Source organism: Cynocephalus volans, chromosome 14, assembly GCF_027409185.1.
Source record: "Cynocephalus volans isolate mCynVol1 chromosome 14, mCynVol1.pri, whole genome shotgun sequence".
Taxonomy (NCBI): domain Eukaryota; kingdom Metazoa; phylum Chordata; class Mammalia; order Dermoptera; family Cynocephalidae; genus Cynocephalus; species Cynocephalus volans.
In genome coordinates, this window is record NC_084473.1 from 89,317,520 (window position 1) to 89,375,757 (window position 58,238).

Sequence of the window (58,238 nt, forward strand, 5' to 3'; positions counted from 1 at the left end):
GCATTTCCCAAATGATTAATGATGTTGAGCAGTTTTTCATATACCTGTTGGCCATATGTACGTCTTCTTTTAAGAAATGTCTGTTCAGGCCCTTTGTCTATTTTTTAATTGGGTTATTTATTTTCTTACTATTGAGTTGTTTGAGCTCCTTATATATTTTGAGTAGTAACCCCTTGTCAGATGTATGGTTCACAAGTATTTTCTCCTGTTCCACAGGTTGTCTCTTCACTCTGTTGATTATTTCCTTTGCTCTGCAGAAGCTTTTTCATTTGATGCAATCTCATTTGCCTATTTTTGTTTTTGTTGCCTGTGTTTTGGGGTCATTTCCAAAAAAATCTTTGGTCAAACCAATGCCAAGAAGCTTTTCCCTATGTTTTCTTCTAGTAGACTTAAGTTTTCTGTCTTCTGTATAAGTCTTCAATTCACTGTGAGTTGATCTTCGTATGTGCTCAATAAATTTAGCGATGGTATTATTATTATTGAGAGTACAGGAAAGCCCTAAACCTCTTTGTGATACAAAAGTAACTGGGAGCATTCGCAAAACTCACCTACCTTTCATCTTTTACTTTTCACTGCCCATGTTCTAGAAGTGGTTGGAGCATGCAAGTGGGGTGAGGAAGGGCTCCCAGGAGCTCTGCCACCCAAGGGCATCAGGACCCAAGGCATCAAGAGGCATCAAAACTTTCCGCCCATCCCTCAAAGCAAATGGTCATAACACATCACCCCAGAACGTCCCAAGGGAAGAGGGAAAGAAGGAAACTTTCTACATGCATAGTCAACAATCCTTTTTCCAATATACAATTTTTTTTAAGGTTGAGGAAACTAATCTAAGAGGTTGACAGTGCCCCTTAATAATGTCACATGGTGGACATAGCACAAAGCAGTACTATAATTGACTTAATGCCTAGACCTGGGAAGAGATGCTCTTGAAATATTTAAATGTTCTCAAAATAATTAAAGAGCCTTTACAGAATTGCCCATATCAAAAACATGCTTTGTTCTCATGTGATTTTTTTTTAAAAAAATCAACATACTGTCATGATTTTAGCTGGTGGATACGCATAAGAGAAGACAGGAACAGCTGTCGTGGAGGGCCCTGGGACTCTCTGCCCACCGTGCTGTGTTTCCTTCTAGGAGTGAAAGCCCTGCTAGATGGTTATTACACAGGCAGGGGCACGGAGTCTGACAAGGCCCTTGAAATATGCTGTCCCTTGCAGGTTTGTAGGACTAATTAACAAGAGAATGTGCAAAAATCTTTCTGCCCTCTCCTTTCCCACTGCTGGTGACATACACAAGAAAAACCACAAGCCCACCGATCCCTTGCATTCCTTCGGTTTACACTTTCTCTGAGCACTTGAATGCAACAACGTGGAAGGAAGCCACATATAAGAAGGTGGTTAGACCAAATGCCTTAGGGGTCTCTTCCAGTCCCAAGGGTTTTGATTTCATGTCTCTTCATTTCTGCCCATGTATTCAGCACAAACTCTCTGAGATCCTACTGGATGACAACCCACCATGCTGGGCTTGGAGATCCAGCACTTCTCGAGAAATGACTTTCCAATTGAGGGCAGAGGTAGAGACTTCTATTTAAATTTAACACACATGCAAGTTCTTGTTCTTACTCTTACTCTGTAACATTCTCCACTTGGGGTGAATTGTGTCACCCCCATCCCTAGTACCTCAGAATGTGACTGGATTTGGAGATAAGGGCTTTACAAGGATAATTTAGTTAAAATGGGGGCCCTAATTCATTACAACTTGGCCTCCTTATAAAAAGTGGGAATTTGGAGACAAACAGGTACAGAGTGAACAGTAGGTGAGGACACAGGACACCATCTACAAGCCAAGAAGGGAAGCCCAGAACAGATCCTTCCCTCACAGCCCTCAGAAGAAACTCATCCTACCAACACCATGATCTTGAACTTCTGGTCTCCAGAACTCTTAGACAATAAATTTACGTCATTTACTCCAAAGTCACACATTGGAAATGACTGCTCTGGGGATCTGAAGACCAGAGGTCTCATCTTAGCTTTACCACTCCAAGCCTGGTGAACCCAAGCAAGCCACTTTTCCCTGAGCCTTTGTTTCCTCCTTTACAAATGGGCAAGTTGACCCCAAGAGTCCCCTCCAACATGAACAACCGATGATTCCATGGCCCCCCTGGACTGGGCCAAGAACTAACTGCCACGTCAGCTACAATCTAACAATGTTCTGACTCTGAGAAATTCCCAAGTTCCAGCATCGAAACAAATGGACATCCCCAGTATTCCTCTGGCCCTAGCCACATTAGACTGTGACTTTCCAAAGAACAGGGCCAGTGGATCCCCCACTCTCAAGTCCTCAGTGCCGGCTGACAGAGGCCCTGACACAAGCTTCTTCTTGGAGCATTCTTAACGCTCTCAACTGCTTGTCCAGAGGTCTGGACCCTAGACCCAAGAAACATCATAAAACTTGGCATTAGAGTTTGCAAATACAAAAGCCACATCTTAAACATCACAAATTAGAACTGTGGTTTGGCAAAATATTTTTGTGCTCCTTTAAGGACCTGAAACTCCAAGAATAGTAGAAAACAGAATGTCTGGGATATTTATATACAGGTTAAGAGTCTCTAATCCAAAAATCCAAACTCCTAAGCTTTTTGAGTGCTAACATGACACTCAAAGGAAATGCTCATTGGAGCATTCTGCAAATGTATTCTCCAAATATTCCCAAATCTGAAAACATCCTAAATCCAAAATACTTTCCAAGCATTTTGGATAAGGGGTACTCAACCTGTATTTTAATGGGGAGAAGAGAATGACAAAGTTGACTGTGGGACCGCAGGCCGCCAGAGTCATCCGACAGCCATGTTACACATGGTGTAGACAGCTGGAAGCCAGGAGTCATCTCATGCACGCACCTGTCTCCAGAGGCCTGACGCAATACCTCAGACAATGAAGAGATGAACACTAGAATTTAGATTAGACTCAACACATCCACAATTCACCTCAATTTAAAATTGCCTCACATAGTCTTGGTAGCAATAAAACCGCAGCCTTTGGAAGATAATCTGGTCCTATCTTTCAGTATTTTCCATGTGGATATTCTTTGTCCCATCAGTGTCACCTCTAGGCCCAAACCCAGAGAAATCTCTGAAGGACACCAGGATGCTCACTGCAGCATTGTGTAGTACAGCACAACCTGGACACAACCTGAGTGTCCACCCGTGGGGCACGGGGTAAATACATGATGGTAAAATCATAATTGATGCAGCTTTAAAAAAGAATGAGACGGTCCTCTCTACCCTGACATGGAAATAGAGGTCTGCAGGTTTCTGGATATCAGAGCAGATTTAAACACAGGTGTTCGGACAGCGTGACGGGACCTGAGCTGAGGGACAGGAAAGTGCAGCCTCAAGACCCCGTGTCATTCCGCTTTCTCGCTCTCTTTCCCTGGGATCCAGAACCTCCGCCCTCCTTTTAGGCGCACTGGCTGGGGAGAAGCTGTGGCGGGAGCGCTAGCACTCGGGCAGCCGCTCCAGTGAGGCAGAGGCTGCAGCGGAATCAGGAGCGCGCGGGCAGCGACTGGAGCAGGGCAGAGGCTGCAGCGGGATCGGGAGCAAGCGGGTAGCAGCTCTAGCGGGACAGAGGCTAGAGCGGGAGCGGGAGGGCGCAGGCAACAGCTGGAGCTGGGCAAAGGCGGAGGCAGGAGCCGGAGCACGAGCGTGGGGGCAGCAGCTCGAGCGGGACATAGGCTGCAGCGGGATCCAGACCGCCCGGGCAGCGACTGGAACGGGGCAGCGGCTGCATCGGGAGCGGGAGCGCGCTGGCACCGGCTCCAGCGGGGCAGAGGCTGCGGAGGGAGTGGGAGCGCGAGGGCGCAGGCAACACCTGGAGCTGGGCAAAGGCTGCGGCGGGAGCGGGAGCGTGAGCGTGCGGACCGCAGCTCCAGCGGGGCAGAGGCTACAGCGGGACCGGGAGCTCGCGGACAGCGGCTTGAGTCAGGCAGAGGCTGCAGCGGTAGAGTGAGGGCGTGGACAGAGGCTCCAGCCCGGCAGGGGCTGCAGCGGGATCGGGAGCGCTCGAACAGCGGCTGGAACGGGGCAGAGGCTGCGGCGGGAGAGGGTGCGGGAACGCGCGGGCAGCGCACGGAGCTGGGCAGAGGCTGCCGCGGCAGCGGGAGCGGGAGCGCAACGGGCAGTGGCTGCGGCAGGAGCGGGAGCGGAAGCGTGCGGGCAGCAGTTTGAGTAGGGCAGAGGCAGCTGTGGGATAGGGAGCGGGCGGGCAGCAGCTGGAACTGGGCAGAGGCTGCAGCGTGATCGGGAGAGCCAGGGCAGCGGCTGCAGCAGGGCAGAGGCTGCAGGGGGAGCGGGAGGGCGTGGGCAACAGCTGGAGCTGGGCAAAGGCTGCGGTGGGGCGGGAGCAGGAGGGGGTGGGAAACAGCTCGAGCTGGGCAAAGACTGCAGCGGGAGCTGGAGCGCTAGCGTGCGGGCAGAAGCTCGAGCGGTGCAGAGGCTGCTGCGGGATCAGGAGCGGGTGGGCAGCGGCTCGAGCCGGGCAGAGCCTGCAGGGGGAGCGGGAGCGCACGGGCGGCGGCTCCAGCCAGGCAGAGGCTGCAGCGGGATCGGGAGCGCGCAGGCAGCGGCTCGAGCAGGGCAGAGGCTGCAGCCAGATCGGGAGCGCGGGGGCAGCGGCTCAAGCGGTGCAGAGGCTGCAGCCAGATCGGGAGCGTGCGGGCAGCTGCTCGAGCGGGGCAGAGGCTGCAGCGGGATCGGGAACGCGCGGGCAGTGGCTCCAGCTGGGCAGAGGCTGCAGCCTGAGCGGGAGCGCGCGGGCAGCCGCTCTAGAGAGGCAGAGGCTGCAGCGGGATCGTGAGCGCGGGCAGCGGCTCCAGCAGGGCAAACGCTGCAGCGGGATCGGAAGCAAGCGGGCAGCAGCTGTAGCGGAGCAGAGGCTGGAGCCGGAGCAGGAGGGCGCGGGCAATAGCTGGAGCTGGGCAAAGGCGGAGGCGGGAGCGGGCGCGTGAGCGGGGGGGAAGCTGCTCGAGAGGGGCAGAAGCTCGAGAGGGGCACGGGCTGCAGCGGGATCGGGAGGGCGCGGGCAGCGACTCAAACAGGGCAGAGGCTGCAGCGGGATCGGGAGCGCCAGGGCAGCGGCTCGAGCCAGGCAGAGGCTGCAGCGCGATCGGGAGCGCACGGCAGCAGCTCGAACGGGGCAGAGGCTGCAGCGGGAGCAGGAGCGGGAGCGTGCATGCAGCGGCTGCAGCGGGGCAGCGGCTGGAAAGGGGCAGAGGCTGGAAAGGGGGGCTGCATAGGGAGCGGGAGCTGGCGGCAGCAGCTCCAATGGGCCGACGCTGCAGTGGGATCGGGAGCACGCGGGCAGCGGCTCTAGCGGGGCAGAGGCTGCAGCTGAGCGGGAGCGCTGGAGCGCTGAGGAGGCCGCTGCAGCGCTGACGCTCCTCAGAAGCAGCTGGACTCTCCTACCTGCTGCTGCAGGAATCTGTGGCAACACGTTGCTTTGGTGGAAGAATGTGAAGCAAGTTGAGCTTCACAGAGACACTAACTGCAGAAGAAGTGCTTCAGCAGCCACTTCAGATGACTGTGGAGGGTCTTTGATGCTGCACCAAAACTCAACTGACAAATACTAGGTTTTTAAAGGCCAAGAAGCTTTAGAGAAGAAAATTTCCAGAAAAATGGCTTTGGTTTGAGGAGAACACCCGTGAACAAAGAAAAACGGAAGCACTCCCCTCAGGACAACCTCGGGATACGTCACTTCACAGACTCGGCTGGAGGTTTTTACCCACATGGGCCCGGCCTCTTCTTCTGTCTGTCTCTGAATCTGCCTGAGAAAAGATCTGCAGATGGTTATGGCCACTGCCTCATTTCCAGTTTCCAATATTCTGCAAGTTTCTTTCTTGGCCAATTCTAATCTGGAAGAAGAGACGGAAGGAAACTGTGGAAAATGTAATTAATTCCCAGCTTAGCTGCACTGACAGAGTACAAAGCACCAGAGTGTAATGCCACATACTGTCTTTTTTCTAAGGCATAAATATGAGACTTACCAAATTATTTTCTAGATAAGAAATATCAAAGAATTTTCTAGAGAATTTCCCCTATTTTACAAAAAAAAATTTTTTTTTTTTTGCAAAAACTGAGAAGAAAATCTCATTTATTTTGTTAATGCATACCACCCATATAGGCGCTATAGAGTTGAATGATTTTTTTTCCCCCAAGGATTAAAGTTCTTAACGTTGCGGTCACATGGAAATCATCCTTAATTTTAACCTAAAGATTGACTGGTGCATATTCTTCAGATATTTCAAGCAAAACTTAGCAGTAATGTATTATTTTTATCATCAGAAAAACGTTAACTGTCAATTACACACACACATGCATAATTATATAATACACACATCTCCATGTACGGCGGCACTTCACAAAGCTCAGGGAAGATTCATATTATCTTTCAATTCTATTTTTCCACAAACATTTTGAAGTTCTCAGATACCCATATATGCAGGATGTTATATGGCTTTTTACCTGTATACAGTGCTCACTGTTTTCTATTCATAAAAAATTTAAATTAGAACCATAGAAGCATCATTATACCCTCCTTACAGGTTTCTTTCTAGATAGTAAAGGTCTATGAAACACACAAACACTGGTTAATAATATGCTTCATCTTCTTATCATATCTTCTCACCACAGACTTTTTCATTGCAGCATGGACAGAGGCTTAGATTTCATGTTTTAAGAGCATAAAAATATCCATCGACAGCAAGTTTTTATAAATAGAGGGTCTTGAAGGGTCTTAGATCCACAATTTCTTTTGGTAATTTTAAAAGATTATTATTATTTTTAACGGACACCTAATAACTGTACATATTTATGGGGTACATTGTGATTTTTTTAATTAAAAACCTAGCTGATTTTATTATTATTATCAATACCAAGCAAGTCTTTAAATCAATGAAAATTTAATTAAGCATAAAGTTACTTTCACATTTGTCTACAACCGTAGTAAATACAGTTCTTGGCATAAAGACACAGCCCTTGGAGTTTAAAATATCCCCAACTGCAAGATAACCTAAATAAATTTCCCATTATTGTTTATGTAATAGTGGGTTAGTTAATCAAATTAAAATAATTATACAATCTAGGATAAAATAAAATGGAAATAATTTACTCACGAAATTCATATTTAAATCATCTTTATTTACAAAATAGTATCCTGAGAATTATAATTCCATTAAGCTTCAATTTGAGCAAAAATTGTAGTTACTTAAACTGAAAATGAAAGATAAGTCAAAACTATTTATGAAGAGAGACCAAAAATATCATCAGGTTTCTTGCTGTGCTTCTGGATTTCAGGAGCAGGCTCATTTGAGCACGGAATCGACCCTGAAGGGAACTCACCCCTACTTTCAGAATGTGGGGGTGGAGGTGACAATCCAGCTCCTAGAGGAACATAAGGAGGAAATCCCCTCAGTGAATAGACATTTCTCATTGCAAATGGAGGTGGTGGCTGGACAGAGAAATCCCTTGGTAGAAAATAATTTTGAGGAGCTCCATACATGCTTCCTGGAGGAGGTGGAGGAAAAGGAGGTTCTCTTCTCATGAATGGACCCCTCCTATCCACTGGAAACAATGGACCTCTGATTGCAGGAAAAGGTGGAGGAGCAAAGCCAGGGCCACTTGCTTCCCTTTCAGCAGGCACAGATGAATGAGGCACATTTACATTACCAAGGTCGTCTTTGGTTTCATTTCTGCTGGATTCCGTTTGTGAGGGCTTTGGCCCATCCACTTTATCCAAAGAAGCCAGGTGAAAACTTCTCAGTTCTGCTGGGCCAGACGGTCCACCAGGATTAGGATCAAAGCCGTCTTGCCTTTGTGGAAGAAGAGCTGGATCAGAACATGGGTGGCCTGGTGGAGGAATCATCATCCTTCGGTGTTGTTCCCACGGAGGTGACAGGAACCCAGATGGAGGTGGTGGCTGCACAGGGAAATCCCTTGGGAGATAATAATTTTGAGGAGCTCCATACATGCTTCCTGGAGGAGGTGGAGGAAAAGGAGGTTCTCTTCTCATGAATGGACCCCTCCTATCCACTGGAAACAATGGACCTCTGATTGCAGGAAAAGGTGGAGGAGCAAAGCCAGGGCCACTTGCTTCCCTTTCAGCAGGCACAGATGAATGAGGCACATTTACATTACCAAGGTCGTCTTTGGTATCATTTCTGCTGGATTCCGTTTGTGAGGGCTTTGGCCCATCCACTTTATCCAAAGAAGCCAGGTTAAAACTTCTGAGCTCTGCTGGGCCAGACGGTCCACCAGGATCAGGATCAAATCCGTCTTGCCTTTGTGGAAGAAGAGCTGGATCAGAACATGGGTGGCCTGGTGGAGGGATCCTCATCCTCCGGTGCTGTTCCCACGGAGGTGACAGGTACCCACATGGTGCTCCATGAGAATCGGTTAACCTATCACAGCCCGATTCTCCTCTTTCATTGGTCATCTGGTGATCCAGAGTATTCTCTGGGCCTCTTGAGCCTCTTCCTCCTCCTCGCCCTGGAGTCAAAGGTGCGAGTCTGAGTGGAGAGAGAAAAGCTCTCGTTTCGGATGAAGGTCGACCCACTGGTGAGGCACCACATGGGGAATGCTCTCCGCCAAATGCTGTCTTTGGAACATCAACTACATATGGATCTTTTTTGAAAAGTTCAAATTTAAACTCTTTTTCAGCTAATTTTTGTCTCTTGGAAACATTTACTTTCCTTAAATACCTGAGGTGTCTTTCAGCAGTCTCAGCTGCCACCCAGCTGCCATGCGCTTCTTTCTCATAGGAAGTCATCTGCCCTTGATAAGAACGAACGCTTCTCTCCAATTCTTCTTCTGCATCTCTGGCTCTCCTTCTGTAGGTCTCCAGTTCCTCAGCTGCATGGCTCATCTTCTCTTCTACTTTGGAAAGTTTCTCCTCCTTCTCTAACCGGTCCTTTTCCTCTGCTATTAACTTCCTGTGGAGTTTCATTCCATTTTCTTGATACAGTTCAGTCATTCCTTTAAGTTTCTGCCGAAGCTTCTGATTTTCACTTTCCAACTGTGTGTTTTCTGACTGTAAAGATGCTTGTTCAGTCTGGAGATTTGTAATATGCTCTATAAGCTCTTCCTTTGTTTTATCTACTTCAGACAACTCAGTGTAAATTTGGTTTCTTTCTCCTTCTAGGGTTTTGAAAGAAGCATTTAACTTAGCAGTGTGAATCAGTTTCTTCAAAGCTCCTTCTGGCGGATCATCTAAGCGAGCACCATTTTGTGATTCGCTCTTCATCTCCAATTCCAAGTCATCAGCCATCATGTCTTCTCTAAGCACAGCAGCCCAGTCTGTCATCTTGAGCAAGCGTTCAGCCAGAGACTTGATGTGATTTTCTTTATCACTCAGAACTCGTTCTGCCTGGACTTTGGAGTTTTCAAATATTATTTTCTGTTTATTAAGTTCACTCACTTGTTCTTTCAATACTTCCGCTTCTTGTAAAAGCTGTTTCTGGCTTTCCTGAAGTTGGGAATTTTCATTCAAGGCGTCTTTTATTGCCACCTTCAGACGTTCTTCATTCATTTGAAATATTTTGCAGATTAGTTTGGCTTCAGCTACTTGTGACTGGATGGATTTCGATTCATCTTCTAGGGACTGTATCCTTTTTGAAATATCCGCCATCAATTCATCTTGCTCACAATGTTTAGATTTCTGTTCCTTTAATTCTTTTGCTAGAAAGACTATTTCATCCTCAAGTTTAGATTTGGAGCTGCTCAGCTTTTCATAGGTTGCCTCCAAGCTTTGTGCTTCTGTTGACCCCTTCTCAAAGCTGGCATCCTTCACAGCTGACTCCAAGCCTTCATACTCCTCTTGAACAACGCAAAGTTTGTCAAGTAGTTTACATTTTTCTTCAATTAGTCCAGAAAGCTTTTCAGCAAGCTTTTTCTCTCTTCTTACATAAAGCCGGCTTCTCACCGATCGAACACTTCTCCACAAAAACAAGAGAATCAAAAATCCAGTAAGAGCCGCACATGTCACCAGTTCCCACGGAAAACCAGGGCCCGGTCTCAGGTCTTCAGGCAATGCTGCCACAGTCCTGCACAGCTTTCCCAGGACCAACCCCAAGTACGGCTGAGGGGCAGCCCCGGGCACCTCCATGGCGCCGAGGCTGCTCCGGCTGTGGCCACAGTAGCCACGGCCTGGCCGGGCCACCACCAGCAGCTGAGACAGCTCTGCGTTCTGTCGGGAACGCGAACCGGCCCCGGCGACAGCAGCAGACACAGCGCAGCCGGCCTTGAGGGGAGCCGGGGAGCACTGGCGCCCACCGGCCTCAGGCGTCCCCCACCGCGCACCATGGTAACCAGGCCCCTTTGTGACGTCACTTCCGCCACGCGGTTCCGGAGCCTGCCCCGCGCCAGCCTGTGACACACGCTGTCCTAGCCACCCCCACCTCGGCTTGGTTTTGGCCGGGCCACCGCTGGATTTGAATCCATGTTTATAATGATGAAATCTGGGTAATCAGCATACTCATCACTCAAATATTTGTCATTTCTTTGTGCTGGGAAAATTCAAAATCCTCTCTTTTAGCTATTTGAAATTATCTAATAAATGCGTGCTGACTCTAGCCACCTTACAAAGCTGTAGATCAGTACAAATAGTTCCTCCTGTCCAGCTGCAACTTTGTATCTGTAACCTCTGCCTTTCCCCTCCTCGCCCTACCCTTCCCAGCCTCTAGTGACCACTATTCTGCTACTTCTAGGAGATCAACTTTTCCTTTGGCAATTTTTTAAAGGAAATTTTGCGATTTTAATTTCTTTCAGAGGAGCATCCTTCCTTAGATATCTGCCAAGGAACAAAAGTGTTTTCTTTGGACTAACTTTGCCAAAATAGCCGTAGAATGTGGCAATGGGAAGAGGCCTGAGACACTCTGGGCTTCAGCTGGCCCAACGCTTTCTTTATAGGTAATGAAGCAAAGGTCTACAGTAAGTGCACTACTTGTCCAGGGCTGTTTAGCTATTTAGTGGCAGAAGTGTGTTGTATTTCGGGATCTGCTGGATGTCAGTGAAATGCTCTTTGTTTAAAAAACACTTTATTGAGGAATATTTTAGATACCTTGTAATCCACCCATTTCAGGTATGCAATTCAATGAGTTCTAGTAAGTTCATCAAGTTGTGCAGCCATCACCACAAATCAGTTTTAGAACATTTTCACCACACCAATAAGATCTCCTGTACCCATTTATTCTTTCCCCCCCCCAATTTTATTGGTTATGAATATTCACGGGATGCAAGGCTGATTGTCACCGTTCATACCCAAGCTGTGATGGCCAGATTCATACTGGCCACATGACCGTTACATTTTATTGTATCACCTTTATTGACTTTCATATGTTGAACCATCCTTGTATCCCTGGCATGAATCCCACTTCAGGTGCCTGAAACCTCTGCCAAGTTTCTCTTTTTGGTGCCCATAGGAGCCAGCCTGTGCCGCTGGTTCCCATGGAAACAGATCCCTGAGACACACCCTGCCTTGCAGCACGCACAAAGCGCTTGCTCGCCCTTTGCCTTTTCTTTTTTGTTTTTTTAGCCAGCCAGTTAGTTCCAACTTTCAGGACCCCAGGGGAATAAAATGAGGACTGTTCCAGAGGGGAGGCAGCTGCCCAGGTGTCTGGCCCAAGCTCCCAGCCCACCCTGCCCCCTGGGGAAAGGGGGGGCAAGCCTCAGGTCAGGGCACAGCTCCCCAGGAGCCCCTCGGCCTTTCAAGGCCAGGACAGCCCTGCTCCTTTGGCTCCCAGCACACTTCCAGGAGCAGGGACGCACTGAGCGTTTTGAGTCTTCACGGTGGACTTGGGAGGAAGGTGTCTTTATCTCACTCTATGGATGATGACAGTGAGACCCAGAAAAGTAAAAGGGTTTGCCCAAGTCACAGGCTAGAAAGTGACAAAGCCGGGACATAAAGCCTGTTCCTTTCATCCCAAAGCGAGCATGGCGGTCAAGATGCACCCCAACCGATGACACACCCATGTTTCATACGTCAGCTTGGAGACTTGCTGATCACACTGCCCAGGACAGGCCTGGCCTTCCTTACTGTGTGAACTGAAAAGGTAGGACCAGAGAAGCCCACCCCCAAACCAGTGCTGCCCTCTGGTGAGTCACCCTCCCACTGCTCAGAGGTGCTTTCTTCGAAGTTAACAAGCTGTGCAACCAAACAGGTCAGGACGACTGCCCTGCCCACTGGGCCCCCCAGGCCCCGGGGCCTTGGGAACCTCCCACTGCAGCAGCCAACCTGGAGGGTTCCCCTCATGCAACACAGATGTGAATGTTCCTGCCCGCTGCCACGACCCCCCTCTGCCACTGGGTCCTTTCCCAGGCAGGAGGGAATGGGGACCGAGGACGCCTGAGTTGGCTCCTTGCATGGGCCTCAGCGGTGGCCGTGCTGTGGGCACGTGGCCATTAGCAAACTCCCCAAGAGAGAGTCAGTTTTGCAAGAGTCTCTGGCAGCTATCAGACCCAGAAAAGGGGCGGAAGGCTGCAGGAGTGCCTGCCCTGTTAGCTACGAGCTTGAGCCTGATGGGTTGGAACTGTGCTTTTCCTCCCACGGTGGCAGGAGCCCGAGGGCAGGGCAGTTTGGAAGTGGAAAGGGAAGGAACCGTTTCAAGTCTGGATGAAGGCTGCGTTTCCTTATGTTGCAGTTACTGAGCACTTCACACTGGAGGCGGCGGTGATGAGACGCGTTAGCTGACCAGGGTCTCTTACTCTCATCCCAGGCAGGGGAGGGGCTTGGCAAGCCCCACCCACAAGTCTTGGGGTCTCCTGGACCTTCCTCATGACCCCCTCCACTCCAGGCCCAAGTTCAATCCCTCCTCCCCAGGACCCCAAGCCGGCAGGTGGAGCTCTTCCGTACCTTTCCCTCAGGCCCTTTCTACTGTTGGGCCTGGCTGAGGGGCAGAGACAGAGAAATTCCCCCTCGGGGTTTGGGCCCTGCCCCACCAAGAGCCCCTGCCTGAGACCAAGGCCCCTCTGGGAGGGGGGTGCGTCTCACCATGCATGTGGTGCCCGCTCTTTAAAGAAGGTCAATAAACACCTGTTGCCCCCCCAAAGCCCTCCTCTGGTTGCCACAGAACTCAGGGATGTCACCAGGACACTGAGCCAGCACAGCTGTGGAACTGGAAACCACTTAAAGCAGCTTTATTTGTGTCCACCTCTGGCCCTTGAAACCTCTTCTGCTGGCCAGTCCTCCCACGGCCAGATGGAAACCTGACAGGCCCAGGCTGCTTCTTGGTAGGGAAATACCCGTGGTCTCCACCACTTCACGTCACACAGCACCGCTCGGCTCACGTCCAGGCCCAACAATAAAAAGGGCCTGACGTCATCGTCAAGTCCCCTGCTTTGAAGTGGAGGCCGCTCCTGCTGCCCCGGCCTGGTGGGGTGGGAAGCCTCGGCCGGGCAGCAGGCGTGGTCAGCCTCCAGCTGAACTGTGCTCTGGGCTTGGCGGAGGTTGAAAGCTACGCCTCTTTCTCTCATCGGCATCTCCAAGGGTCTTCAGAGCCCGGACATGGTCCCCACTGTCCCCCTGACTAGAATATTTTGTGTGGGCCTCAGAGAACCAAGGAGCCCCTGACGGGTAGCGGCAGCCCCACCTTCTCTTGGCCTGCGTCTGTTCACTGCCCAGGCTGCCTCCTGGGACTGGGCCTGTGAGATTCCACGCCGACTCTCTCACACGAGGCCCTCACCTGGGCCGTCGGCCCTCTCCTCAGCTCCGCCATCAAAGCAGCCAGCCTGTCTCTTGCCCTCTAGACTTTGGGGTGGGGGTGGGGGTGAGGCATCAGTCCACTGGATTTCTCCACCTGCAGAGGACACCTCAAAGCCTAAAGCTCTCTTTAAAGCCCTCTTCCTCTGGCTTGATGTGAACGAGGGCATCTCACCTCACCCTCTGGTCTCAGCTCACCTCCCTGATATCCCCGCCTCTAACCTCAACACTTGACTCCTTGGTACCCTTGGTGTGGGTGAGGGGTCAGGCCATCTCTTCTCTAAATGCGGCATCAATGTGGGCAGGGGTCAGGGGCTGGGCGGGGTCATCTCACGGCACACACCGGCCTCCCTCCCCACATGGGGCTGTGATCATCAGTGTTTGTACGAGGGTTGGAAGCTAACTGCTCCATGCTTGTCCAGAAAGTGCAAGGAAGCATTTGGGACCTTGGAGGAGGGGCCCATGGTGTGGACCAGGCTGGCTGCCAGCCTCCTGGTTTGGTCCCTGGCATTTAGGCTCAGAGAGACAGGGTGCTAGGAGGTAAGATGGGAGGCCCAGAGGGTGGGGAGGGACACTGGCCACCACCACCCAGAGCAGGGCCTCAGGCTGACTCCAGGGAACTCAGTTATGTCCTGAAATGCCACCATCATACGTTGACTCCTTTGGGTAAGTATTGCCTTTGCTATGCAGCCCACATCCAGTCTCTGCATCCTAGTTTCTCAGCCCTCAGGTAGATAAGCAACAAGTCCTGTCTCTTGGTTGATCCTTGTAAAGCGTATAACACGCTTCCCCGTTGATACTCATAGCTCGATAAATAAATGTTAACTCACACTGCTTGTCCCTTCGGGTAGCATGGGCAGGCTCTCGCCCACCAGGCGACCCTCTCTTAGCACAACTCGGCCAACTGGAGCTGCCCTGGCCAGTCACCTGAGACCTTGGATGCCTTGGCCCATCTGGCATTTCTTTGGCAGAATCTTCCATGGGGCCTTTTGCTGGGTGGCAAGGCTGGAGCATCCGGCACAACAATTCGAGTTTGCAAATACAAAAGCCACATCTTAAACATCACAAATTAGAACTGTGGTTTGGCAAAATATTTTTGTGCTCCTTTGAGGACCTGAAACTCCAAGAATAGTAGACAACAGAATGTCTGGGATATTTATATACAGGTTAAGAGTCTCTAATCCAAAAATCCAAACTCCTAAACTTTTTGAGTGCTAACATGACACTCAAAGGAAATGCTCATTGGAGCATTCTGCAAATGTATTCTCCAAATATTCCCAAATCTGAAAACATCCTAAATCCAAAATACTTTCCAAGCATTTTGGATAAGGGGTACTCAATCTGTATTTTAATGGGGAGAAGAGAATGACAAAGTTGACTGTGGGACCGCAGGCCGCCAGAGTCATCCGACAGCCATGTTACACATGGTGTAGACAGCTGGAAGCCAGGAGTCATCTCATGCACGCACCTGTCTCCAGAGGCCTGACGCAATACCTCAGACAATGAAGAGACCAACACTAGAATTTTGATTAGACTCAACACATCCACAATTCAACTCAATTTAAAATTGCCTCACATACTCTTGGTAGCAATAAAACTGCAGCCTTTGGAAGATAATCTGGTCCTATCTTTCAGTATTTTCCATGTGGATATTCTTTGTCCCATCAGTGTCACCTCTAGGCCCAAACCCAGAGAAATCTCTGAAGGACACCAGGATGCTCACTGCAGCATTGTGTAGGACAGCACAACCTGGACACAACCTGAGTGTCCACCCGTGGGGCACGGGGTAAATACATGATGGTAAAATCATAATGGATGCAGCTTTAAAAAAGAATGAGACGGTCCTCTCTACCCTGACATGGAAATAGAGGTCTGCAGGTTTCTAGATATCAGAGCAGATTTAAACACAGGTGTTCGGACAGCGCAACGGGACCTGAGCTGAGGGACAGGAAAGTGCAGCCTCAAGACCCCGTGTCATTCCGCTTTCTCGCTCTCTTTCCCTGGGATCCAGAACCTCCGCCCTCCTTTTAGGTGCACTGGCTGGGGAGAGGCTGTGGCGGGAGCGGGAGCACGCGGGCAGCGGCTCAAGCGGGGCAGAGGCTGCAGCGGGATCAGGAGCGGGCGGGCAGCGGCCGGAGCCGGGCAGAGCCTGCAGGGGGATCGGGAGCGCGCAGGCAGCGGATCGAGCGGGACAGAGGCTGGAGCGGGAGCAGGAGGGCGCAGGCAACAGCTGGAGCTGGGCAAAGGCGGAGGCGGGAGCGGGAGCGTGAGCGTCAGGGCAGCGGCGGGAGAGGGGCAGAGGCTCGAGAGGGGCAGAGGCTGCAGCTAGATCGGGAGTGGGCGGGCAGCGGCTCTAGCGGGGCAGAGGCTGCAGCGGGAGCGGGAGGGCGTGGGCAACAGCTGGAGCTGGGCAAAGGCTGCGGTGGGGCGGGAGCAGGAGGGAGTGGGAAACAGCTGGAGCTGGGCAAAGACTGCTGCGTGAGCTGGAGCGCTAGCGTGCGGGCAGAAGCTCGAGCGGGGCAGAGGTTGCGGCGGGATCGGGAACGCGCAGGCAGCGCCTCGAGCGGTGCAGAGGCTGCAGCGTGATCAGGAGCGCGGAGGCAGCGGCTCGAGCGGGGCAGAGGCTGCTGTGGGATCAGGAGCGGGTGGGGAGCGGCTCGAGCCGGACAGAGCCTGCAGGGGGAGCGGGAGCGCAGGGGCGGCGGCTCCAGCCAGGCAGAGGCTGCAGCGGGATCGGGAGCGCGCAGGCAGCTGCTCGAGCAGGGCAGAGGCTGCAGCCAGATCGGGAGCGCGCGGGCAGCGGCTCCAGGCGGGCAGAGGCTGCAGCGAGATCGGGAGCGTGCGGGCAGCCGCTGGAGCGAGGCAGGGGCTGCAGTGGGATCGTGAGCACGGGCAGTGGCTCCAGCAGGGCAAAAGCTGCAGCGGGATCGGGAGCAAGCGGGCAGCAGCTCTAGCGGAGCAGAGGCTGGAGCGGGAGCAGGAGGGCTCGGGCAACAGCTGGAGCTGGGCCAAGGCGGAGGCGGGAGCGGGAGCGTGAGTGTGGGGGCAGCGGCGGGAGAGGGGCAGAGGCTCGAGAGGGGCAGAGGCTGCAGCGTGATCGGGAGAGCCAGGGCAGCGGCTGCAGCAGGGCAGAGGAAGCAGCGGGAGCGGGAGGGCGTGGGCAACAGCTGGAGCTGGGCAAAGGCTGCGGTGGGGCGGGAGCAGGAGGGGGTGGGAAACAGCTCGAGCTGGGCAAAGACTGCAGCGGGAGCTGGAGCGCTAGCGTGCGGGCAGAAGCTCCAGCGGTGCAGAGGCTGCAGCGCGATCGGGAGCGCGCAGGCAGCGGCTCGAGCGGGGCAGAGGCTGCTGCGGGATCAGGAGCGGGTGGGCAGCGGCTCGAGCCTGGCAGAGCCTGCAGGGGGAGCGGGAGCGCACGGGCGGCGGCTCCAGCCAGGCAGAGGCTGCAGCGGGATCGGGAGCGCGCAGGCAGCGGCTCGAGCAGGGCAGAGGCTGCAGCCAGATCGGGAGCGTGCGGGCAGCTGCTCGAGCGGGGCAGAGGCTGCAGCGGGATCGGGATCGCGCGGGCAGTGTCTCCACCTGGGCAGAGGCTGCAGCCTGAGCGGGAGCGCGCGGGCAGCCGCTCTAGAGAGGCAGAGGCTGCAGCGGGATCGTGAGCGCGGGCAGCGGCTCCAGCAGGGCAAACGCTGCAGCGGGATCGGAAGCAAGCGGGCAGCAGCTGTAGCGGAGCAGAGGCTGGAGCCGGAGCAGGAGGGCGCGGGCAATAGCGGGAGCTGGGCAAAGGCGGAGGCGGGAGCGGGCGCGTGAGCGGGGGGGAAGCTGCTCGAGAGGGGCAGAAGCTCGAGAGGGGCACGGGCTGCAGCGGGATCGGGAGGGCGCGGGCAGCGACTCAAACAGGGCAGAGGCTGCAGCGGGATCGGGAGCGCCAGGGCAGCGGCTCGAGCCAGGCAGAGGCTGCAGCGCGATCGGGAACGCACGGCAGCAGCTCGAACGGGGCAGAGGCTGCAGCGGGAGCAGGAGCGGGAGCGTGCATGCAGCGGCTGCAGCGGGGCAGCGGCTGGAAAGGGGCAGAGGCTGGAAAGGGGGGCTGCATAGGGAGCGGGAGCTGGCGGCAGCAGCTCCAATGGGCCGACGCTGCAGTGGGATCGGGAGCACGCGGGCAGCGGCTCTAGCGGGGCAGAGGCTGCAGCTGAGCGGGAGCGCTGGAGCGCTGAGGAGGCCGCTGCAGCGCTGACGCTCCTCAGAAGCAGCTGGACTCTCCTACCTGCTGCTGCAGGAATCTGTGGCAACACGTTGCTTTGGTGGAAGAATGTGAAGCAAGTTGAGCGTCACAGAGACACTAACTGCAGAAGAAGTGCTTCAGCAGCCACTTCAGATGACTGTGGAGGGTCTTTGATGCTGCACCAAAACTCAACTGACAAATACTAGGTTTTTAAAGGCCAAGAAGCTTTAGAGAAGAAAATTTCCAGAAAAATGGCTTTGGTTTGAGGAGAACACCCGTGAACAAAGAAAAACGGAAGCACTCCCCTCAGGACAACCTCGGGATACGTCACTTCACAGACTCGGCTGGAGGTTTTTACCCACATGGGCCCGGCCTCTTCTTCTGTCTGTCTCTGAATCTGCCTGAGAAAAGATCTGCAGATGGTTATGGCCACTGCCTCATTTCCAGTTTCCAATATTCTGCAAGTTTCTTTCTTGGCCAATTCTAATCTGGAAGAAGAGACGGAAGGGAACTCTGGAAAATGTAATTAATTCCCAGCTTAGCTGCACTGACAGAGTACAAAGCACCAGAGTGTAATGCCACATACTGTCTTTTTTCTAAGGCATAAATATGAGACTTACCAAATTATTTTCTAGATAAGAAATATCAAAGAATTTTCTAGAGAATTTCCCCTATTTTACAAAAAAAAATTTTTTTTTTTTTGCAAAAACTGAGAAGAAAATCTCATTTATTTTGTTAATGCATACCACCCATATAGGCGCTATAGAGTTGAATGATTTTTTTTCCCCCAAGGATTAAAGTTCTTAACGTTGCGGTCACATGGAAATCATCCTTAATTTTAACCTAAAGATTGACTGGTGCATATTCTTCAGATATTTCAAGCAAAACTTAGCAGTAATGTATTATTTTTATCATCAGAAAAACGTTAACTGTCAATTACACACACACATGCATAATTATATAATACACACATCTCCATGTACGGCGGCACTTCACAAAGCTCAGGGAAGATTCATATTATCTTTCAATTCTATTTTTCCACAAACATTTTGAAGTTCTCAGATACCCATATATGCAGGATGTTATATGGCTTTTTACCTGTATACAGTGCTCACTGTTTTCTATTCATAAAAAATTTAAATTAGAACCATAGAAGCATCATTATACCCTCCTTACAGGTTTCTTTCTAGATAGTAAAGGTCTATGAAACACACAAACACTGGTTAATAATATGCTTCATCTTCTTATCATATCTTCTCACCACAGACTTTTTCATTGCAGCATGGACAGAGGCTTAGATTTCATGTTTTAAGAGCATAAAAATATCCATCGACAGCAAGTTTTTATAAATAGAGGGTCTTGAAGGGTCTTAGATCCACAATTTCTTTTGGTAATTTTAAAAGATTATTATTATTTTTAACGGACACCTAATAACTGTACATATTTATGGGGTACATTGTGATTTTTTTAATTAAAAACCTAGCTGATTTTATTATTATTATCAATACCAAGCAAGTCTTTAAATCAATGAAAATTTAATTAAGCATAAAGTTACTTTCACATTTGTCTACAACCGTAGTAAATACAGTTCTTGGCATAAAGACACAGCCCTTGGAGTTTAAAATATCCCCAACTGCAAGATAACCTAAATAAATTTCCCATTATTGTTTATGTAATAGTGGGTTAGTTAATCAAATTAAAATAATTATACAATCTAGGATAAAATAAAATGGAAATAATTTACTCACGAAATTCATATTTAAATCATCTTTATTTACAAAATAGTATCCTGAGAATTATAATTCCATTAAGCTTCAATTTGAGCAAAAATTGTAGTTACTTAAACTGAAAATGAAAGATAAGTCAAAACTATTTATGAAGAGAGACCAAAAATATCATCAGGTTTCTTGCTGTGCTTCTGGATTTCAGGAGCAGGCTCATTTGAGCACGGAATCGACCCTGAAGGGAACTCACCCCTACTTTCAGAATGTGGGGGTGGAGGTGACAATCCAGCTCCTAGAGGAACATAAGGAGGAAATCCCCTCAGTGAATAGACATTTCTCATTGCAAATGGAGGTGGTGGCTGGACAGAGAAATCCCTTGGTAGAAAATAATTTTGAGGAGCTCCATACATGCTTCCTGGAGGAGGTGGAGGAAAAGGAGGTTCTCTTCTCATGAATGGACCCCTCCTATCCACTGGAAACAATGGACCTCTGATTGCAGGAAAAGGTGGAGGAGCAAAGCCAGGGCCACTTGCTTCCCTTTCAGCAGGCACAGATGAATGAGGCACATTTACATTACCAAGGTCGTCTTTGGTTTCATTTCTGCTGGATTCCGTTTGTGAGGGCTTTGGCCCATCCACTTTATCCAAAGAAGCCAGGTGAAAACTTCTCAGTTCTGCTGGGCCAGACGGTCCACCAGGATTAGGATCAAAGCCGTCTTGCCTTTGTGGAAGAAGAGCTGGATCAGAACATGGGTGGCCTGGTGGAGGAATCATCATCCTTCGGTGTTGTTCCCACGGAGGTGACAGGAACCCAGATGGAGGTGGTGGCTGCACAGGGAAATCCCTTGGGAGATAATAATTTTGAGGAGCTCCATACATGCTTCCTGGAGGAGGTGGAGGAAAAGGAGGTTCTCTTCTCATGAATGGACCCCTCCTATCCACTGGAAACAATGGACCTCTGATTGCAGGAAAAGGTGGAGGAGCAAAGCCAGGGCCACTTGCTTCCCTTTCAGCAGGCACAGATGAATGAGGCACATTTACATTACCAAGGTCGTCTTTGGTATCATTTCTGCTGGATTCCGTTTGTGAGGGCTTTGGCCCATCCACTTTATCCAAAGAAGCCAGGTTAAAACTTCTGAGCTCTGCTGGGCCAGACGGTCCACCAGGATCAGGATCAAATCCGTCTTGCCTTTGTGGAAGAAGAGCTGGATCAGAACATGGGTGGCCTGGTGGAGGGATCCTCATCCTCCGGTGCTGTTCCCACGGAGGTGACAGGTACCCACATGGTGCTCCATGAGAATCGGTTAACCTATCACAGCCCGATTCTCCTCTTTCATTGGTCATCTGGTGATCCAGAGTATTCTCTGGGCCTCTTGAGCCTCTTCCTCCTCCTCGCCCTGGAGTCAAAGGTGCGAGTCTGAGTGGAGAGAGAAAAGCTCTCGTTTCGGATGAAGGTCGACCCACTGGTGAGGCACCACATGGGGAATGCTCTCCGCCAAATGCTGTCTTTGGAACATCAACTACATATGGATCTTTTTTGAAAAGTTCAAATTTAAACTCTTTTTCAGCTAATTTTTGTCTCTTGGAAACATTTACTTTCCTTAAATACCTGAGGTGTCTTTCAGCAGTCTCAGCTGCCACCCAGCTGCCATGCGCTTCTTTCTCATAGGAAGTCATCTGCCCTTGATAAGAACGAACGCTTCTCTCCAATTCTTCTTCTGCATCTCTGGCTCTCCTTCTGTAGGTCTCCAGTTCCTCAGCTGCATGGCTCATCTTCTCTTCTACTTTGGAAAGTTTCTCCTCCTTCTCTAACCGGTCCTTTTCCTCTGCTATTAACTTCCTGTGGAGTTTCATTCCATTTTCTTGATACAGTTCAGTCATTCCTTTAAGTTTCTGCCGAAGCTTCTGATTTTCACTTTCCAACTGTGTGTTTTCTGACTGTAAAGATGCTTGTTCAGTCTGGAGATTTGTAATATGCTCTATAAGCTCTTCCTTTGTTTTATCTACTTCAGACAACTCAGTGTAAATTTGGTTTCTTTCTCCTTCTAGGGTTTTGAAAGAAGCATTTAACTTAGCAGTGTGAATCAGTTTCTTCAAAGCTCCTTCTGGCGGATCATCTAAGCGAGCACCATTTTGTGATTCGCTCTTCATCTCCAATTCCAAGTCATCAGCCATCATGTCTTCTCTAAGCACAGCAGCCCAGTCTGTCATCTTGAGCAAGCGTTCAGCCAGAGACTTGATGTGATTTTCTTTATCACTCAGAACTCGTTCTGCCTGGACTTTGGAGTTTTCAAATATTATTTTCTGTTTATTAAGTTCACTCACTTGTTCTTTCAATACTTCCGCTTCTTGTAAAAGCTGTTTCTGGCTTTCCTGAAGTTGGGAATTTTCATTCAAGGCGTCTTTTATTGCCACCTTCAGACGTTCTTCATTCATTTGAAATATTTTGCAGATTAGTTTGGCTTCAGCTACTTGTGACTGGATGGATTTCGATTCATCTTCTAGGGACTGTATCCTTTTTGAAATATCCGCCATCAATTCATCTTGCTCACAATGTTTAGATTTCTGTTCCTTTAATTCTTTTGCTAGAAAGACTATTTCATCCTCAAGTTTAGATTTGGAGCTGCTCAGCTTTTCATAGGTTGCCTCCAAGCTTTGTGCTTCTGTTGACCCCTTCTCAAAGCTGGCATCCTTCACAGCTGACTCCAAGCCTTCATACTCCTCTTGAACAACGCAAAGTTTGTCAAGTAGTTTACATTTTTCTTCAATTAGTCCAGAAAGCTTTTCAGCAAGCTTTTTCTCTCTTCTTACATAAAGCCGGCTTCTCACCGATCGAACACTTCTCCACAAAAACAAGAGAATCAAAAATCCAGTAAGAGCCGCACATGTCACCAGTTCCCACGGAAAACCAGGGCCCGGTCTCAGGTCTTCAGGCAATGCTGCCACAGTCCTGCACAGCTTTCCCAGGACCAGCCCCAAGTACGGCTGAGGGGCAGCCCCGGGCACCTCCATGGCGCCGAGGCTGCTCCGGCTGTGGCCACAGTAGCCACGGCCTGGCCGGGCCACCACCAGCAGCTGAGACAGCTCTGCGTTCTGTCGGGAACGCGAACCGGCCCCGGCGACAGCAGCAGACACAGCGCAGCCGGCCTTGAGGGGAGCCGGGGAGCACTGGCGCCCACCGGCCTCAGGCGTCCCCCACCGCGCACCATGGTAACCAGGCCCCTTTGTGACGTCACTTCCGCCACGCGGTTCCGGAGCCTGCCCCGCGCCAGCCTGTGACACACGCTGTCCTAGCCACCCCCACCTCGGCTTGGTTTTGGCCGGGCCACCGCTGGATTTGAATCCATGTTTATAATGATCAAATCTGGGTAATCAGCATACTCATCACTCAAATATTTGTCATTTCTTTGTGCTGGGAAAATTCAAAATCCTCTCTTTTAGCTATTTGAAATTATCTAATAAATGCGTGCTGACTCTAGCCACCTTACAAAGCTGTAGATCAGTACAAATAGTTCCTCCTGTCCAGCTGCAACTTTGTATCTGTAACCTCTGCCTTTCCCCTCCTCGCCCTACCCTTCCCAGCCTCTAGTGACCACTATTCTGCTACTTCTAGGAGATCAACTTTTCCTTTGGCAATTTTTTAAAGGAAATTTTGCGATTTTAATTTCTTTCAGAGGAGCATCCTTCCTTAGATATCTGCCAAGGAACAAAAGTGTTTTCTTTGGACTAACTTTGCCAAAATAGCCGTAGAATGTGGCAATGGGAAGAGGCCTGAGACACTCTGGGCTTCAGCTGGCCCAACGCTTTCTTTATAGGTAATGAAGCAAAGGTCTACAGTAAGTGCACTACTTGTCCAGGGCTGTTTAGCTATTTAGTGGCAGAAGTGTGTTGTATTTCGGGATCTGCTGGATGTCAGTGAAATGCTCTTTGTTTAAAAAACACTTTATTGAGGAATATTTTAGATACCTTGTAATCCACCCATTTCAGGTATGCAATTCAATGAGTTCTAGTAAGTTCATCAAGTTGTGCAGCCATCACCACAAATCAGTTTTAGAACATTTTCACCACACCAATAAGATCTCCTGTACCCATTTATTCTTTTTCCCCCCCAATTTTATTGGTTATGAATATTCACGGGATGCAAGGCTGATTGTCACCGTTCATACCCAAGCTGTGATGGCCAGATTCATACTGGCCACATGACCGTTACATTTATTGTATCACCTTTATTGACTTTCATATGTTGAACCATCCTTGTATCCCTGGCATGAATCCCACTTCAGGTGCCTGAAACCTCTGCCAAGTTTCTCTTTTTGGTGCCCATAGGAGCCAGCCTGTGCCGCTGGTTCCCATGGAAACAGATCCCTGAGACACACCCTGCCTTGCAGCACGCACAAAGCGCTTGCTCGCCCTTTGCCTTTTCTTTTTTGTTTTTTTAGCCAGCCAGTTAGTTCCAACTTTCAGGACCCCAGGGGAATAAAATGAGGACTGTTCCAGAGGGGAGGCAGCTGCCCAGGTGTCTGGCCCAAGCTCCCAGCCCACCCTGCCCCCTGGGGAAAGGGGGGGCAAGCCTCAGGTCAGGGCACAGCTCCCCAGGAGCCCCTCGGCCTTTCAAGGCCAGGACAGCCCTGCTCCTTTGGCTCCCAGCACACTTCCAGGAGCAGGGACGCGCTGAGCGTTTTGAGTCTTCACGGTGGACTTGGGAGGAAGGTGTCTTTATCTCACTCTATGGATGATGACAGTGAGACCCAGAAAAGTAAAAGGGTTTGCCCAAGTCACAGGCTAGAAAGTGACAAAGCCGGGACATAAAGCCTGTTCCTTTCATCCCAAAGCGAGCATGGCGGTCAAGATGCACCCCAACCGATGACACACCCATGTTTCATACGTCAGCTTGGAGACTTGCTGATCACACTGCCCAGGACAGGCCTGGCCTTCCTTACTGTGTGAACTGAAAAGGTAGGACCAGAGAAGCCCACCCCCAAACCAGTGCTGCCCTCTGGTGAGTCACCCTCCCACTGCTCAGAGGTGCTTTCTTCGAAGTTAACAAGCTGTGCAACCAAACAGGTCAGGACGACTGCCCTGCCCACTGGGCCCCCCAGGCCCCGGGGCCTTGGGAACCTCCCACTGCAGCAGCCAACCTGGAGGGTTCCCCTCATGCAACACAGATGTGAATGTTCCTGCCCCCTGCCACGACCCCCCTCTGCCACTGGGTCCTTTCCCAGGCAGGAGGGAATGGGGACCGAGGACGCCTGAGTTGGCTCCTTGCATGGGCCTCAGCGGTGGCCGTGCTGTGGGCACGTGGCCATTAGCAAACTCCCCAAGAGAGAGTCAGTTTTGCAAGAGTCTCTGGCAGCTATCAGACCCAGAAAAGGGGCGGAAGGCTGCAGGAGTGCCTGCCCTGTTAGCTACGAGCTTGAGCCTGATGGGTTGGAACTGTGCTTTTCCTCCCACGGTGGCAGGAGCCCGAGGGCAGGGCAGTTTGGAAGTGGAAAGGGAAGGAATCGTTTCAAGTCTGGATGAAGGCTGCGTTTCCTTATGTTGCAGTTACTGAGCACTTCACACTGGAGGCGGCGGTGATGAGACGCGTTAGCTGACCAGGGTCTCTTACTCTCATCCCAGGCAGGGGAGGGGCTTGGCAAGCCCCACCCACAAGTCTTGGGGTCTCCTGGACCTTCCTCATGACCCCCTCCACTCCAGGCCCAAGTTCAATCCCTCCTCCCCAGGACCCCAAGCCGGCAGGTGGAGCTCTTCCGTACCTTTCCCTCAGGCCCTTTCTACTCTTGGGCCTGGCTGAGGGGCAGAGACAGAGAAATTCCCCCTCGGGGTTTGGGCCCTGCCCCACCAAGAGCCCCTGCCTGAGACCAAGGCCCCTCTGGGAGGGGGGTGCGTCTCACCATGCATGTGGTGCCCGCTCTTTAAAGAAGGTCAATAAACACCTGTTGCCCCCCCAAAGCCCTCCTCTGGTTGCCACAGAACTCAGGGATGTCACCAGGACACTGAGCCAGCACAGCTGTGGAACTGGAAACCACTTAAAGCAGCTTTATTTGTGTCCACCTCTGGCCCTTGAAACCTCTTCTGCTGGCCAGTCCTCCCACGGCCAGATGGAAACCTGACAGGCCCAGGCTGCTTCTTGGTAGGGAAATACCCGTGGTCTCCACCACTTCACGTCACACAGCACCGCTCGGCTCACGTCCAGGCCCAACAATAAAAAGGGCCTGACGTCATCGTCAAGTCCCCTGCTTTGAAGTGGAGGCCGCTCCTGCTGCCCCGGCCTGGTGGGGTGGGAAGCCTCGGCCGGGCAGCAGGCGTGGTCAGCCTCCAGCTGAACTGTGCTCTGGGCTTGGCGGAGGTTGAAAGCTACGCCTCTTTCTCTCATCGGCATCTCCAAGGGTCTTCAGAGCCCGGACATGGTCCCCACTGTCCCCCTGACTAGAATATTTTGTGTGGGCCTCAGAGAACCAAGGAGCCCCTGACGGGTAGCGGCAGCCCCACCTTCTCTTGGCCTGCGTCTGTTCACTGCCCAGGCTGCCTCCTGGGACTGGGCCTGTGAGATTCCACGCCGACTCTCTCACACGAGGCCCTCACCTGGGCCGTTGGCCCTCTCCTCAGCTCCGCCATCAAAGCAGCCAGCCTGTCTCTTGCCCTCTAGACTTTGGGGTGGGGGTGGGGGTGAGGCATCAGTCCACTGGATTTCTCCACCTGCGGAGGACACCTCAAAGCCTAAAGCTCTCTTTAAAGCCCTCTTCCTCTGGCTTGATGTGAACGAGGGCATCTCACCTCACCCTCTGGTCTCAGCTCACCTCCCTGATATCCCCGCCTCTAACCTCAACACTTGACTCCTTGGTACCCTTGGTGTGGGTGAGGGGTCAGGCCATCTCTTCTCTAAATGCGGCATCAATGTGGGCAGGGGTCAGGGGCTGGGTGGGGTCATCTCACGGCACACACCGGCCTCCCTCCCCACATGGGGCTGTGATCATCAGTGTTTGTACGAGGGTTGGAAGCTAACTGCTCCATGCTTGTCCAGAAAGTGCAAGGAAGGATTTGGGACCATGGAGGAGGGGCCCATGGTGTGGACCAGGCTGGCTGCCAGCCTCCTGGTTTGGTCCCTGGCATTTAGGCTCAGAGAGACAGGGTGCTAGGAGGTAAGATGGGAGGCCCAGAGGGTGGGGAGGGACACTGGCCACCACCACCCAGAGCAGGGCCTCAGGCTGACTCCAGAGAACTCAGTTATGTCCTGAAATGCCACCATCATACGTTGACTCCTTTGGGTAAGTATTGCCTTTGCTATGCAGCCCACATCCAGTCTCTGCATCCTAGTTTCTCAGCCCTCAGGTAGATAAGCAACAAGTCCTGTCTCTTGGTTGATCCTTGTAAAGCGTATAACACGCTTCCCCGTTGATACTCATAGCTCGATAAATAAATGTTAACTCACACTGCTTGTCCCTTCGGGTAGCATGGGCAGGCTCTCGCCCACCAGGCGACCCTCTCTTAGCACAACTCGGCCAACTGGAGCTGCCCTGGCCAGTCACCTGAGACCTTGGATGCCTTGGCCCATCTGGCATTTCTTTGGCAGAATCTTCCATGGGGCCTTTTGCTGGGTGGCAAGGCTGGAGCGTCCGGCACAACAATTCGAGTTTGCAAATACAAAAGCCACATCTTAAACATCACAAATTAGAACTGTGGTTTGGCAAAATATTTTTGTGCTCCTTTGAGGACCTGAAACTCCAAGAATAGTAGAAAACAGAATGTCTGGGATATTTATATACAGGTTAAGAGTCTCTAATCCAAAAATCCAAACTCCTAAACTTTTTGAGTGCTAACATGACACTCAAAGGAAATGCTCATTGGAGCATTCTGCAAATGTATTCTCCAAATATTCCCAAATCTGAAAACATCCTAAATCCAAAATACTTTCCAAGCATTTTGGATAAGGGGTACTCAATCTGTATTTTAATGGGGAGAAGAGAATGACAAAGTTGACTGTGGGACCGCAGGCCGCCAGAGTCATCCGACAGCCATGTTACACATGGTGTAGACAGCTGGAAGCCAGGAGTCATCTCATGCACGCACCTGTCTCCAGAGGCCTGACGCAATACCTCAGACAATGAAGAGACCAACACTAGAATTTTGATTAGACTCAACACATCCACAATTCAACTCAATTTAAAATTGCCTCACATACTCTTGGTAGCAATAAAACTGCAGCCTTTGGAAGATAATCTGGTCCTATCTTTCAGTATTTTCCATGTGGATATTCTTTGTCCCATCAGTGTCACCTCTAGGCCCAAACCCAGAGAAATCTCTGAAGGACACCAGGATGCTCACTGCAGCATTGTGTAGGACAGCACAACCTGGACACAACCTGAGTGTCCACCCGTGGGGCACGGGGTAAATACATGATGGTAAAATCATAATGGATGCAGCTTTAAAAAAGAATGAGACGGTCCTCTCTACCCTGACATGGAAATAGAGGTCTGCAGGTTTCTAGATATCAGAGCAGATTTAAACACAGGTGTTCGGACAGCGCAACGGGACCTGAGCTGAGGGACAGGAAAGTGCAGCCTCAAGACCCCGTGTCATTCCGCTTTCTCGCTCTCTTTCCCTGGGATCCAGAACCTCCGCCCTCCTTTTAGGTGCACTGGCTGGGGAGAGGCTGTGGCGGGAGCGGGAGCACGCGGGCAGCGGCTCAAGCGGGGCAGAGGCTGCAGCGGGATCAGGAGCGGGCGGGCAGCGGCCTGAGCCGGGCAGAGCCTGCAGGGGGATCGGGAGCGCGCAGGCAGCGGATCGAGCGGGACAGAGGCTGGAGCGGGAGCAGGAGGGCGCAGGCAACAGCTGGAGCTGGGCAAAGGCGGAGGCGGGAGCGGGAGCGTGAGCGTCGGGGCAGCGGCGGGAGAGGGGCAGAGGCTCGAGAGGGGCAGAGGCTGCAGCTAGATAGGGAGTGGGCTGGCAGCGGCTCTAGCGGGGCAGAGGCTGCAGCGGTAGCGGGAGGGCGTGGGCAACAGCTGGAGCTGGGCAAAGGCTGCGGTGGGGCGGGAGCAGGAGGGAGTGGGAAACAGCTGGAGCTGGGCAAAGACTGCTGCGTGAGCTGGAGCGCTAGCGTGCGGGCAGAAGCTCCAGCGGGGCAGAGGTTGCGGCGGGATCGGGAACGCGCAGGCAGCGCCTCGAGCGGTGCAGAGGCTGCAGCGTGATCGGGAGCGCGCAGGCAGCGGCTCGAGCGGGGCAGAGGCTGCTGTGGGATCAGGAGCGGGTGGGGAGCGGCTCGAGCCCGGCAGAGCCTGCAGGGGGAGCGGGAGCGCACGGGCGGCGGCTCCAGCCAGGCAGAGGCTGCAGCGGGATCGGGAGCGCGCAGGCAGCGGCTCGAGCAGGGCAGAGGCTGCAGCCAGATCGGGAGCGCGCGGGCAGCGGCTCCAGGCGGGCAGAGGCTGCAGCGAGATCGGGAGCGTGCGGGCAGCCGCTGGAGTGAGGCAGGGGCTGCAGTGGGATCGTGAGCACGGGCAGCGGCTCCAGCAGGGCAAAAGCTGCAGCGGGATCGGGAGCAAGCGGGCAGCAGCTCTAGCGGAGCAGAGGCTGGAGCGGGAGCAGGAGGGCTCGGGCAACAGCTGGAGCTGGGCCAAGGCGGAGGCGGGAGCGGGAGCGTGAGTGTGGGGGCAGCGGCGGGAGAGGGGCAGAGGCTCGAGAGGGGCAGAGGCTGCAGCGTGATCGGGAGAGCCAGGGCAGCGGCTGCAGCAGGGCAGAGGCTGCAGCGGGAGCGGGAGGGCGTGGGCAACAGCTGGAGCTGGGCAAAGGCTGCGGTGGGGCGGGAGCAGGAGGGGGTGGGAAACAGCTCGAGCTGGGCAAAGACTGCAGCAGGAGCTGGAGCGCTAGCGTGCGGGCAGAAGCTCGAGCGGGGCAGAGGCTGCAGCGCGATCGGGAGCGCGCAGGCAGCGGCTCGAGCGGGGCAGAGGCTGCTGCGGGATCAGGAGCGGGTGGGCAGCGGCTCGAGCTGGGCAGAGCCTGCAGGGGGAGCGGGAGCGCACGGGCGGCGGCTCCAGCTGGGCAGAGGCTGCAGCCTGAGCGGGAGCGCGCGGGCAGCCGCTCTAGAGAGGCAGAGGCTGCAGCGGGATCGTGAGCGCTGGCAGCGGCTCCAGCAGGGCAAACGCTGCAGCGGGATCGGAAGCAAGCGGGCAGCAGCTGTAGCGGAGCAGAGGCTGGAGCCGGAGCAGGAGGGCGCGGGCAATAGCGGGAGCTGGGCAAAGGCGGAGGCGGGAGCGGGCGCGTGAGCGGGGGGGAAGCTGCTCGAGAGGGGCAGAAGCTCGAGAGGGGCACGGGCTGCAGCGGGATCGGGAGGGCGCGGGCAGCGACTCAAACAGGGCAGAGGCTGCAGCGGGATCGGGAGCGCCAGGGCAGCGGCTCGAGCCAGGCAGAGGCTGCAGCGCGATCGGGAGCGCACGGCAGCAGCTCGAACGGGGCAGAGGCTGCAGCGGGAGCAGGAGCGGGAGCGTGCATGCAGCGGCTGCAGCGGGGCAGCGGCTGGAAAGGGGCAGAGGCTGGAAAGGGGGGCTGCATAGGGAGCGGGAGCTGGCGGCAGCAGCTCCAATGGGCCGACGCTGCAGTGGGATCGGGAGCACGCGGGCAGCGGCTCTAGCGGGGCAGAGGCTGCAGCTGAGCGGGAGCGCTGGAGCGCTGAGGAGGCCGCTGCAGCGCTGACGCTCCTCAGAAGCAGCTGGACTCTCCTACCTGCTGCTGCAGGAATCTGTGGCAACACGTTGCTTTGGTGGAAGAATGTGAAGCAAGTTGAGCTTCACAGAGACACTAACTGCAGAAGAAGTGCTTCAGCAGCCACTTCAGATGACTGTGGAGGGTCTTTGATGCTGCACCAAAACTCAACTGACAAATACTAGGTTTTTAAAGGCCAAGAAGCTTTAGAGAAGAAAATTTCCAGAAAAATGGCTTTGGTTTGAGGAGAACACCCGTGAACAAAGAAAAACGGAAGCACTCCCCTCAGGACAACCTCGGGATACGTCACTTCACAGACTCGGCTGGAGGTTTTTACCCACATGGGCCCGGCCTCTTCTTCTGTCTGTCTCTGAATCTGCCTGAGAAAAGATCTGCAGATGGTTATGGCCACTGCCTCATTTCCAGTTTCCAATATTCTGCAAGTTTCTTTCTTGGCCAATTCTAATCTGGAAGAAGAGACGGAAGGAAACTGTGGAAAATGTAATTAATTCCCAGCTTAGCTGCACTGACAGAGTACAAAGCACCAGAGTGTAATGCCACATACTGTCTTTTTTCTAAGGCATAAATATGAGACTTACCAAATTATTTTCTAGATAAGAAATATCAAAGAATTTTCTAGAGAATTTCCCCTATTTTACAAAAAAAAAATTTTTTTTTTTGCAAAAACTGAGAAGAAAATCTCATTTATTTTGTTAATGCATACCACCCATATAGGCGCTATAGAGTTGAATGATTTTTTTTCCCCCAAGGATTAAAGTTCTTAACGTTGCGGTCACATGGAAATCATCCTTAATTTTAACCTAAAGATTGACTGGTGCATATTCTTCAGATATTTCAAGCAAAACTTAGCAGTAATGTATTATTTTTATCATCAGAAAAACGTTAACTGTCAATTACACACACACATGCATAATTATATAATACACACATCTCCATGTACGGCGGCACTTCACAAAGCTCAGGGAAGATTCATATTATCTTTCAATTCTATTTTTCCACAAACATTTTGAAGTTCTCAGATACCCATATATGCAGGATGTTATATGGCTTTTTACCTGTATACAGTGCTCACTGTTTTCTATTCATAAAAAATTTAAATTAGAACCATAGAAGCATCATTATACCCTCCTTACAGGTTTCTTTCTAGATAGTAAAGGTCTATGAAACACACAAACACTGGTTAATAATATGCTTCATCTTCTTATCATATCTTCTCACCACAGACTTTTTCATTGCAGCATGGACAGAGGCTTAGATTTCATGTTTTAAGAGCATAAAAATATCCATCGACAGCAAGTTTTTATAAATAGAGGGTCTTGAAGGGTCTTAGATCCACAATTTCTTTTGGTAATTTTAAAAGATTATTATTATTTTTAACGGACACCTAATAACTGTACATATTTATGGGGTACATTGTGATTTTTTTAATTAAAAACCTAGCTGATTTTATTATTATTATCAATACCAAGCAAGTCTTTAAATCAATGAAAATTTAATTAAGCATAAAGTTACTTTCACATTTGTCTACAACCGTAGTAAATACAGTTCTTGGCATAAAGACACAGCCCTTGGAGTTTAAAACATCCCCAACTGCAAGATAACCTAAATAAATTTCCCATTATTGTTTATGTAATAGTGGGTTAGTTAATCAAATTAAAATAATTATACAATCTAGGATAAAATAAAATGGAAATAATTTACTCACGAAATTCATATTTAAATCATCTTTATTTACAAAATAGTATCCTGAGAATTATAATTCCATTAAGCTTCAATTTGAGCAAAAATTGTAGTTACTTAAACTGAAAATGAAAGATAAGTCAAAACTATTTATGAAGAGAGACCAAAAATATCATCAGGTTTCTTGCTGTGCTTCTGGATTTCAGGAGCAGGCTCATTTGAGCACGGAATCGACCCTGAAGGGAACTCACCCCTACTTTCAGAATGTGGGGGTGGAGGTGACAATCCAGCTCCTAGAGGAACATAAGGAGGAAATCCCCTCAGTGAATAGACATTTCTCATTGCAAATGGAGGTGGTGGCTGGACAGAGAAATCCCTTGGTAGAAAATAATTTTGAGGAGCTCCATACATGCTTCCTGGAGGAGGTGGAGGAAAAGGAGGTTCTCTTCTCATGAATGGACCCCTCCTATCCACTGGAAACAATGGACCTCTGATTGCAGGAAAAGGTGGAGGAGCAAAGCCAGGGCCACTTGCTTCCCTTTCAGCAGGCACAGATGAATGAGGCACATTTACATTACCAAGGTCGTCTTTGGTTTCATTTCTGCTGGATTCCGTTTGTGAGGGCTTTGGCCCATCCACTTTATCCAAAGAAGCCAGGTGAAAACTTCTCAGTTCTGCTGGGCCAGACGGTCCACCAGGATTAGGATCAAAGCCGTCTTGCCTTTGTGGAAGAAGAGCTGGATCAGAACATGGGTGGCCTGGTGGAGGAATCATCATCCTTCGGTGTTGTTCCCACGGAGGTGACAGGAAACCAGATGGAGGTGGTGGCTGCACAGGGAAATCCCTTGGGAGATAATAATTTTGAGGAGCTCCATACATGCTTCCTGGAGGAGGTGGAGGAAAAGGAGGTTCTCTTCTCATGAATGGACCCCTCCTATCCACTGGAAACAATGGACCTCTGATTGCAGGAAAAGGTGGAGGAGCAAAGCCAGGGCCACTTGCTTCCCTTTCAGCAGGCACAGATGAATGAGGCACATTTACATTGCCAAGGTCGTCTTTGGTATCATTTCTGCTGGATTCCGTTTGTGAGGGCTTTGGCCCATCCACTTTATCCAAAGAAGCCAGGTTAAAACTTCTGAGCTCTGCTGGGCCAGACGGTCCACCAGGATCAGGATCAAAGCCGTCTTGCCTTTGTGGAAGAAGAGCTGGATCAGAACATGGGTGGCCTGGTGGGGGAATCATCATCCTTCGGTGTTGTTCCCACGGAGGTGACAGGAACCCAGATGGAGGTGGTGGCTGCACAGGGAAATCCCTTGGGAGATAATAATTTTGAGGAGCTCCATACATGCTTCCTGGAGGAGGTGGAGGAAAAGGAGGTTCTCTTCTCATGAATGGACCCCTCCTATCTACTGGAAACAATGGACCTCTGATTGCAGGAAAAGGTGGAGGAGCAAAGCCAGGGCCACTTGCTTCCCTTTCAGCAGGCACAGATGAATGAGGCACATTTACATTACCAAGGTCGTCTTTGGTATCATTTCTGCTGGATTCCGTTTGTGAGGGCTTTGGCCCATCCACTTTATCCAAAGAAGCCAGGTTAAAACTTCTGAGCTCTGCTGGGCCAGACGGTCCACCAGGATCAGGATCAAATCCGTCTTGCCTTTGTGGAAGAAGAGCTGGATCAGAACATGGGTGGCCTGGTGGAGGGATCCTCATCCTCCGGTGCTGTTCCCACGGAGGTGACAGGTACCCACATGGTGCTCCATGAGAATCGGTTAACCTATCACAGCCCGATTCTCCTCTTTCATTGGTCATCTGGTGATCCAGAGTATTCTCTGGGCCTCTTGAGCCTCTTCCTCCTCCTCGCCCTGGAGTCAAAGGTGCGAGTCTGAGTGGAGAGAGAAAAGCTCTCGTTTCGGATGAAGGTCGACCCACTGGTGAGGCACCACATGGGGAATGCTCTCCGCCAAATGCTGTCTTTGGAACATCAACTACATATGGATCTTTTTTGAAAAGTTCAAATTTAAACTCTTTTTCAGCTAATTTTTGTCTCTTGGAAACATTTACTTTCCTTAAATACCTGAGGTGTCTTTCAGCAGTCTCAGCTGCCACCCAGCTGCCATGCGCTTCTTTCTCATAGGAAGTCATCTGCCCTTGATAAGAACGAACGCTTCTCTCCAATTCTTCTTCTGCATCTCTGGCTCTCCTTCTGTAGGTCTCCAGTTCCTCAGCTGCATGGCTCATCTTCTCTTCTACTTTGGAAAGTTTCTCCTCCTTCTCTAACCGGTCCTTTTCCTCTGCTATTAACTTCCTGTGGAGTTTCATTCCATTTTCTTGATACAGTTCAGTCATTCCTTTAAGTTTCTGCCGAAGCTTCTGATTTTCACTTTCCAACTGTGTGTTTTCTGACTGTAAAGATGCTTGTTCAGTCTGGAGATTTGTAATATGCTCTATAAGCTCTTCCTTTGTTTTATCTACTTCAGACAACTCAGTGTAAATTTGGTTTCTTTCTCCTTCTAGGGTTTTGAAAGAAGCATTTAACTTAGCAGTGTGAATCAGTTTCTTCAAAGCTCCTTCTGGCGGATCATCTAAGCGAGCACCGTTTTGTGATTCGCTCTTCATCTCCAATTCCAAGTCATCAGCCATCATGTCTTCTCTAAGCACAGCAGCCCAGTCTGTCATCTTGAGCAAGCGTTCAGCCAGAGACTTGATGTGATTTTCTTTATCACTCAGAACTCGTTCTGCCTGGACTTTGGAGTTTTCAAATATTATTTTCTGTTTATTAAGTTCACTCACTTGTTCTTTCAATACTTCCGCTTCTTGTAAAAGCTGTTTCTGGCTTTCCTGAAGTTGGGAATTTTCATTCAAGGCGTCTTTTATTGCCACCTTCAGACGTTCTTCATTCATTTGAAATATTTTGCAGATTAGTTTGGCTTCAGCTACTTGTGACTGGATGGATTTCGATTCATCTTCTAGGGACTGTATCCTTTTTGAAATATCCGCCATCAATTCATCTTGCTCACAATGTTTAGATTTCTGTTCCTTTAATTCTTTTGCTAGAAAGACTATTTCATCCTCAAGTTTAGATTTGGAGCTGCTCAGCTTTTCATAGGTTGCCTCCAAGCTTTGTGCTTCTGTTGACCCCTTCTCAAAGCTGGCATCCTTCACAGCTGACTCCAAGCCTTCATACTCCTCTTGAACAACGCAAAGTTTGTCAAGTAGTTTACATTTTTCTTCAATTAGTCCAGAAAGCTTTTCAGCAAGCTTTTTCTCTCTTCTTACATAAAGCCAGCTTCTCACCGATCGAACACTTCTCCACAAAAACAAGAGAATCAAAAATCCAGTAAGAGCCGCACATGTCACCAGTTCCCACGGAAAACCAGGGCCCGGTCTCAGGTCTTCAGGCAATGCTGCCACAGTCCTGCACAGCTTTCCCAGGACCAGCCCCAAGTACGGCTGAGGGGCAGCCCCGGGCACCTCCATGGCGCCGAGGCTGCTCCGGCTGTGGCCACAGTAGCCACGGCCTGGCCGGGCCACCACCAGCAGCTGAGACAGCTCTGCGTTCTGTCGGGAACGCGAACCGGCCCCGGCGACAGCAGCAGACACAGCGCAGCCGGCCTTGAGGGGAGCCGGGGAGCACTGGCGCCCACCGGCCTCAGGCGTCCCCCACCGCGCACCATGGTAACCAGGCCCCTTTGTGACGTCACTTCCGCCACGCGGTTCCGGAGCCTGCCCCGCGCCAGCCTGTGACACACGCTGTCCTAGCCACCCCCACCTCGGCTTGGTTTTGGCCGGGCCACCGCTGGATTTGAATCCATGTTTATAATGATCAAATCTGGGTAATCAGCATACTCATCACTCAAATATTTGTCATTTCTTTGTGCTGGGAAAATTCAAAATCCTCTCTTTTAGCTATTTGAAATTATCTAATAAATGCGTGCTGACTCTAGCCACCTTACAAAGCTGTAGATCAGTACAAATAGTTCCTCCTGTCCAGCTGCAACTTTGTATCTGTAACCTCTGCCTTTCCCCTCCTCGCCCTACCCTTCCCAGCCTCTAGTGACCACTATTCTGCTACTTCTAGGAGATCAACTTTTCCTTTGGCAATTTTTTAAAGGAAATTTTGCGATTTTAATTTCTTTCAGAGGAGCATCCTTCCTTAGATATCTGCCAAGGAACAAAAGTGTTTTCTTTGGACTAACTTTGCCAAAATAGCCGTAGAATGTGGCAATGGGAAGAGGCCTGAGACACTCTGGGCTTCAGCTGGCCCAACGCTTTCTTTATAGGTAATGAAGCAAAGGTCTACAGTAAGTGCACTACTTGTCCAGGGCTGTTTAGCTATTTAGTGGCAGAAGTGTGTTGTATTTCGGGATCTGCTGGATGTCAGTGAAATGCTCTTTGTTTAAAAAACACTTTATTGAGGAATATTTTAGATACCTTGTAATCCACCCATTTCAGGTATGCAATTCAATGAGTTCTAGTAAGTTCATCAAGTTGTGCAGCCATCACCACAAATCAGTTTTAGAACATTTTCACCACACCAATAAGATCTCCTGTACCCATTTATTCTTTTTCCCCCCCAATTTTATTGGTTATGAATATTCACGGGATGCAAGGCTGATTGTCACCGTTCATACCCAAGCTGTGATGGCCAGATTCATACTGGCCACATGACCGTTACATTTTATTGTATCACCCTTATTGACTTTCATATGTTGAACCATCCTTGTATCCCTGGCATGAATCCCACTTCAGGTGCCTGAAACGTCTGCCAAGTTTCTCTTTTTGGTGCCCATAGGAGCCAGCCTGTGCCGCTGGTTCCCATGGAAACAGATCCCTGAGACACACCCTGCCTTGCAGCACGCACAAAGCGCTTGCTCGCCCTTTGCCTTTTCTTTTTTGTTTTTTTAGCCAGCCAGTTAGTTCCAACTTTCAGGACCCCAGGGGAATAAAATGAGGACTGTTCCAGAGGGGAGGCAGCTGCCCAGGTGTCTGGCCCAAGCTCCCAGCCCACCCTGCCCCCTGGGGAAAGGGGGGGCAAGCCTCAGGTCAGGGCACAGCTCCCCAGGAGCCCCTCGGCCTTTCAAGGCCAGGACAGCCCTGCTCCTTTGGCTCCCAGCACACTTCCAGGAGCAGGGACGCGCTGAGCGTTTTGAGTCTTCACGGTGGACTTGGGAGGAAGGTGTCTTTATCTCACTCTATGGATGATGACAGTGAGACCCAGAAAAGTAAAAGGGTTTGCCCAAGTCACAGGCTAGAAAGTGACAAAGCCGGGACATAAAGCCTGTTCCTTTCATCCCAAAGCGAGCATGGCGGTCAAGATGCACCCCAACCGATGACACACCCATGTTTCATACGTCAGCTTGGAGACTTGCTGATCACACTGCCCAGGACAGGCCTGGCCTTCCTTACTGTGTGAACTGAAAAGGTAGGACCAGAGAAGCCCACCCCCAAACCAGTGCTGCCCTCTGGTGAGTCACCCTCCCACTGCTCAGAGGTGCTTTCTTCGAAGTTAACAAGCTGTGCAACCAAACAGGTCAGGACGACTGCCCTGCCCACTGGGCCCCCCAGGCCCCGGGGCCTTGGGAACCTCCCACTGCAGCAGCCAACCTGGAGGGTTCCCCTCATGCAACACAGATGTGAATGTTCCTGCCCGCTGCCACGACCCCCCTCTGCCACTGGGTCCTTTCCCAGGCAGGAGGGAATGGGGACCGAGGACGCCTGAGTTGGCTCCTTGCATGGGCCTCAGCGGTGGCCGTGCTGTGGGCACGTGGCCATTAGCAAACTCCCCAAGAGAGAGTCAGTTTTGCAAGAGTCTCTGGCAGCTATCAGACCCAGAAAAGGGGCGGAAGGCTGCAGGAGTGCCTGCCCTGTTAGCTACGAGCTTGAGCCTGATGGGTTGGAACTGTGCTTTTCCTCCCACGGTGGCAGGAGCCCGAGGGCAGGGCAGTTTGGAAGTGGAAAGGGAAGGAACCGTTTCAAGTCTGGATGAAGGCTGCGTTTCCTTATGTTGCAGTTACTGAGCACTTCACACTGGAGGCAGCGGTGATGAGACGCGTTAGCTGACCAGGGTCTCTTACTCTCATCCCAGGCAGGGGAGGGGCTTGGCAAGCCCCACCCACAAGTCTTGGGGTCTCCTGGACCTTCCTCATGACCCCCTCCACTCCAGGCCCAAGTTCAATCCCTCCTCCCCAGGACCCCAAGCCGGCAGGTGGAGCTCTTCCGTACCTTTCCCTCAGGCCCTTTCTACTCTTGGGCCTGGCTGAGGGGCAGAGACAGAGAAATTCCCCCTCGGGGTTTGGGCCCTGCCCCACCAAGAGCCCCTGCCTGAGACCAAGGCCCCTCTGGGAGGGGGGTGCGTCTCACCATGCATGTGGTGCCCGCTCTTTAAAGAAGGTCAATAAACACCTGTTGCCCCCCCAAAGCCCTCCTCTGGTTGCCACAGAACTCAGGGATGTCACCAGGACACTGAGCCAGCACAGCTGTGGAACTGGAAACCACTTAAAGCAGCTTTATTTGTGTCCACCTCTGGCCCTTGAAACCTCTTCTGCTGGCCAGTCCTCCCACGGCCAGATGGAAACCTGACAGGCCCAGGCTGCTTCTTGGTAGGGAAATACCCGTGGTCTCCACCACTTCACGTCACACAGCACCGCTCGGCTCACGTCCAGGCCCAACAATAAAAAGGGCCTGACGTCATCGTCAAGTCCCCTGCTTTGAAGTGGAGGCCGCTCCTGCTGCCCCGGCCTGGTGGGGTGGGAAGCCTCGGCCGGGCAGCAGGCGTGGTCAGCCTCCAGCTGAACTGTGCTCTGGGCTTGGCGGAGGTTGAAAGCTACGCCTCTTTCTCTCATCGGCATCTCCAAGGGTCTTCAGAGCCCGGACATGGTCCCCACTGTCCCCCTGACTAGAATATTTTGTGTGGGCCTCAGAGAACCAAGGAGCCCCTGACGGGTAGCGGCAGCCCCACCTTCTCTTGGCCTGCGTCTGTTCACTGCCCAGGCTGCCTCCTGGGACTGGGCCTGTGAGATTCCACGCCGACTCTCTCACACGAGGCCCTCACCTGGGCCGTCGGCCCTCTCCTCAGCTCCGCCATCAAAGCAGCCAGCCTGTCTCTTGCCCTCTAGACTTTGGGGTGGGGGTGGGGGTGAGGCATCAGTCCACTGGATTTCTCCACCTGCGGAGGACACCTCAAAGCCTAAAGCTCTCTTTAAAGCCCTCTTCCTCTGGCTTGATGTGAACGAGGGCATCTCACCTCACCCTCTGGTCTCAGCTCACCTCCCTGATATCCCCGCCTCTAACCTCAACACTTGACTCCTTGGTACCCTTGGTGTGGGTGAGGGGTCAGGCCATCTCTTCTCTAAATGCGGCATCAATGTGGGCAGGGGTCAGGGGCTGGGCGGGGTCATCTCACGGCACACACCGGCCTCCCTCCCCACATGGGGCTGTGATCATCAGTGTTTGTACGAGGGTTGGAAGCTAACTGCTCCATGCTTGTCCAGAAAGTGCAAGGAAGGATTTGGGACCATGGAGGAGGGGCCCATGGTGTGGACCAGGCTGGCTGCCAGCCTCCTGGTTTGGTCCCTGGCATTTAGGCTCAGAGAGACAGGGTGCTAGGAGGTAAGATGGGAGGCCCAGAGGGTGGGGAGGGACACTGGCCACCACCACCCAGAGCAGGGCCTCAGGCTGACTCCAGAGAACTCAGTTATGTCCTGAAATGCCACCATCATACGTTGACTCCTTTGGGTAAGTATTGCCTTTGCTATGCAGCCCACATCCAGTCTCTGCATCCTAGTTTCTCAGCCCTCAGGTAGATAAGCAACAAGTCCTGTCTCTTGGTTGATCCTTGTAAAGCGTATAACACGCTTCCCCGTTGATACTCATAGCTCGATAAATAAATGTTAACTCACACTGCTTGTCCCTTCGGGTAGCATGGGCAGGCTCTCGCCCACCAGGCGACCCTCTCTTAGCACAACTCGGCCAACTGGAGCTGCCCTGGCCAGTCACCTGAGACCTTGGATGCCTTGGCCCATCTGGCATTTCTTTGGCAGAATCTTCCATGGGGCCTTTTGCTGGGTGGCAAGGCTGGAGCGTCTGGCACAACAATTCGAGTTTGCAAATACAAAAGCCACATCTTAAACATCACAAATTAGAACTGTGGTTTGGCAAAATATTTTTGTGCTCCTTTGAGGACCTGAAACTCCAAGAATAGTAGAAAACAGAATGTCTGGGATATTTATATACAGGTTAAGAGTCTCTAATCCAAAAATCCAAACTCCTAAACTTTTTGAGTGCTAACATGACACTCAAAGGAAATGCTCATTGGAGCATTCTGCAAATGTATTCTCCAAATATTCCCAAATCTGAAAACATCCTAAATCCAAAATACTTTCCAAGCATTTTGGATAAGGGGTACTCAATCTGTATTTTAATGGGGAGAAGAGAATGACAAAGTTGACTGTGGGACCGCAGGCCGCCAGAGTCATCCGACAGCCATGTTACACATGGTGTAGACAGCTGGAAGCCAGGAGTCATCTCATGCACGCACCTGTCTCCAGAGGCCTGACGCAATACCTCAGACAATGAAGAGACCAACACTAGAATTTTGATTAGACTCAACACATCCACAATTCAACTCAATTTAAAATTGCCTCACATACTCTTGGTAGCAATAAAACTGCAGCCTTTGGAAGATAATCTGGTCCTATCTTTCAGTATTTTCCATGTGGATATTCTTTGTCCCATCAGTGTCACCTCTAGGCCCAAACCCAGAGAAATCTCTGAAGGACACCAGGATGCTCACTGCAGCATTGTGTAGGACAGCACAACCTGGACACAACCTGAGTGTCCACCCGTGGGGCACGGGGTAAATACATGATGGTAAAATCATAATGGATGCAGCTTTAAAAAAGAATGAGACGGTCCTCTCTACCCTGACATGGAAATAGAGGTCTGCAGGTTTCTAGATATCAGAGCAGATTTAAACACAGGTGTTCGGACAGCGCAACGGGACCTGAGCTGAGGGACAGGAAAGTGCAGCCTCAAGACCCCGTGTCATTCCGCTTTCTCGCTCTCTTTCCCTGGGATCCAGAACCTCCGCCCTCCTTTTAGGTGCACTGGCTGGGGAGAGGCTGTGGCGGGAGCGGGAGCACGCGGGCAGCGGCTCAAGCGGGGCAGAGGCTGCAGCGGGATCAGGAGCGGGCGGGCAGCGGCCGGAGCCGGGCAGAGCCTGCAGGGGGATCGGGAGCGCGCAGGCAGCGGATCGAGTGGGACAGAGGCTGGAGCGGGAGCAGGAGGGCGCAGGCAACAGCTGGAGCTGGGCAAAGGCGGAGGCGGGAGCGGGAGCGTGAGCGTCAGGGCAGCGGCGGGAGAGGGGCAGAGGCTCGAGAGGGGCAGAGGCTGCAGCTAGATCGGGAGTGGGCGGGCAGCGGCTCTAGCGGGGCAGAGGCTGCAGCGGGAGCGGGAGGGCGTGGGCAACAGCTGGAGCTGGGCAAAGGCTGCGGTGGGGCGGGAGCAGGAGGGAGTGGGAAACAGCTGGAGCTGGGCAAAGACTGCTGCGTGAGCTGGAGCGCTAGCGTGCGGGCAGAAGCTCGAGCGGGGCAGAGGTTGCGGCGGGATCGGGAACGCGCAGGCAGCGCCTCGAGCGGTGCAGAGGCTGCAGCGTGATCGGGAGCGCGGAGGCAGCGGCTCGAGCGGGGCAGAGGCTGCTGTGGGATCAGGAGCGGGTGGGGAGCGGCTCGAGCCGGACAGAGCCTGCAGGGGGAGCGGGAGCGCAGGGGCGGCGGCTCCAGCCAGGCAGAGGCTGCAGCGGGATCGGGAGCGCGCAGGCAGCGGCTCGAGCACGGCAGAGGCTGCAGCCAGATCGGGAGCGCGCGGGCAGCGGCTCCAGGCGGGCAGAGGCTGCAGCGAGATCGGGAGCGTGCGGGCAGCCGCTGGAGCGAGGCAGGGGCTGCAGTGGGATCGTGAGCACGGGCAGCGGCTCCAGCAGGGCAAAAGCTGCAGCGGGATCGGGAGCAAGCGGGCAGCAGCTCTAGCGGAGCAGAGGCTGGAGCGGGAGCAGGAGGGCTCGGGCAACAGCTGGAGCTGGGCCAAGGCGGAGGCGGGAGCGGGAGCGTGAGTGTGGGGGCAGCGGCGGGAGAGGGGCAGAGGCTCGAGAGGGGCAGAGGCTGCAGCGTGATCGGGAGAGCCAGGGCAGCGGCTGCAGCAGGGCAGAGGCTGCAGCGGGAGCGGGAGGGCGTGGGCAACAGCTGGAGCTGGGCAAAGGCTGCGGTGGGGCGGGAGCAGGAGGGGGTGGGAAACAGCTCGAGCTGGGCAAAGACTGCAGCGGGAGCTGGAGCGCTAGCGTGCGGGCAGAAGCTCGAGCGGTGCAGAGGCTGCAGCGCGATCGGGAGCGCGCAGGCAGCGGCTAGAGCGGGGCAGAGGCTGCTGCGGGATCAGGAGCGGGTGGGCAGCGGCTCGAGCCGGGCAGAGCCTGCAGGGGGAGCGGGAGCGCACGGGCGGCGGCTCCAGCCAGGCAGAGGCTGCAGCGGGATCGGGAGCGCGCAGGCAGCGGCTCGAGCAGGGCAGAGGCTGCAGCCAGATCGGGAGCGCGGGGGCAGCGGCTCAAGCGGTGCAGAGGCTGCAGCCAGATCGGGAGCGTGCGGGCAGCTGCTCGAGCGGGGCAGAGGCTGCAGCGGGATCGGGATCGCGCGGGCAGTGTCTCCAGCTGGGCAGAGGCTGCAGCCTGAGCGGGAGCGCGCGGGCAGCCGCTCTAGAGAGGCAGAGGCTGCAGCGGGATCGTGAGCGCGGGCAGCGGCTCCAGCAGGGCAAACGCTGCAGCGGGATCGGAAGCAAGCGGGCAGCAGCTGTAGCGGAGCAGAGGCTGGAGCCGGAGCAGGAGGGCGCGGGCAATAGCGGGAGCTGGGCAAAGGCGGAGGCGGGAGCGGGCGCGTGAGCGGGGGGGAAGCTGCTCGAGAGGGGCAGAAGCTCGAGAGGGGCACGGGCTGCAGCGGGATCGGGAGGGCGCGGGCAGCGACTCAAACAGGACAGAGGCTGCAGCGGGATCGGGAGCGCCAGGGCAGCGGCTCGAGCCAGGCAGAGGCTGCAGCGCGATCGGGAGCGCACGGCAGCAGCTCCAACGGGGCAGAGGCTGCAGCGGGAGCAGGAGCGGGAGCGTGCATGCAGCGGCTGCAGCGGGGCAGCGGCTGGAAAGGGGCAGAGGCTGGAAAGGGGGGCTGCATAGGGAGCGGGAGCTGGCGGCAGCAGCTCCAATGGGCCGACGCTGCAGTGGGATCGGGAGCACGCGGGCAGCGGCTCTAGCGGGGCAGAGGCTGCAGCTGAGCGGGAGCGCTGGAGCGCTGAGGAGGCCGCTGCAGCGCTGACGCTCCTCAGAAGCAGCTGGACTCTCCTACCTGCTGCTGCAGGAATCTGTGGCAACACGTTGCTTTGGTGGAAGAATGTGAAGCAAGTTGAGCTTCACAGAGACACTAACTGCAGAAGAAGTGCTTCAGCAGCCACTTCAGATGACTGTGGAGGGTCTTTGATGCTGCACCAAAACTCAACTGACAAATACTAGGTTTTTAAAGGCCAAGAAGCTTTAGAGAAGAAAATTTCCAGAAAAATGGCTTTGGTTTGAGGAGAACACCCGTGAACAAAGAAAAACGGAAGCACTCCCCTCAGGACAACCTCGGGATACGTCACTTCACAGACTCGGCTGGAGGTTTTTACCCACATGGGCCCGGCCTCTTCTTCTGTCTGTCTCTGAATCTGCCTGAGAAAAGATCTGCAGATGGTTATGGCCACTGCCTCATTTCCAGTTTCCAATATTCTGCAAGTTTCTTTCTTGGCCAATTCTAATCTGGAAGAAGAGACGGAAGGAAACTGTGGAAAATGTAATTAATTCCCAGCTTAGCTGCACTGACAGAGTACAAAGCACCAGAGTGTAATGCCACATACTGTCTTTTTTCTAAGGCATAAATATGAGACTTACCAAATTATTTTCTAGATAAGAAATATCAAAGAATTTTCTAGAGAATTTCCCCTATTTTACAAAAAAAAAATTTTTTTTTTTGCAAAAACTGAGAAGAAAATCTCATTTATTTTGTTAATGCATACCACCCATATAGGCGCTATAGAGTTGAATGATTTTTTTTCCCCCAAGGATTAAAGTTCTTAACGTTGCGGTCACATGGAAATCATCCTTAATTTTAACCTAAAGATTGACTGGTGCATATTCTTCAGATATTTCAAGCAAAACTTAGCAGTAATGTATTATTTTTATCATCAGAAAAACGTTAACTGTCAATTACACACACACATGCATAATTATATAATACACACATCTCCATGTACGGCGGCACTTCACAAAGCTCAGGGAAGATTCATATTATCTTTCAATTCTATTTTTCCACAAACATTTTGAAGTTCTCAGATACCCATATATGCAGGATGTTATATGGCTTTTTACCTGTATACAGTGCTCACTGTTTTCTATTCATAAAAAATTTAAATTAGAACCATAGAAGCATCATTATACCCTCCTTACAGGTTTCTTTCTAGATAGTAAAGGTCTATGAAACACACAAACACTGGTTAATAATATGCTTCATCTTCTTATCATATCTTCTCACCACAGACTTTTTCATTGCAGCATGGACAGAGGCTTAGATTTCATGTTTTAAGAGCATAAAAATATCCATCGACAGCAAGTTTTTATAAATAGAGGGTCTTGAAGGGTCTTAGATCCACAATTTCTTTTGGTAATTTTAAAAGATTATTATTATTTTTAACGGACACCTAATAACTGTACATATTTATGGGGTACATTGTGATTTTTTTAATTAAAAACCTAGCTGATTTTATTATTATTATCAATACCAAGCAAGTCTTTAAATCAATGAAAATTTAATTAAGCATAAAGTTACTTTCACATTTGTCTACAACCGTAGTAAATACAGTTCTTGGCATAAAGACACAGCCCTTGGAGTTTAAAACATCCCCAACTGCAAGATAACCTAAATAAATTTCCCATTATTGTTTATGTAATAGTGGGTTAGTTAATCAAATTAAAATAATTATACAATCTAGGATAAAATAAAATGGAAATAATTTACTCACGAAATTCATATTTAAATCATCTTTATTTACAAAATAGTATCCTGAGAATTATAATTCCATTAAGCTTCAATTTGAGCAAAAATTGTAGTTACTTAAACTGAAAATGAAAGATAAGTCAAAACTATTTATGAAGAGAGACCAAAAATATCATCAGGTTTCTTGCTGTGCTTCTGGATTTCAGGAGCAGGCTCATTTGAGCACGGAATCGACCCTGAAGGGAACTCACCCCTACTTTCAGAATGTGGGGGTGGAGGTGACAATCCAGCTCCTAGAGGAACATAAGGAGGAAATCCCCTCAGTGAATAGACATTTCTCATTGCAAATGGAGGTGGTGGCTGGACAGAGAAATCCCTTGGTAGAAAATAATTTTGAGGAGCTCCATACATGCTTCCTGGAGGAGGTGGAGGAAAAGGAGGTTCTCTTCTCATGAATGGACCCCTCCTATCCACTGGAAACAATGGACCTCTGATTGCAGGAAAAGGTGGAGGAGCAAAGCCAGGGCCACTTGCTTCCCTTTCAGCAGGCACAGATGAATGAGGCACATTTACATTACCAAGGTCGTCTTTGGTATCATTTCTGCTGGATTCCGTTTGTGAGGGCTTTGGCCCATCCACTTTATCCAAAGAAGCCAGGTGAAAACTTCTCAGTTCTGCTGGGCCAGACGGTCCACCAGGATTAGGATCAAAGCCGTCTTGCCTTTGTGGAAGAAGAGCTGGATCAGAACATGGGTGGCCTGGTGGAGGAATCATCATCCTTCGGTGTTGTTCCCACGGAGGTGACAGGAACCCAGATGGAGGTGGTGGCTGCACAGGGAAATCCCTTGGGAGATAATAATTTTGAGGAGCTCCATACATGCTTCCTGGAGGAGGTGGAGGAAAAGGAGGTTCTCTTCTCATGAATGGACCCCTCCTATCCACTGGAAACAATGGACCTCTGATTGCAGGAAAAGGTGGAGGAGCAAAGCCAGGGCCACTTGCTTCCCTTTCAGCAGGCACAGATGAATGAGGCACATTTACATTACCAAGGTCGTCTTTGGTATCATTTCTGCTGGATTCCGTTTGTGAGGGCTTTGGCCCATCCACTTTATCCAAAGAAGCCAGGTTAAAACTTCTGAGCTCTGCTGGGCCAGACGGTCCACCAGGATCAGGATCAAAGCCGTCTTGCCTTTGTGGAAGAAGAGCTGGATCAGAACATGGGTGGCCTGGTGGGGGAATCATCATCCTTCGGTGTTGTTCCCACGGAGGTGACAGGAACCCAGATGGAGGTGGTGGCTGCACAGGGAAATCCCTTGGGAGATAATAATTTTGAGGAGCTCCATACATGCTTCCTGGAGGAGGTGGAGGAAAAGGAGGTTCTCTTCTCATGAATGGACCCCTCCTATCTACTGGAAACAATGGACCTCTGATTGCAGGAAAAGGTGGAGGAGCAAAGCCAGGGCCACTTGCTTCCCTTTCAGCAGGCACAGATGAATGAGGCACATTTACATTACCAAGGTCGTCTTTGGTATCATTTCTGCTGGATTCCGTTTGTGAGGGCTTTGGCCCATCCACTTTATCCAAAGAAGCCAGGTTAAAACTTCTGAGCTCTGCTGGGCCAGACGGTCCACCAGGATCAGGATCAAATCCGTCTTGCCTTTGTGGAAGAAGAGCTGGATCAGAACATGGGTGGCCTGGTGGAGGGATCCTCATCCTCCGGTGCTGTTCCCACGGAGGTGACAGGTACCCACATGGTGCTCCATGAGAATCGGTTAACCTATCACAGCCCGATTCTCCTCTTTCATTGGTCATCTGGTGATCCAGAGTATTCTCTGGGCCTCTTGAGCCTCTTCCTCCTCCTCGCCCTGGAGTCAAAGGTGCGAGTCTGAGTGGAGAGAGAAAAGCTCTCGTTTCAGATGAAGGTCGACCCACTGGTGAGGCACCACATGGGGAATGCTCTCCGCCAAATGCTGTCTTTGGAACATCAACTACATATGGATCTTTTTTGAAAAGTTCAAATTTAAACTCTTTTTCAGCTAATTTTTGTCTCTTGGAAACATTTACTTTCCTTAAATACCTGAGGTGTCTTTCAGCAGTCTCAGCTGCCACCCAGCTGCCATGCGCTTCTTTCTCATAGGAAGTCATCTGCCCTTGATAAGAACGAACGCTTCTCTCCAATTCTTCTTCTGCATCTCTGGCTCTCCTTCTGTAGGTCTCCAGTTCCTCAGCTGCATGGCTCATCTTCTCTTCTACTTTGGAAAGTTTCTCCTCCTTCTCTAACCGGTCCTTTTCCTCTGCTATTAACTTCCTGTGGAGTTTCATTCCATTTTCTTGATACAGTTCAGTCATTCCTTTAAGTTTCTGCCGAAGCTTCTGATTTTCACTTTCCAACTGTGTGTTTTCTGACTGTAAAGATGCTTGTTCAGTCTGGAGATTTGTAATATGCTCTATAAGCTCTTCCTTTGTTTTATCTACTTCAGACAACTCAGTGTAAATTTGGTTTCTTTCTCCTTCTAGGGTTTTGAAAGAAGCATTTAACTTAGCAGTGTGAATCAGTTTCTTCAAAGCTCCTTCTGGCGGATCATCTAAGCGAGCACCATTTTGTGATTCGCTCTTCATCTCCAATTCCAAGTCATCAGCCATCATGTCTTCTCTAAGCACAGCAGCCCAGTCTGTCATCTTGAGCAAGCGTTCAGCCAGAGACTTGATGTGATTTTCTTTATCACTCAGAACTCGTTCTGCCTGGACTTTGGAGTTTTCAAATATTATTTTCTGTTTATTAAGTTCACTCACTTGTTCTTTCAATACTTCCGCTTCTTGTAAAAGCTGTTTCTGGCTTTCCTGAAGTTGGGAATTTTCATTCAAGGCGTCTTTTATTGCCACCTTCAGACGTTCTTCATTCATTTGAAATATTTTGCAGATTAGTTTGGCTTCAGCTACTTGTGACTGGATGGATTTCGATTCATCTTCTAGGGACTGTATCCTTTTTGAAATATCCGCCATCAATTCATCTTGCTCACAATGTTTAGATTTCTGTTCCTTTAATTCTTTTGCTAGAAAGACTATTTCATCCTCAAGTTTAGATTTGGAGCTGCTCAGCTTTTCATAGGTTGCCTCCAAGCTTTGTGCTTCTGTTGACCCCTTCTCAAAGCTGGCATCCTTCACAGCTGACTCCAAGCCTTCATACTCCTCTTGAACAACGCAAAGTTTGTCAAGTAGTTTACATTTTTCTTCAATTAGTCCAGAAAGCTTTTCAGCAAGCTTTTTCTCTCTTCTTACATAAAGCCGGCTTCTCACCGATCGAACACTTCTCCACAAAAACAAGAGAATCAAAAATCCAGTAAGAGCCGCACATGTCACCAGTTCCCACGGAAAACCAGGGCCCGGTCTCAGGTCTTCAGGCAATGCTGCCACAGTCCTGCACAGCTTTCCCAGGACCAGCCCCAAGTACGGCTGAGGGGCAGCCCCGGGCACCTCCATGGCGCCGAGGCTGCTCCGGCTGTGGCCACAGTAGCCACGGCCTGGCCGGGCCACCACCAGCAGCTGAGACAGCTCTGCGTTCTGTCGGGAACGCGAACCGGCCCCGGCGACAGCAGCAGACACAGCGCAGCCGGCCTTGAGGGGAGCCGGGGAGCACTGGCGCCCACCGGCCTCAGGCGTCCCCCACCGCGCACCATGGTAACCAGGCCCCTTTGTGACGTCACTTCCGCCACGCGGTTCCGGAGCCTGCCCCGCGCCAGCCTGTGACACACGCTGTCCTAGCCACCCCCACCTCGGCTTGGTTTTGGCCGGGCCACCGCTGGATTTGAATCCATGTTTATAATGATCAAATCTGGGTAATCAGCATACTCATCACTCAAATATTTGTCATTTCTTTGTGCTGGGAAAATTCAAAATCCTCTCTTTTAGCTATTTGAAATTATCTAATAAATGCGTGCTGACTCTAGCCACCTTACAAAGCTGTAGATCAGTACAAATAGTTCCTCCTGTCCAGCTGCAACTTTGTATCTGTAACCTCTGCCTTTCCCCTCCTCGCCCTACCCTTCCCAGCCTCTAGTGACCACTATTCTGCTACTTCTAGGAGATCAACTTTTCCTTTGGCAATTTTTTAAAGGAAATTTTGCGATTTTAATTTCTTTCAGAGGAGCATCCTTCCTTAGATATCTGCCAAGGAACAAAAGTGTTTTCTTTGGACTAACTTTGCCAAAATAGCCGTAGAATGTGGCAATGGGAAGAGGCCTGAGACACTCTGGGCTTCAGCTGGCCCAACGCTTTCTTTATAGGTAATGAAGCAAAGGTCTACAGTAAGTGCACTACTTGTCCAGGGCTGTTTAGCTATTTAGTGGCAGAAGTGTGTTGTATTTCGGGATCTGCTGGATGTCAGTGAAATGCTCTTTGTTTAAAAAACACTTTATTGAGGAATATTTTAGATACCTTGTAATCCACCCATTTCAGGTATGCAATTCAATGAGTTCTAGTAAGTTCATCAAGTTGTGCAGCCATCACCACAAATCAGTTTTAGAACATTTTCACCACACCAATAAGATCTCCTGTACCCATTTATTCTTTTTCCCCCCCAATTTTATTGGTTATGAATATTCACGGGATGCAAGGCTGATTGTCACCGTTCATACCCAAGCTGTGATGGCCAGATTCATACTGGCCACATGACCGTTACATTTTATTGTATCACCTTTATTGACTTTCATATGTTGAACCATCCTTGTATCCCTGGCATGAATCCCACTTCAGGTGCCTGAAACCTCTGCCAAGTTTCTCTTTTTGGTGCCCATAGGAGCCAGCCTGTGCCGCTGGTTCCCATGGAAACAGATCCCTGAGACACACCCTGCCTTGCAGCACGCACAAAGCGCTTGCTCGCCCTTTGCCTTTTCTTTTTTGTTTTTTTAGCCAGCCAGTTAGTTCCAACTTTCAGGACCCCAGGGGAATAAAATGAGGACTGTTCCAGAGGGGAGGCAGCTGCCCAGGTGTCTGGCCCAAGCTCCCAGCCCACCCTGCCCCCTGGGGAAAGGGGGGGCAAGCCTCAGGTCAGGGCACAGCTCCCCAGGAGCCCCTCGGCCTTTCAAGGCCAGGACAGCCCTGCTCCTTTGGCTCCCAGCACACTTCCAGGAGCAGGGACGCGCTGAGCGTTTTGAGTCTTCACGGTGGACTTGGGAGGAAGGTGTCTTTATCTCACTCTATGGATGATGACAGTGAGACCCAGAAAAGTAAAAGGGTTTGCCCAAGTCACAGGCTAGAAAGTGACAAAGCCGGGACATAAAGCCTGTTCCTTTCATCCCAAAGCGAGCATGGCGGTCAAGATGCACCCCAACCGATGACACACCCATGTTTCATACGTCAGCTTGGAGACTTGCTGATCACACTGCCCAGGACAGGCCTGGCCTTCCTTACTGTGTGAACTGAAAAGGTAGGACCAGAGAAGCCCACCCCCAAACCAGTGCTGCCCTCTGGTGAGTCACCCTCCCACTGCTCAGAGGTGCTTTCTTCGAAGTTAACAAGCTGTGCAACCAAACAGGTCAGGACGACTGCCCTGCCCACTGGGCCCCCCAGGCCCCGGGGCCTTGGGAACCTCCCACTGCAGCAGCCAACCTGGAGGGTTCCCCTCATGCAACACAGATGTGAATGTTCCTGCCCCCTGCCACGACCCCCCTCTGCCACTGGGTCCTTCCCCAGGCAGGAGGGAATGGGGACCGAGGACGCCTGAGTTGGCTCCTTGCATGGGCCTCAGCGGTGGCCGTGCTGTGGGCACGTGGCCATTAGCAAACTCCCCAAGAGAGAGTCAGTTTTGCAAGAGTCTCTGGCAGCTATCAGACCCAGAAAAGGGGCGGAAGGCTGCAGGAGTGCCTGCCCTGTTAGCTACGAGCTTGAGCCTGATGGGTTGGAACTGTGCTTTTCCTCCCACGGTGGCAGGAGCCCGAGGGCAGGGCAGTTTGGAAGTGGAAAGGGAAGGAATCGTTTCAAGTCTGGATGAAGGCTGCGTTTCCTTATGTTGCAGTTACTGAGCACTTCACACTGGAGGCGGCGGTGATGAGACGCGTTAGCTGACCAGGGTCTCTTACTCTCATCCCAGGCAGGGGAGGGGCTTGGCAAGCCCCACCCACAAGTCTTGGGGTCTCCTGGACCTTCCTCATGACCCCCTCCACTCCAGGCCCAAGTTCAATCCCTCCTCCCCAGGACCCCAAGCCGGCAGGTGGAGCTCTTCCGTACCTTTCCCTCAGGCCCTTTCTACTGTTGGGCCTGGCTGAGGGGCAGAGACAGAGAAATTCCCCCTCGGGGTTTGGGCCCTGCCCCACCAAGAGCCCCTGCCTGAGACCAAGGCCCCTCTGGGAGGGGGGTGCGTCTCACCATGCATGTGGTGCCCGCTCTTTAAAGAAGGTCAATAAACACCTGTTGCCCCCCCAAAGCCCTCCTCTGGTTGCCACAGAACTCAGGGATGTCACCAGGACACTGAGCCAGCACAGCTGTGGAACTGGAAACCACTTAAAGCAGCTTTATTTGTGTCCACCTCTGGCCCTTGAAACCTCTTCTGCTGGCCAGTCCTCCCACGGCCAGATGGAAACCTGACAGGCCCAGGCTGCTTCTTGGTAGGGAAATACCCGTGGTCTCCACCACTTCACGTCACACAGCACCGCTCGGCTCACGTCCAGGCCCAACAATAAAAAGGGCCTGACGTCATCGTCAAGTCCCCTGCTTTGAAGTGGAGGCCGCTCCTGCTGCCCCGGCCTGGTGGGGTGGGAAGCCTCGGCCGGGCAGCAGGCGTGGTCAGCCTCCAGCTGAACTGTGCTCTGGGCTTGGCGGAGGTTGAAAGCTACGCCTCTTTCTCTCATCGGCATCTCCAAGGGTCTTCAGAGCCCGGACATGGTCCCCACTGTCCCCCTGACTAGAATATTTTGTGTGGGCCTCAGAGAACCAAGGAGCCCCTGACGGGTAGCGGCAGCCCCACCTTCTCTTGGCCTGCGTCTGTTCACTGCCCAGGCTGCCTCCTGGGACTGGGCCTGTGAGATTCCACGCCGACTCTCTCACACGAGGCCCTCACCTGGGCCGTCGGCCCTCTCCTCAGCTCCGCCATCAAAGCAGCCAGCCTGTCTCTTGCCCTCTAGACTTTGGGGTGGGGGTGGGGGTGAGGCATCAGTCCACTGGATTTCTCCACCTGCGGAGGACACCTCAAAGCCTAAAGCTCTCTTTAAAGCCCTCTTCCTCTGGCTTGATGTGAACGAGGGCATCTCACCTCACCCTCTGGTCTCAGCTCACCTCCCTGATATCCCCGCCTCTAACCTCAACACTTGACTCCTTGGTACCCTTGGTGTGGGTGAGGGGTCAGGCCATCTCTTCTCTAAATGCGGCATCAATGTGGGCAGGGGTCAGGGGCTGGGCGGGGTCATCTCACGGCACACACCGGCCTCCCTCCCCACATGGGGCTGTGATCATCAGTGTTTGTACGAGGGTTGGAAGCTAACTGCTCCATGCTTGTCCAGAAAGTGCAAGGAAGGATTTGGGACCATGGAGGAGGGGCCCATGGTGTGGACCAGGCTGGCTGCCAGCCTCCTGGTTTGGTCCCTGGCATTTAGGCTCAGAGAGACAGGGTGCTAGGAGGTAAGATGGGAGGCCCAGAGGGTGGGGAGGGACACTGGCCACCACCACCCAGAGCAGGGCCTCAGGCTGACTCCAGAGAACTCAGTTATGTCCTGAAATGCCACCATCATACGTTGACTCCTTTGGGTAAGTATTGCCTTTGCTATGCAGCCCACATCCAGTCTCTGCATCCTAGTTTCTCAGCCCTCAGGTAGATAAGCAACAAGTCCTGTCTCTTGGTTGATCCTTGTAAAGCGTATAACACGCTTCCCCGTTGATACTCATAGCTCGATAAATAAATGTTAACTCACACTGCTTGTCCCTTCGGGTAGCATGGGCAGGCTCTCGCCCACCAGGCGACCCTCTCTTAGCACAACTCGGCCAACTGGAGCTGCCCTGGCCAGTCACCTGAGACCTTGGATGCCTTGGCCCATCTGGCATTTCTTTGGCAGAATCTTCCATGGGGCCTTTTGCTGGGTGGCAAGGCTGGAGCGTCCGGCACAACAATTCGAGTTTGCAAATACAAAAGCCACATCTTAAACATCACAAATTAGAACTGTGGTTTGGCAAAATATTTTTGTGCTCCTTTGAGGACCTGAAACTCCAAGAATAGTAGAAAACAGAATGTCTGGGATATTTATATACAGGTTAAGAGTCTCTAATCCAAAAATCCAAACTCCTAAACTTTTTGAGTGCTAACATGACACTCAAAGGAAATGCTCATTGGAGCATTCTGCAAATGTATTCTCCAAATATTCCCAAATCTGAAAACATCCTAAATCCAAAATACTTTCCAAGCATTTTGGATAAGGGGTACTCAATCTGTATTTTAATGGGGAGAAGAGAATGACAAAGTTGACTGTGGGACCGCAGGCCGCCAGAGTCATCCGACAGCCATGTTACACATGGTGTAGACAGCTGGAAGCCAGGAGTCATCTCATGCACGCACCTGTCTCCAGAGGCCTGACGCAATACCTCAGACAATGAAGAGACCAACACTAGAATTTTGATTAGACTCAACACATCCACAATTCAACTCAATTTAAAATTGCCTCACATACTCTTGGTAGCAATAAAACTGCAGCCTTTGGAAGATAATCTGGTCCTATCTTTCAGTATTTTCCATGTGGATATTCTTTGTCCCATCAGTGTCACCTCTAGGCCCAAACCCAGAGAAATCTCTGAAGGACACCAGGATGCTCACTGCAGCATTGTGTAGGACAGCACAACCTGGACACAACCTGAGTGTCCACCCGTGGGGCACGGGGTAAATACATGATGGTAAAATCATAATGGATGCAGCTTTAAAAAAGAATGAGACGGTCCTCTCTACCCTGACATGGAAATAGAGGTCTGCAGGTTTCTAGATATCAGAGCAGATTTAAACACAGGTGTTCGGACAGCGCAACGGGACCTGAGCTGAGGGACAGGAAAGTGCAGCCTCAAGACCCCGTGTCATTCCGCTTTCTCGCTCTCTTTCCCTGGGATCCAGAACCTCCGCCCTCCTTTTAGGTGCACTGGCTGGGGAGAGGCTGTGGCGGGAGCGGGAGCACGCGGGCAGCGGCTCAAGCGGGGCAGAGGCTGCAGCGGGATCAGGAGCGGGCGGGCAGCGGCCGGAGCCGGGCAGAGCCTGCAGGGGGATCGGGAGCGCGCAGGCAGCGGATCGAGCGGGACAGAGGCTGGAGCGGGAGCAGGAGGGCGCAGGCAACAGCTGGAGCTGGGCAAAGGCGGAGGCGGGAGCGGGAGCGTGAGCGTCGGGGCAGCGGCGGGAGAGGGGCAGAGGCTCGAGAGGGGCAGAGGCTGCAGCTAGATAGGGAGTGGGCTGGCAGCGGCTCTAGCGGGGCAGAGGCTGCAGCGGTAGCGGGAGGGCGTGGGCAACAGCTGGAGCTGGGCAAAGGCTGCGGTGGGGCGGGAGCAGGAGGGAGTGGGAAACAGCTGGAGCTGGGCAAAGACTGCTGCGTGAGCTGGAGCGCTAGCGTGCGGGCAGAAGCTCCAGCGGGGCAGAGGTTGCGGCGGGATCGGGAACGCGCAGGCAGCGCCTCGAGCGGTGCAGAGGCTGCAGCGTGATCGGGAGCGCGCAGGCAGCGGCTCGAGCGGGGCAGAGGCTGCTGTGGGATCAGGAGCGGGTGGGGAGCGGCTCGAGCCCGGCAGAGCCTGCAGGGGGAGCGGGAGCGCACGGGCGGCGGCTCCAGCCAGGCAGAGGCTGCAGCGGGATCGGGAGCGCGCAGGCAGCGGCTCGAGCAGGGCAGAGGCTGCAGCCAGATCGGGAGCGCGCGGGCAGCGGCTCCAGGCGGGCAGAGGCTGCAGCGAGATCGGGAGCGTGCGGGCAGCCGCTGGAGTGAGGCAGGGGCTGCAGTGGGATCGTGAGCACGGGCAGCGGCTCCAGCAGGGCAAAAGCTGCAGCGGGATCAGGAGCAAGCGGGCAGCAGCTCTAGCGGAGCAGAGGCTGGAGCGGGAGCAGGAGGGCTCGGGCAACAGCTGGAGCTGGGCCAAGGCGGAGGCGGGAGCGGGAGCGTGAGTGTGGGGGCAGCGGCGGGAGAGGGGCAGAGGCTCGAGAGGGGCAGAGGCTGCAGCGTGATCGGGAGAGCCAGGGCAGCGGCTGCAGCAGGGCAGAGGCTGCAGCGGGAGCGGGAGGGCGTGGGCAACAGCTGGAGCTGGGCAAAGGCTGCGGTGGGGCGGGAGCAGGAGGGGGTGGGAAACAGCTCGAGCTGGGCAAAGACTGCAGCGGGAGCTGGAGCGCTAGCGTGCGGGCAGAAGCTCGAGCGGGGCAGAGGCTGCAGCGCGATCGGGAGCGCGCAGGCAGCGGCTCGAGCGGGGCAGAGGCTGCTGCGGGATCAGGAGCGGGTGGGCAGCGGCTCGAGCCGGGCAGAGCCTGCAGGGGGAGCGGGAGCGCACGGGCGGCGGCTCCAGCCAGGCAGAGGCTGCAGCGGGATCGGGAGCGCGCAGGCAGCGGCTCGAGCAGGGCAGAGGCTGCAGCCAGATCGGGAGCGTGCGGGCAGCTGCTCGAGCGGGGCAGAGGCTGCAGCGGGATCGGGATCGCGCGGGCAGTGTCTCCAGCTGGGCAGAGGCTGCAGCCTGAGCGGGAGCGCGCGGGCAGCCGCTCTAGAGAGGCAGAGGCTGCAGCGGGATCGTGAGCGCGGGCAGCGGCTCCAGCAGGGCAAACGCTGCAGCGGGATCGGAAGCAAGCGGGCAGCAGCTGTAGCGGAGCAGAGGCTGGAGCCGGAGCAGGAGGGCGCGGGCAATAGCGGGAGCTGGGCAAAGGCGGAGGCGGGAGCGGGCGCGTGAGCGGGGGGGGGGGAAGCTGCTCGAGAGGGGCAGAAGCTCGAGAGGGGCACGGGCTGCAGCGGGATCGGGAGGGCGCGGGCAGCGACTCAAACAGGGCAGAGGCTGCAGCGGGATCGGGAGCGCCAGGGCAGCGGCTCGAGCCAGGCAGAGGCTGCAGCGCGATCGGGAGCGCACGGCAGCAGCTCGAACGGGGCAGAGGCTGCAGCGGGAGCAGGAGCGGGAGCGTGCATGCAGCGGCTGCAGCGGGGCAGCGGCTGGAAAGGGGCAGAGGCTGGAAAGGGGGGCTGCATAGGGAGCGGGAGCTGGCGGCAGCAGCTCCAATGGGCCGACGCTGCAGTGGGATCGGGAGCACGCGGGCAGCGGCTCTAGCGGGGCAGAGGCTGCAGCTGAGCGGGAGCGCTGGAGCGCTGAGGAGGCCGCTGCAGCGCTGACGCTCCTCAGAAGCAGCTGGACTCTCCTACCTGCTGCTGCAGGAATCTGTGGCAACACGTTGCTTTGGTGGAAGAATGTGAAGCAAGTTGAGCTTCACAGAGACACTAACTGCAGAAGAAGTGCTTCAGCAGCCACTTCAGATGACTGTGGAGGGTCTTTGATGCTGCACCAAAACTCAACTGACAAATACTAGGTTTTTAAAGGCCAAGAAGCTTTAGAGAAGAAAATTTCCAGAAAAATGGCTTTGGTTTGAGGAGAACACCCGTGAACAAAGAAAAACGGAAGCACTCCCCTCAGGACAACCTCGGGATACGTCACTTCACAGACTCGGCTGGAGGTTTTTACCCACATGGGCCCGGCCTCTTCTTCTGTCTGTCTCTGAATCTGCCTGAGAAAAGATCTGCAGATGGTTATGGCCACTGCCTCATTTCCAGTTTCCAATATTCTGCAAGTTTCTTTCTTGGCCAATTCTAATCTGGAAGAAGAGACGGAAGGAAACTGTGGAAAATGTAATTAATTCCCAGCTTAGCTGCACTGACAGAGTACAAAGCACCAGAGTGTAATGCCACATACTGTCTTTTTTCTAAGGCATAAATATGAGACTTACCAAATTATTTTCTAGATAAGAAATATCAAAGAATTTTCTAGAGAATTTCCCCTATTTTACAAAAAAAAAATTTTTTTTTTTGCAAAAACTGAGAAGAAAATCTCATTTATTTTGTTAATGCATACCACCCATATAGGCGCTATAGAGTTGAATGATTTTTTTTCCCCCAAGGATTAAAGTTCTTAACGTTGCGGTCACATGGAAATCATCCTTAATTTTAACCTAAAGATTGACTGGTGCATATTCTTCAGATATTTCAAGCAAAACTTAGCAGTAATGTATTATTTTTATCATCAGAAAAACGTTAACTGTCAATTACACACACACATGCATAATTATATAATACACACATCTCCATGTACGGCGGCACTTCACAAAGCTCAGGGAAGATTCATATTATCTTTCAATTCTATTTTTCCACAAACATTTTGAAGTTCTCAGATACCCATATATGCAGGATGTTATATGGCTTTTTACCTGTATACAGTGCTCACTGTTTTCTATTCATAAAAAATTTAAATTAGAACCATAGAAGCATCATTATACCCTCCTTACAGGTTTCTTTCTAGATAGTAAAGGTCTATGAAACACACAAACACTGGTTAATAATATGCTTCATCTTCTTATCATATCTTCTCACCACAGACTTTTTCATTGCAGCATGGACAGAGGCTTAGATTTCATGTTTTAAGAGCATAAAAATATCCATCGACAGCAAGTTTTTATAAATAGAGGGTCTTGAAGGGTCTTAGATCCACAATTTCTTTTGGTAATTTTAAAAGATTATTATTATTTTTAACGGACACCTAATAACTGTACATATTTATGGGGTACATTGTGATTTTTTTAATTAAAAACCTAGCTGATTTTATTATTATTATCAATACCAAGCAAGTCTTTAAATCAATGAAAATTTAATTAAGCATAAAGTTACTTTCACATTTGTCTACAACCGTAGTAAATACAGTTCTTGGCATAAAGACACAGCCCTTGGAGTTTAAAACATCCCCAACTGCAAGATAACCTAAATAAATTTCCCATTATTGTTTATGTAATAGTGGGTTAGTTAATCAAATTAAAATAATTATACAATCTAGGATAAAATAAAATGGAAATAATTTACTCACGAAATTCATATTTAAATCATCTTTATTTACAAAATAGTATCCTGAGAATTATA

At 51.9% G+C, this 58,238-nt stretch overlaps 4 protein-coding genes across 4 annotated transcripts; all 4 read right to left on the reverse strand.

Annotated features, from left to right (window-relative positions):
- Positions 1-7,317: 7,317 nt before the first annotated feature.
- LOC134363403 (melanoma inhibitory activity protein 2-like) lies at positions 7,318-10,154 on the reverse strand. The gene is given in 3 exon segments (XM_063079008.1): positions 7,318-7,343; positions 7,346-7,502; positions 7,977-10,154. Coding segments are annotated over 3 exon segments (2,361 nt in total).
- Positions 10,155-19,862: 9,708 nt separating this feature from the next.
- LOC134363402 (melanoma inhibitory activity protein 2-like) lies at positions 19,863-22,699 on the reverse strand. The gene is given in 3 exon segments (XM_063079007.1): positions 19,863-19,888; positions 19,891-20,047; positions 20,522-22,699. Coding segments are annotated over 3 exon segments (2,361 nt in total).
- Positions 22,700-33,478: 10,779 nt separating this feature from the next.
- On the reverse strand, positions 33,479-35,455 carry LOC134362714 (melanoma inhibitory activity protein 2-like; the record flags this gene model as incomplete). The annotated part of the gene is made up of 1 exon (XM_063077925.1): positions 33,479-35,455. A coding segment is annotated over one exon (1,977 nt), but the record flags the coding sequence as incomplete, so codon positions are not given.
- Positions 35,456-45,319: 9,864 nt separating this feature from the next.
- Positions 45,320-48,624, reverse strand: LOC134363395 (melanoma inhibitory activity protein 2-like). Its single transcript, XM_063078996.1, is given in 4 exon segments — positions 45,320-45,345; positions 45,348-45,972; positions 46,903-46,997; positions 47,109-48,624. Coding segments are annotated over 4 exon segments (2,262 nt in total).
- Between the last annotated feature and the right edge of the window lie 9,614 nt (positions 48,625-58,238).